This window comes from Homalodisca vitripennis, chromosome 2, assembly GCF_021130785.1.
Source record: "Homalodisca vitripennis isolate AUS2020 chromosome 2, UT_GWSS_2.1, whole genome shotgun sequence".
In the NCBI taxonomy this organism is placed as follows: Eukaryota; Metazoa; Arthropoda; class Insecta; order Hemiptera; family Cicadellidae; genus Homalodisca; species Homalodisca vitripennis.
In genome coordinates this window covers 4,437,236-4,509,324 of record NC_060208.1, presented here as the reverse complement: position 1 = coordinate 4,509,324, position 72,089 = coordinate 4,437,236, and the positions used below count along the sequence as shown (strand labels likewise).

The 72,089-nt window shown below is 37.3% G+C and overlaps 7 protein-coding genes and 2 long non-coding RNA genes across 11 annotated transcripts in view; all 9 read right to left on the bottom strand.

The window, feature by feature from the left end:
* Positions 1–2,469: 2,469 nt before the first annotated feature.
* Positions 2,470–4,491, bottom strand: LOC124356088 (longitudinals lacking protein, isoforms A/B/D/L-like). Its single transcript, XM_046807254.1, has 2 exons — positions 4,359–4,491; positions 2,470–3,755 (listed from the first exon to the last, which is right to left on the bottom strand). The coding sequence occupies exon 2, from the start codon at positions 3,748–3,750 to the stop codon at positions 3,496–3,498; it is 255 nt and encodes an 84-aa protein (XP_046663210.1). The 5' UTR covers positions 3,751–3,755; positions 4,359–4,491; the 3' UTR covers positions 2,470–3,495.
* Positions 4,492–12,391: 7,900 nt separating this feature from the next.
* On the bottom strand, positions 12,392–14,217 carry LOC124356101. The gene is made up of 2 exons (XR_006921796.1): positions 13,047–14,217; positions 12,392–12,745 (listed from the first exon to the last, which is right to left on the bottom strand). It is a non-coding gene; the product is annotated as an uncharacterized LOC124356101 (long non-coding RNA).
* Positions 14,218–18,512: 4,295 nt separating this feature from the next.
* On the bottom strand, positions 18,513–24,469 carry LOC124356085 (longitudinals lacking protein, isoforms A/B/D/L-like). Of its 2 annotated transcripts, XM_046807249.1 has the most exons (3): positions 23,659–24,469; positions 20,806–21,044; positions 18,513–19,483 (listed from the first exon to the last, which is right to left on the bottom strand). In XM_046807249.1, the coding sequence occupies exons 1-2, from the start codon at positions 23,917–23,919 to the stop codon at positions 21,015–21,017; spliced, it is 291 nt and encodes a 96-aa protein (XP_046663205.1). In that variant the 5' UTR covers positions 23,920–24,469; the 3' UTR covers positions 18,513–19,483; positions 20,806–21,014. The 2 variants fall into 2 exon arrangements, with proteins under 2 accessions (XP_046663205.1, XP_046663206.1); XM_046807250.1 differs by lacking the exons at positions 18,513–19,483; positions 20,806–21,044 and adding an exon at positions 21,891–22,206 and having other exon boundaries at positions 23,659–24,466.
* A 2,913-nt stretch (positions 24,470–27,382) lies between these two features.
* Positions 27,383–34,157, bottom strand: LOC124356093 (longitudinals lacking protein, isoforms A/B/D/L-like). Of its 2 annotated transcripts, none has more exons than XM_046807260.1 (3): positions 34,026–34,157; positions 29,375–29,558; positions 27,383–28,794 (listed from the first exon to the last, which is right to left on the bottom strand). In XM_046807260.1, exons 2-3 carry the CDS (start codon positions 29,391–29,393, stop codon positions 28,598–28,600), a joined length of 216 nt encoding a protein of 71 aa, XP_046663216.1. In that variant the 5' UTR covers positions 29,394–29,558; positions 34,026–34,157; the 3' UTR covers positions 27,383–28,597. The 2 variants fall into 2 exon arrangements, with proteins under 2 accessions (XP_046663216.1, XP_046663215.1); XM_046807259.1 differs by having other exon boundaries at positions 33,971–34,090.
* A 459-nt stretch (positions 34,158–34,616) lies between these two features.
* Positions 34,617–35,412, bottom strand: LOC124356083 (zinc finger protein 613-like). Its single transcript, XM_046807247.1, has one exon. It carries the CDS (start codon positions 35,224–35,226, stop codon positions 34,819–34,821), a length of 408 nt encoding a protein of 135 aa, XP_046663203.1. The 5' UTR covers positions 35,227–35,412; the 3' UTR covers positions 34,617–34,818.
* Positions 35,413–37,784: 2,372 nt separating this feature from the next.
* On the bottom strand, positions 37,785–41,591 carry LOC124356102. Its single transcript, XR_006921798.1, has 2 exons — positions 40,659–41,591; positions 37,785–38,043 (listed from the first exon to the last, which is right to left on the bottom strand). It is a non-coding gene; the product is annotated as an uncharacterized LOC124356102 (long non-coding RNA).
* A 5,893-nt stretch (positions 41,592–47,484) lies between these two features.
* LOC124356091 (longitudinals lacking protein, isoforms A/B/D/L-like) lies at positions 47,485–48,684 on the bottom strand. The gene is made up of 2 exons (XM_046807257.1): positions 48,466–48,684; positions 47,485–48,042 (listed from the first exon to the last, which is right to left on the bottom strand). Exons 1-2 carry the CDS (start codon positions 48,470–48,472, stop codon positions 47,810–47,812), a joined length of 240 nt encoding a protein of 79 aa, XP_046663213.1. The 5' UTR covers positions 48,473–48,684; the 3' UTR covers positions 47,485–47,809.
* A 15,162-nt stretch (positions 48,685–63,846) lies between these two features.
* On the bottom strand, positions 63,847–66,531 carry LOC124356087 (longitudinals lacking protein, isoforms A/B/D/L-like). The gene is made up of 2 exons (XM_046807253.1): positions 65,542–66,531; positions 63,847–64,158 (listed from the first exon to the last, which is right to left on the bottom strand). Exons 1-2 carry the CDS (start codon positions 65,809–65,811, stop codon positions 64,156–64,158), a joined length of 273 nt encoding a protein of 90 aa, XP_046663209.1. The 5' UTR covers positions 65,812–66,531; the 3' UTR covers positions 63,847–64,155.
* A 4,381-nt stretch (positions 66,532–70,912) lies between these two features.
* The window catches only part of LOC124356089 (longitudinals lacking protein, isoforms A/B/D/L-like), a 1,308-nt gene continuing 131 nt past the window's right edge, over positions 70,913–72,089 (bottom strand). Inside the window, exon 2 of the mRNA XM_046807255.1 lies at positions 70,913–71,201. Within this exon, the coding sequence (XP_046663211.1) occupies positions 70,978–71,201 (224 nt within the window). The 3' untranslated portion in view covers positions 70,913–70,977. The remainder of the gene's footprint in view (positions 71,202–72,089) is intronic.

Below are 72,089 nucleotides of genomic sequence, written 5' to 3'. Positions count from 1 at the left end.
AATTAGATTAATTAGTAGAACAAATCAAAATCTACTCTTCCAACAAAACGTATTGCAACAGCGGAAGTAAATTGTATAAACTGAAATATGCCTAACCCGTACCTTAGACTTTATTCGTTCTCATCAAATCTAACTTATAACAAATATAAAACTTGCACCTATTTAAAAACATATGTCAGTGTTTAATTGCTCATAAAATTACAGTTAATGTCATGCGATTTCGGGACTAATAAAAACAGATGTCGAATTTTCGACATATTTAGTCTGATTTCACTCAGCCAATCGCAAACTAAAAGACACACGATCAGACTGGCATACTGATCGTAGAGTAACACGTATAACAGCGAAATGTACAGAAAAAATAACCAATTTGCACAGGTAGAAAGTAGCTGTATCGTATTAGGATAATACAGGTAGAGGTGAGGGAAGCCCGAACTTACAGAAGGGGATCCTTGTCAATTGTCAATGTTGACTTTGATCATAATTTATTAAATGGTAACATCAAGTAAAGTTAATAATTGACAAATTAAACGTCTTAAACAGCAAATTTACATATTCTATAAAGCCGACATCACAACTTCCTTAGACTTCGATTCGGTGTTTCAGGTGAAGGTGTTCCCTTAGCTTGTACCTTCTCGACACTCTGTAGGAACACAGTTGACACTGAAAACTGTTCTTGAGTTCCCCACACTCGAGATGTTGATGTCGACTCAAGCTCTTCTTGTTCTTGTAACTTCGTCCACAGTCGTTGCAAACATAATTGTCTGTAAAATCCAACCAATCTCTCGTCAACGTACTGTAAGTTTGTATCTTATTTGATACTACTTTATACAATTGAAACCGAAATGTGGATTGTAGAGTACAAAATTGCCATAAATGCGAATTATGTGTAACAACATTTCCCAAAACATCTTCTTTAAATCTGCGTTTAATTCCTTTAGGAATTTTCAAACAACACTATTTATTCTGTGACTATACAATGAAGTATTTCTGTATTGTAAGATAGCTGGGGAAGAAGATAAAATCCTTATTATCTTCACGTATAAAAATTAGTTTGCTTATAATATGTCCACTGGCTAAATAACTATAACATTGTCTGTGAAATCTTCTAAAATTATTAAGCCACTATATAAGTTAATGCAATTTATTAGCAAAATGATTTACATAATAAATAATAACGACCCGATTAATTAATGTAATCAAAATACTATTTTAAGGCATACTGTATATGCACTTTCCAAATTTCAACTGTATGTTGGAGCAAACAAGTTAATGGTTTTGTTAGGGACAAGAGTTGACTAATTACTGACAATAAACAAATAGGCTAAGCTATTAAACTAGGTTCTTAGATACGTGTGCTATGCTTGTCATATAGTTTTTTTTGTTCGTACTACCAAATTGGGTTAATGTATTTCATTTTAAAAACTACCTGATAATATTAGCTATTTACAGTTTCAAAATACTCAGACCATCAGTCATTCGATTCGATGACAGTTCAGTCTCAAATTACACTTTTCGCACAAAATAAAACAAATTGCCATCCAGGCTCAAACCCTCGTAATGTCAAGCATTATCCTACATAAGTATAAGAAGCTAAAACACCTGTACCCACCTCAGTGTGACACGGCGGCCACATCGCCGTTGTGCATGACGGCCACATGAGCACGCAGTGTGTCGGTACGACGGGCCCTGTACTCACACGACGAGTGTGGACACTCAAATCTCACTTCTCTCTCACATTCGTACATCATGTGACGTATGAGCCCACGTTTGTATTTATACGCTCGTCCACACCGTCCACAGTTGTGGGCTGGAAAACACTGAACACTTTAGCGACAAGAGAGCGCACAAGATACAACCATTAACCGAGGTAGCTAGTTCTATAAACAAGCAGTCCGCATGCCCTGTGGCAGTGGTCGGAAGTCACTATTAAACCGTTAGTCCCCAATTTGTGTTAGAGAGGGCTTCTTAGCCCTAACTTCGCTTGGAAAAATAATACATTGATTTACTTTTATGATATTTAAAGGCCTCACAAAATAAAAAGTGTTCAGCATCGGTTCTTCTGATTTTCAAAGTGATTAAAAACACACAGTCTTTAATTGTTTACATATTTAAGCTGTTTGAACAAACTTTCTGTACATTTGAAATGACTCAAACAAAATTACCTTACAGTAAACATTCAGTGCGCCATCACTATACAATTTGTCGCTTTGCTAAGGCTAAACGATTATACGGCCTACACTAAATGCGGTTAGGCTGACAAGTCGCAATCACCTTTAAAAGTCTATTGCGTCGTGTTTTAGACCGCAGAGCAATAATACTACTCGAAACTATCCTTTTGACAAGTAAGGACCGAAAATATTCCTTAAATCATTCACACGAAAGTCGAATGTTGCAGTACACACTCTAATAACAATGAATACATTACTGAAACTAAGGTTTGGTAAAGATACATAATTATGAATACATATATACTTGAAGCAATTTTATTCTGCACAACAGCAGTTGAACACCTTTTTACAAATAATACTGTCAAGAAATTAACTACTGTTTTACACATACATATTAACAATTCATACCAATTTACATAGGAACAGATTTTAGCGATACTATAACTTTCCGAATATGTGTATAATGTACAACTAAAATTTACCACCTGTATCAAACAGACTGACAATATACATCGAAGTCGGGTTAAAAGTAGGTACGACCCTTTTTTAGTACTTGATGATAAAACATAAGCTTCTTGACGAAATATGTTTTTCATTAACTACAACACGTCAGAAAACAAGGTGGCAAAAAAATAACTATTTACAGCTAGTGCTTAAAAAATTATAAAAACTAATAATTGCTCTGATTACTAATTCAAAATATAAAAATTAAAATATACGTACATATTATAAAGACTAGAATGTTACGCTGGTAGCAGGTACAGGTTCGCCATATTTCTAAATTACCATTAGTGTGAGTAGCCAAATGTTGATACAAACAAAATAATGTTCCAATTTAAATAAAATAAAATATATCTTATTAAAAACTGTTTTAAGTAGTCCAAAAAGAGTTTGCTCCCTTACTACCACTTAAAATGAAGTATTGTGTTATGTTCCAGATATTTTTAAATATTAACAGCACTTTAATAACACACTTTTTTTAATAAACCCTTAAATAGAGATAGAACGTCAGAAAAGACGAATTTTGAAAATGTAATGAATATTTATAAAATTGCACACTTTATGAACAACAATGGCTAATGTCAAACAACATAACGTTTCCAGCAAATAAATCATTGTACTGTAAAATCAATTTACAATACTAATCTAATATCACAAAAATCAACTGATTTAATTTTTATAAAAATATGTTTTCCAATTTATTGTTTATTTATTTCATTTAAGAATACGGTACTTGTTCTATGTAAAGAGATCAAACTAAATAAAATTTGTAATTCCGATAGAATTGAACAGTATAAACGGAGTTGACAACAACACTGCCTGATTATGGCAGTGTCAGGTTGATGAGTTGCTGAGGATTGAGCAACTGTGTCAACTCGTCCCCTGTCCCTAGTCCATGCTTGGTCACCACGTGACTGCGCAAGTTCTCCCGCCGTTTCGCCTTGTGTGGACAGAAGGAACACTGGAACATCGCCTCCTTGCCGCATTCATACTTCTGGTGCTGGGCAAGGCCATGCTTGTACTTGTACGAGCGGTTGCAAGTTTCACAAGTATGGCTGCCTGAACCGAAGTTCTTCATTAAGTCTGAAATTACGACAGATTAGGTTACTTTCGTATTCCTTTCTACGAAACAAATATTACATGTTACAACTCTTTTTTTCTTAATAAATTTAACTAATAATACAATTTTAAATTACAAAACTTTACTATTTTAATGATTTTTTACGCATATGTACTTAATTTTTCACGTTTTTTATTCATAACATACTTTTACATAATTATTTACTTATTATTTTGAAAACTTATAAAAATATCAAAAAATTTTATTGCATTATTCCAAAATTCCTAAAATGATACTTTAGGCCAAGGAACATACACAAGATACATACACAACAACACGATAGAGTAAAAAGGTTTTCTAAAGTTAAAATGAATTGTACAATATAACTAGGTTAGTAGCCTATTAACTCTCCAATTAATTGATTAATTGAGTAATCAGATTTTAATTTCTGAATAAGTTTTTAATCCTGTCTCAAAGGAGTGGCACACAAGCACTCAGGCACATTAATGCTAGAAGAACTGTCAGTTCGGCTTTGACACCGTAAATAGTTGGTAGAAAATGACAGGCAAATAATCGGAAAGTTAATAAAAAAGCACAATCGTATATAACCTTTATATCGGACAAACCAAACCACAAGTCCCTTCACAGAGTCCACTGTTTGTGCTGGAGCTCGGCAGTGTGCCTGGTGTACACGTGAGTGCGCAAGTTGCTCTTCTGCTTCGCTCGGTACGCGCAGAACGGACAAGAGAAGGACGGTTCCTTGTTGCACTCGTAGCGCTGGTGGTGAGTCAGAGTCTTGCGGTGCTTATAAACTCTGTTGCAACGCTCACACGCAAAACCTGCCAAATAACACGATGTGAAAATAGGCATTGTATCCAGTTCAATACTAACACAGCGATGGGAGTTACAAAGTAGACATACATTCCTCACCCAACTGCATTTCATAGTAAAATGTAATTTTCAAAATTAGCCATCTTGTCTATGATTCTGTAATGTTCCATCTCTAGCTCTTAACAACTTGCAACATAATACAACAATAACAGAGTACGGGTTTGTAATTACCATTCGTGGTTGTTTATTAACAGAGGGAACGATGTGTCCACATAAATACAAAAAGACATTCAGTGAGTTTAAATACAAAAGTTTGTTGTTTAGTAAAGGATATAACCACCTGACTATTTATAGAAAACATATCAAGGATGTAAAAGGTTAATTCAATTGCGAAATATCAGGTATTAAAAACAAAATATTTGGAAACTTATATTTATTTTTTTGTTTTATGTACAAATATTTAAAAAATCTATAACTAAACTTGATTATTTTGTTTATAACAAAAATTATAAAAAATGAAACGGATTCGTTAACCTTCTAAATTATTTTAATAAACCAATTCCAATTCGATAACAATAATACACTGTCAGTTTTTAAATTAAAAAATGTAACCGACAGGTTTATGACATTAAGATTTCCGTACATGGGTGAAGATAGGCATTTCATTTCGGGTTAACCTGCACCTTCCTCAGTCGCAAAACTGAACTACAGATTACATCTTACAATCAGCTGAAATCCGCTTTTATGTAATTCTACTCAGTCGTTCGACATCCGCGTGGCGCAGCATGACGTGCGTCTTCAGGTTGCTCTTCTGCTTTGCTCGGTGTGGACAGTGAGGGCACTGGAACATGGGCTCCTTGCCGCACTCGAACCGCTGGTGGTGGACGAGGGTCTGCTTGTACTTGTAACTGCGGCCGCACTCCCCACAGCCGAACTTCTGACCACTCCCGTACTGGCCTACAACACAAGGCTCTCGTGTGTGAACAGCCGTACGTTAACAAGTCAGTTCAATTACTGGCAGCAGAAAGACACAAGGATGCAAGAATTCAACAATATCTTGTTCACAGACAGAACAATGCAGGTCACAAAGTGAGACAACCACGTTTATTCAATTAAACCTGGATAATTTGAAAATGTTGAATCAAAATTCTATTTATTAGAAATGTTAACGTGGTTCACTAAACATTTTGAATGATTTACATTCATTTGTGCCTTGAACTTCGAATTAATTAGGTTCCATTGTAATACTAGATGGTAAAATGTATGCTCACTGGCTATACGCTTAGTTATAAAAATGTTAAGGAGTTTGATATAAAAACTCGTAATCTCATTTGGAAATACCTCTAGTTGACAACTAACTTTACCAGGAGAAGAGTTTAACTTGAATTTAAGTTGTTTTTTGTAGATTGAATTGATTAATTGACTATGTCAATTTTCTTTCTGAAGTCTGAAAAACAACATATTAAATTTTTCAATAACTCCAAATTGAGTGTTTAAAGTGAATTCAATTTCACAAGATATCTTCCCAGGTATGAAATGAGACAATATGGAATGGCAAAGATAGAAAACACAACATATACTTTATTGAGATCAAGAATCAGACTAAAAGGTACAATGTTATCACAATATGAAGACTAGTCAAAAGATTGCAAATGCCTGATGAGTACATGAGCCTTGAGGTTATTGCGTTTCTTCGCCTTGTACGGACAGTGAGGGCAGGAGAAGGCAGGCTCCTTGTTACACTCGTACTTGAGGTGTTGGGCGAGGCTGCGCTTGTACTTGTACACTCTGCTGCAGACCGGACACGCGAACACTTCTCCGGCGATACCGAAATCGGCTGGAAAAAAAGTTACCTTTCTTATTGGTTAGAAATTCTCGTGATTTGTATAGAAAGTCGTAGACTGTAGAAACAATAAATATGTTTCATAGAATTTTAAGTCCTTATAATTAAAGCTTTTTGATCAAATTTTGGCTTTAACAATATTGAGGTAGTTGTAAGATGAAAGAAATGTTTAATTAAATAAAAATTAAATATTTGTCTCATAAATTTGTTTGTTTAGTTCGAACTCGTACAATTTACAGTAATGGAAAAACTTAATAAGAACGTCATTTCTTTTGCAGAGATTGAATATGCAAACAGTCACTGGGTTATTAGATCTCTGTCACCAATAGATAAATATTTAGTTGGATAAAAATAACACAAGGCCCAAACTTAAAACAATTTAACAGATTAGGAAAAGCTGAATAAGCATAATTCATTAAAACTCACTGTATTAGTATAATTGATCGAACTTCGAATTAGCTACGAGTTCTAATATACATTTAATCCAAAGTACTTTAAAGTTACTACTCTCACAAAACATCGCAATAAAGCTACTACTGTACCTGGTAAAACAAAACGGTTTAATTTTCATAGTCAATATTACATATTCAATATGTCCTGGTGCTTGAGCAGCATATGGGACTTGAGGTTGTTCTTCTTCTTGGCCCTGTACGTGCAGAACCTGCAACTGAATGACGGCTCCTTGCCGCACTCGTACCGCTGGTGCTGGTGAAGGTTCCGCTTGTACTTGTACACCCTCCTGCAGGTCTCGCAGGGGAACAGTCCCTCGCCCACTCTGTAACCTACACAACCATGCGTCACCTTGTAGTTTGTACATAAAATATACAAGGTTTAGTCAGACATATACAAAAATTGAAATATATATTGTAGAGTAACTCGAGTCCTGATCATGAATTACTATCAAAATGTTGCATTAACTGTATTCAATCTTTCATATTGAATCATCAAAGCTGACGTGGAGTTCTTTGTAATCATAAAGCGACAACGAATCATGACACTCACTATGATGTAGTCAACATGGGCTACACTTGATGTTTGTAAATCTTAAAACACTGCAAGTTCTACAACATTCTCTTACAACGGCGACAATAGAAGACAAGACGAAAAGTTAAAGTTTCCAATGTAAATTAATTAATGGTTGTATAAACGCAAAAGAACTAGCAAAATAATTTGAACAGGAGTAAGTTAATTGTTGACGTTAATTACCGGAGTCTGAGAGGATAAATTAACACCTATTACCAGTTAGACATAGGGAGTTCTAAATTTGTATTTCACAGTTATACCATCTCCCACTTTACGAGAACGTTAATTGCCGGAGTCCGGGAGGATAAATGAACACCTATTACCACTTAGATATAGAGAGTTCTAAATTTGTATTTCACAGTTATACCATCTCCCACTTTACGAGAACGTTAATTACTGGAGTCTGGGAGGATAAATTAACACCTATTACCAGTTAGACATGGGGAGTTCTAAATTTTTATTTCACAGTTATACCATCTCCCACTTTACGAGAACGTTAATTACTGGAGTCTGGGAGGATAAATTAACACCTATTACCAGTTAGACATGGGGAGTTCTAAATTTGTATTTCACAGTTATACCATCTCCCACTTTACGAGAACGTTAATTACTGGAGTCTGGGAGGATAAATTAACACCTATTACCAGTTAGACATGGGGAGTTCTAAATTTTTTATTTCACAGTTATACCATCTCCCACTTTACGAGAACGTTAATTACTGGAGTCTGGGAGGATAAATTAACACCTATTACCAGTTAGACATAGGGAGTTCTAAATTTGTATTTCACAGTTATACCATCTCCCACTTTACGAGAACGTTAATTACTGGAGTCTGGGAGGATAAATTAACACCTATTACCAGTTAGACATGGGGAGTTCTAAATTTTTATTTCACAGTTATACCATCTCCCACTTTACGAGAACGTTAATTACTGGAGTCTGGGAGGATAAATTAACACCTATTACCAGTTAGACATGGGGAGTTCTAAATTTTTATTTCACAGTTATACCATCTCCCACTTTACGAGAACGTTAATTACTGGAGTCTGGGAGGATAAATTAACACCTATTACCAGTTAGACATAGGGAGTTCTAAATTTGTATTTCACAGTTATACCATCTCCCACTTTACGAGAACGTTAATTACTGGAGTCTGGGAGGATAAATTAACACCTATTACCAGTTAGACATAGGGAGTTCTAAATTTGTATTTCACAGTTATACCATCTCCCACTTTACGAGAACGTTAATTACTGGAGTCTGGGAGGATAAATTAACACCTATTACCAGTTAGACATAGGGAGTTCTAAATTTGTATTTCACAGTTATACCATCTCCCACTTTACGAGAACGTTAATTAAAGGTGCATTGTCTCAGTAGCCCCTTTGTACACGCCCTATGCCAAGATTACTGGTGTACATAAATAACTCTCTACTAAACATATAATCTAATACCTGTATCTAAATGGATGTTAAATATATTCGACGTGATAAAACCACTATCGTTTAATAAAATAAAAATATACACAATTCATTTATTACTAATTATTGGATATTATTATATTACAGTATGAAATAATACTGTTGAGTTCATTATTTAATTTTCATACAAAATGAAGCGTGTTGTATGTGTGAGGTATTACTATGTGAACTAGTTTGTCAAGTAAATAACTATGTGGCACATCCCACACCTTGAATGTATAAAACAAAGGGCCATTTTAAGTTACTTATACACACGTACAATTATACAGTACTTTTATTTAAGTAAAGTTTTAAAACAAGTACACCGATCGCTCAGAAAGTCCTTCGTCGCTGTTGAAACTGCTCTGGATGTTGTTGGTGCTGCACTTCACAAGAGTGTCGGAGGACACAAGGAGTGCTTGAAAGCCATGTGAGACTTGAGGGTGTTCCTCTTCTTGGCCTTGTAGGGGCAGAGGTTACAGCCGAAGGCCGGCTCCTTCTGACACTCGTACTTGAACTGCTCTGGATGTTGTTGGTGCTGCACTTCACAAGAGTGTCGGAGGACACAAGGAGTGCTTGAAAGCCATGTGAGACTTGAGGGTGTTCCTCTTCTTGGCCTTGTAGGGGCAGAGGTTACAGCCGAAGGCCGGCTCCTTCTGACACTCGTACTTGAACTGCTCTGGATGTTGTTGGTGCTGCACTTCACAAGAGTGTCGGAGGACACAAGGAGTGCTTGAAAGCCATGTGAGACTTGAGGGTGTTCCTCTTCTTGGCCTTGTAGGGGCAGAGGTTACAGCCGAAGGCCGGCTCCTTCTGACACTCGTACTTGAACTGCTCTGGATGTTGTCGTTGCTTGAAAGCCATGTGAGACTGCACAGAGGTTACACACAGTACTTGAACTGCTCTGGACTGCACTTCACAAGAGTGTCGGAGGACACAAGGAGTGCTTGAAAGCCATGTGAGACTTGAGGGTGTTCCTCTTCTTGGCCTTGTAGGGGCAGAGGTTACAGCCGAAGGCCGGCTCCTTCTGACACTCGTACTTGAACTGCTCTGGATGTTGTTGGTGCTGCACTTCACAAGAGTGTCGGAGGACACAAGGAGTGCTTGAAAGCCATGTGAGACTTGAGGGTGTTCCTCTTCTTGGCCTTGTAGGGGCAGAGGTTACAGCCGAAGGCCGGCTCCTTCTGACACTCGTACTTGAACTGCTCTGGATGTTGTTGGTGCTGCACTTCACAAGAGTGTCGGAGGACACAAGGAGTGCTTGAAAGCCATGTGAGACTTGAGGGTGTTCCTCTTCTTGGCCTTGTAGGGGCAGAGGTTACAGCCGAAGGCCGGCTCCTTCTGACACTCGTACTTGAACTGCTCTGGATGTTGTTGGTGCTGCACTTCACAAGAGTGTCGGAGGACACAAGGAGTGCTTGAAAGCCATGTGAGACTTGAGGGTGTTCCTCTTCTTGGCCTTGTAGGGGCAGAGGTTACAGCCGAAGGCCGGCTCCTTCTGACACTCGTACTTGAACTGCTCTGGATGTTGTTGGTGCTGCACTTCACAAGAGTGTCGGAGGACACAAGGAGTGCTTGAAAGCCATGTGAGACTTGAGGGTGTTCCTCTTCTTGGCCTTGTAGGGGCAGAGGTTACAGCCGAAGGCCGGCTCCTTCTGACACTCGTACTTGAACTGCTCTGGATGTTGTTGGTGCTGCACTTCACAAGAGTGTCGGAGGACACAAGGAGTGCTTGAAAGCCATGTGAGACTTGAGGGTGTTCCTCTTCTTGGCCTTGTAGGGGCAGAGGTTACAGCCGAAGGCCGGCTCCTTCTGACACTCGTACTTGAACTGCTCTGGATGTTGTTGGTGCTGCACTTCACAAGAGTGTCGGAGGACACAAGGAGTGCTTGAAAGCCATGTGAGACTTGAGGGTGTTCCTCTTCTTGGCCTTGTAGGGGCAGAGGTTACAGCCGAAGGCCGGCTCCTTCTGACACTCGTACTTGAACTGCTCTGGATGTTGTTGGTGCTGCACTTCACAAGAGTGTCGGAGGACACAAGGAGTGCTTGAAAGCCATGTGAGACTTGAGGGTGTTCCTCTTCTTGGCCTTGTAGGGGCAGAGGTTACAGCCGAAGGCCGGCTCCTTCTGACACTCGTACTTGGAGTGCTGCAGAAGACTGCGGTGATACTTGTACACGCGACCGCACAGCTCACAGTTGAACTGACCCGGGCCTCTCTTGTCCGCTATACATAATACACACCACCTTTAGATGTTAAAACGTTCTAAAGATTGTTAAATTTTGTATTTAATAAGAACTTAATACCTAGTGAAGTCTCTGATACACTCGGCATGACATAGTTTATTATATCAGGAATTTTACAAATATCGTAAACATCTGAAGCAATGTTTTTAAAACCATTGCTTGCATAAAGAATGCAGAAGCAGTTGAAAATGTTGACCATAATGTGAATAAATATGACACTAACATTATGATTTGAAAGTAAGTTTCGTTACGCAATAAATAAGGAAGCAAAAAAGTAAATATGGGTCGGTTTGTGAAGGGGTAGTCCTGGGGGGAGCAGTCTTGCACAAAAGCGATCCTTACTTTGGATTTGCCATATTGCACGAATTGGACTTTTGTCGTTGTACTGAAACAATCCTTAATACCAACAGAGGATTCTAGTCTTATAGAAGACTTTACCACGAAGTGCGCTGATACATCTGGAAACTGACATTTTGAACTTTCCAACCGAAACCAAATAAAGAAACTTTTCTGCTGGAAGTATATCTTTCAATGCTACTCCTTTCGGAAGTTCATCCCATTTCGATAGCTTATTGCGGAGGGGTATGTCTTCAATCCACGTATGTCTTCAGTATTTCTCCTCAGTTGGGGAGTTTCACGAAGACATCGGTTTTTAGCTGTAGTTCAAAGCCGTATAACAGAGTGTGGACTGGTAAATGGGATTACTTGAGTACAACAAGGGAAAGCCCCCTCAACAACACGGTATACGGTATAACTAAACAGCAAGAAATCAGCGCCTCTTCTGACTCTTACGATTACTACTACTCATATACGACTTATACGACTCTACTCACTGATGTACAGGTTCAGAAAAGTTACACAATTAAACTACTTTATACACTACGTAAAGTGGATTGAAAACACTATATACAATGCTTGTACAACGTTTCTGACTCTTACGATTCACCCACTGATGTACAGGTTCAGAAAAGTTACACAATTAAACTGCTTTATACACTACGTAAAGTGGATTGAAAACACTATATACAATGCTTGTACAACGTTTCTGACTCTTACGATTCACCCACTGATGTACAGGTTCAGAAAAATTACACAATTAAACTGCTTTATACACTACGTAAAGTGGATTGAAAACACTATATACAATGCTTGTACAACGTTTCTGACTCTTACGATTCACCCACTGATGTACAGGTTCAGAAAAATTACACAATTAAACTGCTTTATACACTACGTAAAGTGGATTGAAAACACTATATACAATGCTTGTACAACGTTTAATTCTGAAGGTAATAAATTCAGAGTAAATTTATTCTATACATTCTGAAAAGAACAAACTCAAATTTTCAATGATCTGAAAACTTATTTCATCACAATGTCCACACTGATTTGTCTCAGCCGAATGATCCAGTCAGCTGTTCCGCATGTCTCATCACTACATGAGCTTTAAAGTTGTTTCTCTTCTTGGCCCGGTACGGACAGAAGGAACACTGGAACATCGGTTCCTTCCCGCACTCGTATCTCTGGTGTTCGGCCAGTCCTTGTTTGTACTTGTAGCTTCTGCCGCAGGTACAGAGGAACTTGTTACCGGCGGTCGTCGCTGGTGAGGGACCTGCAGACACAACAGTTAGATTAGACCCACCAAACCTACCTCCGGCTAGGTCCAGGAAACCTCTTCAGTAGAGCAATCTGCTGCAGTATTAGCTACTTGTAAACGGTGTATTGGAAGTACAATTTATTTCATCGTCTAATCGCCTGCACGACACTAACATATTATGTTTACGAGTTATTGTAGGTTATTTTATACCTTTCATAAACTTTGAGCTACGACATTATATTGTTGGACTGAACACAAAGCCACGATAAGTTTCTAAAAATATATTTGCTACGCACACACAAACAAATGACATAACTGTTACCGAGATCCCTCAGCCCTCACTGGAACGTTTACAGTGGCGCAAGACCACGTGTGAGTTGAGAGCTCCTGGCCGCTTCGCCCTGTAAGGACACATGGTACAAGAATATCTCGGTTCCTTGTTGCACTCGAGTCGCTGGTGTTGCCGAAGGTGTCGCTTATTCTTGTACCTTCGTCCGCAGGCACAAGCGAACGGTCTCTCCCAGCCTGTAACAGTGAAACGGTTTGAATAAATCCTCGAGAGATGATTCACTTACCTGAGCCCCTCTCGAATACAATAACAATAACATTAAAGGCCTGGTGTAAATTATTCTTCAAAATTACCAGCGAATGATTCACTGGCCAATATTCCAAGAACGACCATAAAAATTGTGCAAATTAAAATAATACCACGAGGCTGTATGCCCTTGATCTTTGTAAAAACGATCGATATTGTGTAACATGACTTATTAATAGAAAAGAATAATTTTCAATGTAATAAAACCTGTATAAGAAAATGATTAATTTCAAAGCATTAAATATATTTATCTGCAAAGCAAAAACATATATTTATCTCTTTAATTGTTGCAAAGCAAAAGCTATTTATCTTTTAGTAGACAAATTGATGATATTCAATGTAGGTAAGGTGTCACATAAAACAAAATATAACTGGTACTTCGATTACAAAATGAAGACTATTCGTATTGGATAAAATAACTGTTCATCAAGTAGTAATTGGCAAACTGTGGCTTGAATAATAATTATTTATGACAATCCATTGAATTGATTTGATTTCACAATCATAGTTACCAACATCAACACTTTTTAGATACCAAACGCGTAGAAATAACCTATATTAACATATTTATTCAATGATTAATTTATAATAATCAAAACTCTAGTTAGAAACGTTACTAAGTCTTTTCCAAACAGTAAATAGTAATTGAAAAGAAACAACTCAATAGTAAATAACAGATTGATAGAAATGTAAACCGATTATACAAAAATGGCTAAGTACCAAAATTATGATCCTTCTATCTACTTTGTTAACTAGTAACAGGTCCAAAATACTGATACTAAATGTTCTATAATGGCTCATGCATAATTAATATAAACATTATTCCAGTATATATTTTAATGTAATTTTATACACCTTAACATTCTGGTTAGTCAGAGTATTGTTTAATTCACAACTCAAGTGATTTTCGCAAGGTGTCTAAGAGCTACGTGAGCTCCTAGGTTCTCCTTCCTCTTGGCCATAAAGGGGCAGAAGCAGCACAGGAACCTAGGCTCTTTGTCACACTCTAATCGTTGATGTTGTCGCAAATGTCTCTTGTTTTTGTAATTCCGACCACACTTGCAGCTGTACGGCCTCAGGACACCTGTCAACAACAAACTATGCTTCATGTCGTCAAGTCAGCACACCATATCCTTCATAGGCACTTTACATATAATTTAATTGCTAAGGGGTTTTGAACTTTAAGTAAACTTCTGAAAAAACAATCTTAATTTTGTCTTAATTTTTTAAGATAACGCGGGCGATGTCATTACTATCATTATCATTAAAGTTTTCGTTTCACACAATGTAAAATCATTGGTAGCACAATGACTGTGGACTTTTAGTCACTATACGATATGTTAAAACGAAACTGCCAACGTTATACAGGTGAGTTTAAGGGAGCGAAGCTTGTTAACACTATGGAGCCATATTGTTCAAGTATTGGTCAAGTTTCAGCCAATCACGGTGTTCTCATCACCTCACCTTTATAAGCATATGCATATCATTGGCTGTTTCCTTTTAACAAATGTTTACTAGAGATGAATCTTCTTATGGAGGCCTGAATATTTCAAAATTTTAATTTTTTTAATATCGATTAAATCCTGTGTGACAGAATAAACTTAGATACTGCCATGTCTTGAAATAAATATTTTAAAGTCGTCTAAACCTACTGAATTGAACTTGGAGTTCCCCAAGGCACAATACTAAGTCAAATTCATTTCCTTATATATCAATGAGATTAACCTATCCAGGTTTTTTAATCACGTTCCCTATACAATATAAATTGCTGTTTTAAAATAAAGTATTTGATTACAAGCATAATTCTAACCCATTTAATGCTCCACAGCTGACACTGAAGCATGGCCGCATGGGTAAGAGCTAAGACGGTTATTCCATCTTGAATGGCTGAGCATTAACGAAATCTGTCGAATCTGTGTACTACTTATCTGAATCTGTGATGGATTCCGATAAAATACTTTTGAACTGGGTAAGGTTAAAGTTATATAAGTTTTGACTTTTCTATAAGAAATGGCATACATTTTGAGTGTTCTAAGACCGAAGAGATAATTACAAGAATAATAAATGAGTATAATGAAATTTGGACGTGTTTGACAAGAAATGGAGCTTTACCGTGTTAGACCTTGTTACCATCTTAGGTGGCCTTCACCACTCATTACGAGCTCAGCTTTTAAATAACTATCCATATCCAAACACTTAAAATGATTATAAAAAAGTATGTCAATAAATAAAATTTTACTAAAACACATGTATACTCGACGACCAAAGTGTATAATAAGCGCGTGTTGGGGCCCACCAATCATCGGCTCTTATGTTTCAACTGCACAGGATACAGGCGAAAAGGGTTCCACGCGACACTCGACATCGTGAGATGAAATTTATTAATAAGGTATTTACAGTTACAGTAAGAAACTCTTTTTATTCCAAATATATGTACATACAACTAACATCTTGTGTTTTTATCTAAACTAATATGAACAACATTAACAGACAAGAGCCATGGAGATATAACAAACAATATATTAAAAATACGCTCTCGTTTAATTTTAATCTGAATTATATTTTTAGGCCGAACGAACTCTATTTCACAAGCGTTATTAATCAGATAGAAATTGTCAATAATTTAAATAGAATCAAATACAGGAAACCTTAATATATTCGTATAAATGAAACAACATTGAAATAACAATAAAATATTAAACGAAAACTCAGAAATATATTTCACAACGATTTATTGAATATTTACTGACTTATAGCCAGAGTCTATCAAATACCACAAATAATACTACTTTGGTTAAATTTAAAAAAACTAGGTCAATAAATAAAAACTATGAATAACTATCTTAAGTTTTTTGTCATAAGAAATCTGTATGTTTAAGAGCAACGTGAGTTTGCAGAGTTCCTTTGCGGTGCGCCTTATACGGGCAAAACTGGCAGAGAAAGGCAGGCTCCTTGCCGCACTCGTAGTTCATGTGAAACCGCAGGTGGCCCTTGTGCTTGTAGCGGCGACCGCAGTTGCAGACAAACGGCTTACCCGGGTCACCCTCCGACCTTTCTGCAACAACATTATATATTACAAAAATTAACAGAGAAAGGCAGGCTCCTTGCCGCACTCGTAGTTCATGTGAAACCGCAGGTGGCCCTTGTGCTTGTAGCGGCGACCGCAGTTGCAGACAAACGGCTTACCCGGGTCACCCTCCGACCTTTCTGCAACAACATTATATATTACAAAAATTAACAGAGAAAGGCAGGCTCCTTGCCGCACTCGTAGTTCATGTGAAACCGCAGGTGGCCCTTGTGCTTGTAGCGGCGACCGCAGTTGCAGACAAACGGCTTACCCGGGTCACCCTCCGACCTTTCTGCAACAACATTATATATTACAAAAATTAACAGAGAAAGGCAGGCTCCTTGCCGCACTCGTAGTTCATGTGAAACCGCAGGTGGCCCTTGTGCTTGTAGCGGCTACCGCAGTTGCAGACGAACGGCTTGGCCGGGTTGCCATCCGACCTTTCTGTAACAACATTATACACCACAAAGGCTGACAGAGAAAGGCAGGCACCTTGCCGCACTCGTAGTTCATGTGAAACCGCAGGTGGCTCTTGTGCTTATAGCGGCGACCACAGTTGCAGACAAACTGCTTGGCCGGGTCGTCACCAGATCTTTCTGTAACAACATTATACATCACAAATACTGACAGAGAAAGGCAGGCACCTTGCCGCACTCGAAGTTCGTGAAACCGCAGGCGGCTCTTGTGCTTATAGCGGCGACCGCAGTTGCAGACAAACGGCTTGGCCGGGTCGTCACCAGATCTCTCTGTAACAACATTATACATTACAAATACTGACAGAGAAAGGCAGGCTCCTTGCCGCACCAAGGGTTTCACTTACCCACGATATGTTTTCGTATAATCAATTAATAAATTTACAACCTGAAAATTCTTCATAATTTATTATTACTGAGTCACTTCAACCAATTTTAGTTCGACTGTCAGTACCGGAATGAAAGAAATTACTTTTGCACAATAGTTCACAATATTCCAACGACCCACAAATTTACAGGTAAATGTTAATAAATTAACAAAGTTAATAGAGCAACATAAATTTTATTGCACACAAAAACCACAAAACTTTTCAACAAATCAATAAATAACCACACTTATTACACCTTCTGTAATCAACATTAACGCACTTTCAAGCGTGTACAAAGTTATATATAACAATAAAAAGCGTAGACGGCAAGTGTGTTCAAAACTAAAGCTTTTCCCTTAGCCAGTTAAAAGTGGACACACCCTGAAGTGTAACAACAGTAAGGCACACACTGTGAGGCTGTGGACACCACACTCTACTATAAGTAGCTCTCAGGACGAGTTCTCAGTTCGACAAGGTTTATTCTATGTTTGGACTTGACGTGAGACCTGAGGTGTAACAACAGTAAGGCACACACTGTGAGGCTGTGGACACCACACTCTACTATAAGTAGCTCTCAGGACGAGTTCTCAGTTCGACAAGGTTTATTCTATGTTTGGACTTGACGTGAGACCTGAGGTGTAACAACAGTAAGGCACATACTGTGAGGCTGTGGACACCACACTCTACTATAAGTACTCTCAGGACGAGTTCTCAGTTCGACAAGGTTTATTCTCTTGACGTGATGTGAGGCTGTGGACACCACACTCTACTATAAGAGCTCTCAGGACGAGTTCTCAGTTCGACAAGGTTTATTCTATGTTTGGACTTGACGTGAGACCTGAAGTGTAACAACAGTAAGGCACATACTGTGAGGCTGTGGACACCACACTCTACTATAAGTATCTCTCAGGACGATTTCTCAGTTCGACAAGGTTTATTCTGTGTTTGGACTTGACGTGAGACCTGAAGTGTAACAACAGTAAGGCACACACTGTGAGGCTGTGGACACCACACTCTACTATAAGTAGCTCTCTGGGCGAGTTTCTCAGTTCGATAAGGTTTATTCTATGTCTACTATAAGTAGCTCTCTGGGCGAGTTCTCAGTTCGACAAGGTTACTATAAGTAGCTCTCAGGACGAGTTCTCAGTTCGACAAGGTTTATTCTGTGTTTGGACTTGACGTGAGACCTGAGGTGTAACAACAGTAAGGCACACACTGTGAGGCTGTGGACACCACACTCTACTATAAGTAGCTCTCAGGACGAGTTTCTCAGTTCGACAAGGTTTATTCTATGTTTGGACTTGACGTGAGACCTGAGGTGTAACAACAGTAAGGCACATACTGTGAGGCTGTGGACACCACACTCTACTATAAGTAGCTCTCTGGGCGAGTTCTCAGTTCGACCAGGTTTATTCTGTGTTTAGACTTGACGTGAGACCTGAGGTGTAACAACAGTAAGGCACACACTGTGAGGCTGTGGACACCACACTCTACTATAAGTAGCTCTCAGGACGATTTCTCAGTTCGACAAGGTTTATTCTGTGTTTGGACTTGACGTGAGACCTGAAGTGTAACAACAGTAAGGCACACACTGTGAGGCTGTGGACACCACACTCTACTATAAGTAGCTCTCAGGACGATTTCTCAGTTCGATAAGGTTTATTCTGTGTTTGGACTTGACGTGAGACCTGAGGTGTAACAACAGTAAGGCACACACTGTGAGGCTGTGGACACCACACTCTACTATAAGTATCTCTCAGGACGATTTCTCAGTTCGACAAGGTTTATTCTGTGTTTGGACTTGACGTGAGACCTGAAGTGTAACAACAGTAAGGCACATACTGTGAGGCTGTGGACACCACACTCTACTATAAGTAGCTCTCTGGGCGAGTTCTCAGTTCGACAAGGTTTATTCTGTGTTTAGACTTGACGTGAGACCTGAGGTGTAACAACAGTAAGGCACACACTGTGAGGCTGTGGACACCACACTCTACTATAAGTAGCTCTCAGGACGATTTCTCAGTTCGATAAGGTTTATTCTGTGTTTGGACTTTACGTGAGACCTGAGGTGCGCTTTCCTCTTCGCCTTGTACGGGCAGAAGTTACAGAAGAAGCCCGGAGCTTTCCCGCACTCCCACTTGAGGTGGTTGGCGAGCGTCGACTGGTGCTTGTACGTCCTCGCGCAGCCCCTGCACTTGAACACGGGAGTTCCGTCAGAGTTCAGAGCCACCGTCCAGGGACATCGCTGCTCTGCAAAATCGAGAGCATTAAATTTACAATCCCTGTCACTGCAACAATGTGTGTTACAGCAAACGTACGAATACATCCAAGAGGTGGGGAACCTCGGATAACAAGAGGTGGGGAACCTCGGATAACAAGAGGTGGGGAACCTTGGATAATAAGAGGAATGGATGATGCCGATAAACCGAGCTTTATTTACACTTCTCACACAAAACTTAGATAAGCCAAAGATACCGAGAAAAGACATAACGTGTGTTATCGATAAAACGAAATCGTATAATCCGAATTCTAATGAGTTTATCTCCCGCATAACTCTTGGTAAGATGGCGGTTCTTTTAACAATTTGTTACCACACATTTGATTGGTTTTAAAATCGTTTTACCATTTATTTTAAAGCATAAATAAAAATGTATTGTTTCATATTGCACCCAATGTTAATTCGATTATTTCCCGTTATTTGCACAACATTCTTTAAAATAACAACCAGTACAGTAATTATACGTATCATGATACAACGGGTTGTCACAAGAGATGCGCACCCCAGAGAGTCCTTACTGTTGGTACTCTCCGTCGTTGATTCAGGGTGTCCGTTTTATCTCGGGTTATTTGTGATCATGGCAGAACATTTTTATAAATTAAAAGAAATTGCATAATGGTTAAACTTTGGAACTGTGCTCTAAATGTTTTTTGAGTTTCATTCCAATAACAAGTTGCCATTAGACAAAATATCTAATACAAAAATGTCAAATGGCAATCAGAGGGCAACACTGCCTGCGCAGGAGAGACACAACGTGTTCTGGCTGTACGATCCTCCACCTGTCCAGGCCAATACAACTACACACAAATTCGTCTGCGTCAAACCGTCCGAGAAGAATCAAGCGGAACCAACGTGAGACTGGATTGTGTTAATTTTGAATAGCTAAGAAGCTACTATCACTGATTCAACATTATGTTATATATCACTCACGTGGATAGGTAAATACGAGATTCGTTAGACATTCAATGTATTTCCAATTTTATAATTTAATGTTTATCTTGAATAACTTCATTGTTGTGGTTTTATCATGAGACTTAGCTTTACAATTGGCACCACAACAATTATTTTCACGGTGTCTTCTTCATCCGACCATCATATAAAACATCCATTTCATATAAATAACGTTCTGTATATATTGAGAAAACAAATAAGTTTTCGTGTACATATAACGAAACACTAAACTAATCTGTTGTAAAAATATTAATAACTACCTCATAAACTATAAGCCATATTGCAAAATACCTAACGAAAGGAAATTGTAGAAAGGTGTCACTATTAAAACAATATACTTTACTTTATTTGTTCAGAGTTGCAAAGCTTCTTTGTGTTTCAATAAAACATGAGTTTTCAAGTGAGTTCTTCTTTTCGCCTTGTACGGACAGAAATCGCAGAAGAACGACGGCAACTTGCCGCACTCGTAGCGGAGATGGTTGTAGAGCGTGGACTGGTGGCGGTATCTCCGCTCGCAGCCGTCACACCGGAACGTCTCGCTGCCGTCCTCGCTTAGAACCGCCTCGAACCTCCTCCTCCTGTCTGAAACACAATGTAACCACATGCAATCAAACTTGATTGTGTCTAATAGATAATCAACATAAACATTGGCGAGTGACGAATTTAATTGATTCCAATGCACAACTTTGATTTATAAGCTCGCATATAGATTCTCGACGGAACGTCACGGCCAGTTGATGGATTCAACGTCAGCATTGGGTACAGCGGTAGACGGGTGCTACTGGCGGAACTTATGGTGCGCGATACGCTTAGTAGGGTGAGTCTTTGGGAACTAAGAGTCCTTCATACCCCTCTTGTAATCTAATCGGTATATATCTGTATAAATCCCCTTTAGGTGCTATATTTACAGGGCGACACGTCATCCTCAACACAGACCCGGGGCCGACAAGACAAGGTTACGAAGCAATGATTTATTGATTTTACAAAACTCAGATTGGTTGGTTTTGCTAAGGTTGGTGGTGTTTAGAATGCTTCTATAAAACTGGTGAGTTAGAATTGGTCGGCGCTGTTATAATTTATACCGGCAATATTTTGGTGAATTTCCAAATAATCGCTTACAGCACCAAGACAGAGGGGAAGAAGAGACAAGGCTAAAGAGAAGATAAGGACCTACTGGAAATAATACCTTTACTAGACTGTATTAGAAATTACTGTTACTACTCCTATACATTAAGAAACGAATATAGTTTAACCATTTATTATATATTACATAGCTGAGCAAACATCTACCCGTATTAAACACAACGAGGATGTATGCCACCACTCAATATTGACCTATCCATGAATATAGTTTACTGGAAGGATCCTAAAGTGACTACGGTGTTACCACACATACATTTAACAAGCGGGAACTGAATACGCCCACGGTAACGTCAAATAAACATTTATTTTCCCAAAAAACAAAATAATATAATGAACTATTCTGCTGTTCACAGATCTACAGACATGGAAGATATGGTGACGACGGTCTCCTTGTGTTTGAAGAGGATGTGCGACTTGAGATCGCCCTTCCTGTGAGCCTTGTACGTGCAGAACGAGCAGGAGAACGCAGGCTCCTTGCCGCACCTGAACTTGATGTGCGACCGTAAAGCTTTCTTCGACCTGTACGCCCTCGTACAGTCCGGACAAGTGAACAGCAAGTTCCCGTGCGAGTCCATCGTGATCTGAGTGACGGGGAAGTCCTCTGAAAAGTTAACCACACCGGCCACAGTTAGAGTAACAAAGTGTTTACAAATATGAAACCTCTGACATAACGACGCAGCTACGTGTTACTTACCTTAAACACAGACTTGTGTAGACCATGACAGCTTTGACCCGCTACGCAAAGTGATGTATCTAACTCAGTTACACGACAGTCATCACCGTTGTAACAGAAGTAAGAAATATTGGAACAAGGAGGTTCCCAGTATTTATAGCTTAACCTAATTAGTTACATTCAGATACGGGCAGAGAGATTCCAAGTGGTCTCCTAAAGACGCGAGAGGGGAACCGCAGCTGGCATGGAGAGGGGCGGAGGGGAGCCGTCTCACAGACTGAGCTCGCGACTTCCCCCTCCACTCCACATGAGCAGTAGGCTACTGCGCATCGTCGGGCCGAGGACCACGTCGTATCTCTCGGCCTGTACTCAATAACACTATGCAGACTAATCTTATTAATAACTGTGTTAATGTAATCTGTATTTCTAGCATTGTAAAGACTGGACATTTTTAAGAAATTGGACTAATTGTATATTTATTAAAATTAGGTTGTTCTACTTAAATGAGTTTAATGTTGTACCCCATACAATCTAGGAGAAGCCTTGTTAAATTGAGAATTAATAATCATCGTATATCCATTCAGAATAAGATATGTTAAAAAAACGTACAACGGATAAGGTAATCTATTTTACACTAGGCTAAGATGATAGTGGTGTATGTTTTCCGTTTTGTTATTTTTGTTTAACCTTTTAGTCACAACCCGTCAAGGTACATTCCTGAAGATAGAAAGGACTTTTTATAGTTCTACTAGGAAGTGTTGACATTTAGTCATAAATAATTTAGGCCATATTGAAACCAAGCTCGTAGAAAATGGCTGAAGGCAAGGATATGCATTTTGTACAGTAGAGTAAACACCAAATCAAATAAACATATTGTGATCCTCTATGTCTTATCCAGACCAATGTCCCAATCCTACACCATTCAGTTAGCAGCCATGTAATTAATAACTTGCAATATGGAACTCTCATACTCGCTCCTCCAAGGTTCAAGTAATTAAATGTTATATCATTCATTATATTCTTTCGGGTATCAGAAACAATGATAATACAAAACACAAGATTCAACTTATATTCTGTAAAAATAGTTTTAAATGTACTTTTACATAAATTAAATATGCAGTTATGACAATCCAAATTCAAAATGCTTGCACATTTTAAGTCGAGTGTTGTTTACGAAATAAAATTAGAAAGGAAGTTGTTTGACGTAAATACACTATCACAGAAAACGTAAAGTTAATGTTGGTGTTTTATGTGACTCTATAGTTACTCAAACTGAGAACAAGGTGGGGTTGCTGGAGAAGATTTGGTGGAAAAGCACAAAATATAAACAGAAAATGAGTATTTAAAAGTGCTATTTTATGAAATGCTTCAGCTGTTGACCTGCTTGTGCTTGAATAACAAGTGGCTCTTCAGGTTGCCCTTGCGGCGGGTTCGGAAACTGCAGTACGGACAAGGGAAGGCCGGCTCGGTGCCGCACTCGTAGCGCAGGTGCTGCACGAGATGGTGCTTGTGCTTGTAACTCCTGCCGCAGCCGCACAGGAACTGCTTCACTGCTCTTCCTGCAAATATGACAACACAGCTAAAACCATGAAACGACAAACCCGATGGACTAACAGTAACAAATTTCATCTTGTGTAACATATTAACATCGACTGCATTTTATTACATAGATTTTAAATATCAAATATTAAAACTTATAGTGTCATATTTTTAAGTGTATATAATAATTAGGAATTGTGGCATTTAAATTTGCAGATGATAAGGATATGAATCTTTCGCAATAAACATACGACTGTAGGTAATAACATGTTTCTTTTTATACACAAGTTTAGTTTCCTAACTTTAAGAATTATATTATATTTCATAAAATGTATTTTCCATAATTCAGAAAAGTCACCATGATTGCCATGAATTAAACACTTCTTATCCAGAAGTCATACTTTATAATTATACATACTGAAAAAATGCACATCCTTCAAAATGTAGACGTATTTCTTTAATCCGAGAATCCAAAATTCTCATATTAAATGCATGTAACTCATTATGGTCCAACCAATAACTTATTATACGTATTTTTCCTTCTTCACTAAAGAACTTTTCTTAAAAAATTAAATTACATTGATCACCTTAATCTGTTGGGAATTGAAAAGCAGTAATCATATAAAAATAAAACACATTTAATGACATCATAAAATATCGGACACGTAAAGTCCGATTGCCGGAGTCAGACATGTCACAACTTGCCGAGTTCTTTGTGCCTGAGGTACACGTGAGAGTTGAGGTTCCCTTTGCGTTTGGCCTTGTACGGGCAATGAGGGCACGGGAAACTCGGTTCCTTCCCGCACTCGAACCGTTGGTGAGTCTGCAGTGTCGAGAGATACTTGTACTTCCTGCCACAGGCTGAGCAGTGGTACAGTGTGCTTCTGTCCCCGTCCTGTGTCGTCGTGAAGTTGGCAGCAGTGCCTAGAACCCAACACACGATAAGAATGCAATAGATATGAATTGTTCCTTATTGTTACCTTATGCTTCTGCCCTCGTATAGACATTGAGGGCGGGGAAACGCGTAATTAAGCTTCCCCTATCGCTGCGGACTGAGGAGAAGTGTTGTACGTACAGGCAGAAGAATGTTTCTGTCACGTTGTACATAGAGTATAATGATGTTTGTTGTTACCTTATGCTTCTGGCCTCGTATAGACATTGAGGGCGGGGAAAACGCATAATTAAGTTTCCCCTATAGCTGCGGACTGAGGAGAAGTGTTGTACGTACAGGCAGAAGAATGTTTCTGTCACGTCGTACATAGAGTATAATGATGTTTGTTGTTACCTTATGCTTCTGGCCTCGTATAGACATTGAGGGCGGGGAAAACGCGTAATTAAGCTTCCCCTATAGCTGCGGACTGAGGAGAAGTGTTGTACGTACAGGCAGAAGAATGTTTCTGTCACGTCGTACATAGAGTATAATGATGTTTGTTGTTACCTTATGCTTCTGGCCTCGTATAGACATTGAGGGCGGGGAAAACGCGTAATTAAGCTTCCCCTATAGCTGCGGACTGAGGAGAAGTGTTGTACGTACAGGCAGAAGAATGTTTCTGTCACGTCGTACATAGAGTATAATGATGTTTGTTGTTACCTTATGCTTCTGGCCTCGTACAGACATTGAGGGCGGGGAAAACGCGTAATTAAGCTTCCCCTATCGCTGCGGACTGAGGAGAAGTGTTGTACGTACAGGCAGAAGAATGTTTTCTGTCACGTCGTACATAGAGTATAATGATGTTTGTTGTTACCTTATGCTTCTGGCCTCGTACAGACATTGAGGGCGGGGAAAACGCGTAATTAAGCTTCCCCTATAGCTGCGGACTGAGGAGAAGTGTTGTACGTACAGGCAGAAGAATGTTTCTGTCACGTCGTACATAGAGTATAATGATGTTTGTTGTTACCTTATGCTTCTGGCCTCGTATAGACATTGAGGGCGGGGGAAAACGCATAATTAAGCTTCCCTATCGCTGCGGACTGAGGAGAAGTGTTTGTACGTACAGGCAGAAGAATGTTTCTGTCACGTCGTACATAGAGTATAATGATGTTTGTTGTTACCTTATGCTTCTTCTGGCCTCGTACAGACATTGAGGGCGGGGAAAACGCGTAATTAAGCTTCCCCTATAGCTGCGGACTGAGGAGAAGTGTTGTACGTACAGGCAGAAGAATGTTTCTGTCACGTCGTACATAGAGTATAATGATGTTTGTTGTTACCTTATGCTTCTGGCCTCGTACAGACATTGAGGGCGGGGAAAACGCGTAATTAAGCTTCCCCTATAGCTGCGGACTGAGGAGAAGTGTTGTACGTACAGGCAGAAGAATGTTTTCTGTCACGTCGTACATAGAGTATAATGATGTTTGTTGTTACCTTATGCTTCTGGCCTCGTATAGACATTAAGTGTTGTACGTACAGGCAGAAGAATGTTTCTGTCACGTCGTACATAGAGTATATGATGTTTGTTGTTACCTTATGCTTCTGGCCTCGTATAGACATTAAGTGTTGTACGTACAGGCAGAAGAATGTTTCTGTCACGTCGTACATAGAGTATAATGATGTTTGTTGTTACCTTATGCTTCTGGCCTCGTATAGACATTGAGGGCGGGGAAAACGCATAATTAAGCTTCCCCTATCGCTGCGGACTGAGGAGAAGTGTTGTACGTACAGGCAGAAGAATGTTTCTGTCACGTCGTACATAGAGTATAATGATGTTTGTTGTTACCTTATGCTTCTGGCCTCGTACAGACATTGAGGGCGGGGGAAAACGCGTAATTAAGCTTCCCCTATAGCTGCGGACTGAGGAGAAGTGTTGTACGTACAGGCAGAAGAATGTTTCTGTCACGTCGTACATAGAGTATAATGATGTTTGTTGTTACCTTATGCTTCTGGCCTCGTACAGACATTGAGGGCGGGGAAAACGCGTAATTAAGCTTCCCCTATAGCTGCGGACTGAGGAGAAGTGTTGTACGTACAGGCAGAAGAATGTTTCTGTCACGTCGTACATAGAGTATAATGATGTTTGTTGTTACCTTATGCTTCTGGCCTCGTACAGACATTGAGGGCGGGGAAAACGCGTAATTAAGCTTCCCCTATAGCTGCGGACTGAGGAGAAGTGTTGTACGTACAGGCAGAAGAATGTTTCTGTCACGTCGTACATAGAGTATAATGATGTTTGTTGTTACCTTATGCTTCATGGCCTCGTATAGACATTAAGTGTTGTACGTAACAGGCAGAAGAATGTTTCTGTCACGTCGTACATAGAGTATAATGATGTTTGTTGTTACCTTATGCTTCTGGCCTCGTATAGACATTAAGTGTTGTACGTACAGGCAGAAGAATGTTTCTGTCACGTTGTACATAGAGTATAATGATGTTTGTTGTTACCTTATGCTTCTGGCCTCGTATAGACATTAAGTGTTGTACGTACAGGCAGAAGAATGTTTCTGTCACGTTGTACATAGAGTATAATGATGTTTGTTGTTACCTTATGCTTCTGGCCTCGTATAGACATTAAGTGTTGTTACGTACAGGCAGAAGAATGTTTCTGTCACGTTGTACATAGAGTTATAATGATGTTTGTTGTTACCTTATGCTTCTGGCCTCGTATAGACATTAAGTGTTGTACGTACAGGCAGAAGAATGTTTCTGTCACGTTGTACATAGAGTATAATGATGTTTGTTCTAAATAACTGTGTTGTGCTTACGAGGAACAACAATGTGCCATACCCTGTACATTCATACATAATAAGTATCGTTAGTTCTCCCCTTCATTCCTAGTGTTATCAAAATGTTATCAAAAACAAGAATTGGCGCCATTCAAACAAGTATGAATCTATCTAGTTAATACTACTTCTGGATCATACATTTCTAAAGAGCAAGTTTTTTTGTGTTTAGCTTGAATATTAAAATATATTAGTACACGGCGTTTACTTATATCAAGATTGTTCTATAGCAAATAAATGAGAACCAAACAATAAATTAATAAGGGCAGGAATTATTACACTTTAATTCATTAGTATAGTCTTTAATCGCATTTTCAAATAATGATCAATATAATTGTAAAATAAAACAATTCTTTATATAAAATTGAACTTATCCATAAAGATTTGAAAATATATAGCAACATTAAAAAGTAACAATTCAAAAATTATATACATACACATCGTAAAAGCATCCATGAATTTGACAATGTAATTGGGATTTTTCTACAATGAATTTAATATATAAAACTTAACAATATTTTACAATTACACGATAATCCTAGTTCAAGTTAAGGCACATATGAATATGTCACGGGAGAGTCATCAGTGTGCATTTATTAGGAACACTCTTTAAGAAAACAATTAAGTGTTTCGTTATCAAACACTTTGTTTGTCAAAATCTCTTCATTTTTCTTCCTTGATGCTGTATAATTATACACCGAGCAGCAATCCACACATTCGCGCCAACATCTGTGGCCGTATACTGTACTCCATAATATGCATTGCTGACATATTAACCCTTCATTGTTGTTTACTTTTAATGTGGGGTCTCAACTAAAACTTACATACGAGTGTATCGTGATGAACAATACGATACAAGGTTTACTGTAAAGAATTCTTTTGGTCTTAAATGCATAATTTTTTGTTGCCTGTCCTTAATGAACATTTCCTGAAACTTTGACTTATATCTTAATGTTTTTAAACAAAAGATATGTGTTAAATAAATAAATTTTAGGGTTAGTGTCAGGAGAGCAAACTACAGATTTCGACAAACTCCCTTAAGGATTCAAAGCCAGAATTGAAACAGTTATTGGAAGCTATAAAGGTCGTCTCTGTGGAAGCGGTCCATGTGTTTCTTGAGGTGGTCCTTCCTGCACGCCACGTAAGGGCAGCGGTCACAGCTGAACTGACGGACTATCCCACACTCGTAGGTGCGGTGTCGAGTCAGGTGCGACTTGTTCTTGTATCCCCTGCCACAGGCGCACACGAACCTGTGGGCCAAATCTGCAACGATAACAATCATGTACAAACACTGACTGATCGTCTTTAGTCTGCCAATCAAACGTATCAATCTAAGTCAGGATCAAAATAGACTTAAACCAATTTCTATTTTTAATTTTGTAATACTCGTATTACCAACTGACAACTCTCGGAAAAGGAGTCTGTACAGAGTAATATGATGTGACTAATACTTGTAATGTTCACTTTGTAAGCCAAGTACTATCGTAAATAAATAAAAACCAAACGTGCTACTATGCAGTATTATATAAACTTCATATAACGCGCAGCAGGGCCTCATTTATATAGTAAGACATATCCGTATACCTACTGAATAAAAATTAAGGTTAAGGTTGGTTGGGTACATTTCAGATGCAAATTATGGCCTACAATTAAAATAAAAATTATTGAGAACTTGCTCTCAATGGCTTACTACTAACGAACGGTATTAACATGTAATTGGAGTCCACAAGAGGAAGATTCAAAACTCATAAAATTAGTTTGCTTTACAATTAAATAGCTAATATTTTTAATTAGTTAAACGTGGTATTACATGTATATCAAAATAAACAATGCCAGACGTAACCTCCGTTATAAACTTCCATGCTTCATGATGATGTGAGTCCTCAGGTTGTCTTTCCTCTTGGCCTTGTAGGAACACAGAGGACAGCCGAACGTAGGTTCTTTGTTACACTCGTACTTCTGGTGTCTTATGAGGGCCTTGTGTCGCTTATACCCTCGGCCGCAGTGGCACCAGAAACCCTTCACCTCTGCAAACAACAGTTCATATTTACACACAACTACGTACAACAACCGTCACATTGAATACTCATTCCATAACATCAACCCTTACAGTTTTCCATTTCCTGCGAATCAACCTTCAATAAATTATAACCATCCCCTTACCCCTTTCATAAGTCTCAGCATTGCTTTACATTACTACATAAAACTATTTGGAATTAAAGCTTCCGAAAATGTTACTTTGAGCATAATGTAAAATACAGGGGACACAATTTCTAACCATTTGTTTCTTCCCTATAATTTTCTTTGTGTCCTGTTGAAATGGATTATTTGTAAGCGGTTTACTTTATTTTAACTAGAATGTACAATATTATCTCAATTTCTTGATTTCATATAAAACCATACCTTAAAATACCCTCAATTTAGTTTAAAAATTTGCGATTGTAATGCGAAAATAATTGGATTAATTGAGAAAGGTATAAATTATTATTTAGAGATGTTTAGAAATATAAAGTAACAGTAGTATAATTGTACTCTCTGGCACGGTTATATCATACCAATTATAGCCTGACAAGAGGTGGCGTTGAGCTAAATGGCAATGCTTGAAATGGGAGTAGAAATTGGACACTGGTACAGATAGCGTCAACTAAGAAGAAATCTCAACCGTTACAATTTTCCTTTACCGTTTATAAAGAACGCTGATATTGTCTTCACTGAATCAGTAATTTGTGTTACCTTCTAGCGAGCTCAAAAGAGAGATAGATTTGGGAGCATGCTTTACTTCCTCTCATCACTCAACCTCATAGGTCACCCTAATTGGAGCAATTTGTATTTGAAGTACACAATTTGAGATGATCGCTCTGATTGGCTCCACATGTCTTAAATTTGCAGTTTGAAATTTTCGTCCTCAAATAAGATCAAACTTTATTTTGGAAGATCGCCCCAAGTACAACCAATGCTATTTGAATTGCACAATTTGAACCATTCACCCTAATTGGATCATCCTCTAATTGATAATACACGGTCAATACAAAACCAGATTTATGATTACAATTTACATTAAACTACCGTCATTGTATAAGTCCGTACATAAGTTTACGGTAGTGAATAATAAATTATTGGCAGAAAGACAAGACAATTGAAAGAATGAACACTTAAAATACTTTATTCAAATTTGTAACACTTAGTAATGTACAGAACAAAGCTTGTAATGAATCCAACGCGAAGTTGTAGACGCACTTTTAAAATACATTGCCGTGTTTTACATTGATGTGGATCGTGAGATTATCTTTCCTTTTGGCTTTATGAGGACATAACGGACAGCTGAAGGTGGGTTCCTTGTTACACTCATACTTCTGGTGTCTGATGAGGGCGTTCTGGCGTTTATAACGACGCCCACACTCGCATTGAAATCCCTTCACGTCTGTAAACATCAGTTACGTAAACACCACTTGTTAGTTACGTAAACTATTGATCCCTCCTAGTTTAGTAAATTTATTTGAGAGTGGACATCAGGCCGGGTACATACCGAAAGCAACCGGTGATAGCAACGCAATGTCAAACGCAACTCAGTCAACTGGAGTTTCTTCCAGGTTTACACCACGTGTACATAAACAAGAAACCCAAGTTGACAAGTTTTCCAGTCACTTGTTCCGATGTCTTCGTCCGAGGAGGAGGCAGTACTTCTCTCTATGTGCTTTAAAAAACAGAAAAAAAAGTTGCATAGACGTTTTAGTGTTCATCCATACAATTCTAGCAATTTACACAGCAGTCAGTGGCATTCCTTGCAAAAATTGGGAAAATATCCCGAAAAGTTTTTCAACTACTACAGGATGAGCAAGGCTAGCTTTGATTTTTGCTGGATTTAGTTACCCCTCTACTGTTGAAACAAGATACTAACTACAGAACCGCAATTGGTGTGGGGCGAAGATTAACAATCACATTAAGGTAAGTTTGATTAAATGAATTTATTTATTGTTATTTGAAAGTTATAAAATATTTCACTAAAAAGACTATGATGTCACTTAATGTATGCCGAATGCATTGGTCAAGGTGTTGAAAACGTACTCTTCGTTCTCCTGGCCAGGATTTCCCGGAGAAATGATATTAGTCAGCACACTGGGTGATCGTGAGGACTGTAGTGATGAGCTTGAATACATATCGTGCGTTTGCTTACCAGGACTATCATCTAGAACTTCATCGATCAAACTAAAAATTCTTCTTTTAAAAGTTCGCTTCTGCCGTGAATTCATTTCCTTCATATCTTTTTTAAGACTCAACAGAAAAAGTTCGTCTGACTTATCTTCATTGTCAGCAACTGGAACCAATTTATCTTCAGCAGGCTTCATTGATTTTGCTTTTAAAATAATTGGTCATAGCTTCATCCAACGGTGATGTAGTCGGCTTCCTTTTGCCCAACTGTTTTCTTCCGGAACTGTGATATGCTGTTATTAGCGGTTCAGGTACGTTTCGGCGCACTGCTTCTTGGGGTAATTCAGTCGCGTCATCATCCACATCATCAGCAATTTCGTTAATGCTATAATCAGCTGGTTCTTCTTCTTGAAGAGTTTGTTGTTGATGGTCATCAGTTTCAGGAGGTGGTGGTAGGTTGCTTCCAATGTTTTTAGGGTTACCTTTTTAAAATAGGCACAAGATATTGCAGCACATCAGCCAAGTAGTATTCCTTTTTTGAAGAACCTCCGGCTCCCGACACTGGTTTTTTGTGAAAATATGTCTTCTAAATACAGTCCTTATATTTTTTTCCCATTTTTCCTTGCATTGCTTCACTGAAAAAAGAAAAACAGCCTGTAACTTTATGCAATGTAAACGAAAAAAAATTTTTGGTAATTGTAACGGCCCTGCAAATGTTTGTAAATGTTTCAGGTTTTTGGGTGAGGGATGCAGCTGACCATCAACTAGCTTAACGACTTCTTTAGAGGTGTATCTACAATAGCAGCTATCGTTCCTGAAACATGTGAAGCTATCTGGTCTGTATTACAACCTCTTTTCATGCCAGTACCCGACAGAAATCAATGGGAAACTATAGCTGAAAGATATGAAGAATTATGGAACCTGCCTAACTGCCTAGGGTCAATAGACGGCAAGCACATTCGTATTAGATCCTTTGATCATTCTGGTTCAAATTACTACAATTATAAGCATTTTTTTTTCAACTGTGTTGATGGCTTGCGCAGACGCTGATGGGACATTTATAAGTATTGATGTAAGATACCCCGGAAGAAATAATGATGCAGGAGTTTTCCACTCGTCGACATTGGGTAAATGGGTAAAACAAAATAGCCTAGACTTCCCTCTTCCAAGAGCACTTCCAAATAATGTCAGTAATGAACCTGTACCATTCTTTTTCTGTGGTGATGAAGCATTTTCCACTTCTCGAAAATCTCATGCGACCTTACCCGCGACGTGTTTTAAACGATACAAAAAGAGTGTTCAATTACAGACTCTCACGAGGACGTAAAAGTGTAGAGTGTGCGTTTGGTATGATGAGCATGAAGTTTAGAGTGTTGGAAAAACCAATACAGTGCAAAAACCTGGTAACTTAAAAAAAATTGTTCAAGCTGTATGTGTGCTGCACAACTTTATCAAAGCAAGAGACGGAACAGCAAGCTTTCCTGAACAATTTGAGTACACTAGGCCACGCCTCACATGTATCGATGACTTCCGCCGCTCAAGAAAGCGGAACTACTTAATAAGGGACAAAATCGCACGTTATTTTCGTTGAATGTAACCCAATACCGTCCCAGTGGGACTAAGCCATCAAAGCTCCAGTGAACATGTAAATAACAGTTTTAGGCAAAATAATGTATTTTATATGCTTATCAAGAATTACAAAAACTGTATTAAAATATTCATAGAAATTAACAAATTGCTTACATTTTTTTTCTTACCTGTGAGTTTAAACTCATCTGCCACAGCTTGCCAAGCTTTGTCTGTCACCACTCTGTTACTGTATGATTTGTTGTTATGGTCATACAAACAAACAAACTGTTCAATAAACTGTGCAAATTTAATATTTTCTTGTTGTTCAGCAGCCATAGTTAAGTACGGTCTGCACTCCACAAGAGCAACTGCGCAACTGGCGACTCGAGTTTACAGCATGTCGTGACTTGAGTTGCCTGCGTTGCTCAGTCAGGTGACCGTTGAATCACCGTCACGTCACAGTCACTTTGGTATACACAGACCCATTAAACTGCGTGTGTCATTCATTGGGAACTCAAGTTGCCGTTGCGTTGACATTGCGTTGCTATCACCGGTTGCTTTCGGTATGTACCCGGCCTTAATGTCCATAACTGTTATCTTGTCAAAGCTGTGTGCAAATGCTTCACACAAAAAAACTATATCCTTAAATATTCAGGCATGTGTAACATATAGACAGGAAATCGACAAGATATAAAGAATGACATACATCTAGGAACATTACATTTATTACATATCAGGCTACTCGTCCAGTAAAGTTGTCAATGTCAAATCCAAACCAAAATCATTGTGTGAAAGAAGCACTCCTGAAGGCGCTGTGTCTCAGAAGGACGTGTGCATTCAGACTGTCTCTTCTCTTAGCCTTGTAAGGGCAGAAGTCACAACTGAACGCCGGCGACTTCCCGCACTCGAACTTCTTGTGACGTCCCAAGAGCCACTGGTGCTTGTAGCCTCGCCCGCAGGAGCACCAGAACTGCTTGGCGGAGGGACCGTGTCTCGAGGCTACAACAATCACGTGTCATATACTCAACCGATACGTACATCAGGCACTCCATTATATTACTCTTAAGTTCCATAAAAATAATCTTGGTACAGATGGTTTATTAAAGAACATTGATACATTTGGGAGAAACATTTGAATGTTTCTCGATATTCACTTCTTTGTGATACAATGTTTTCAAATGCCACTTAAACCTCTAACAAACTCGCCGTACAATGCAGCAGCACTTAAGAGGTAACGTGTTTTAATTTATACAGAACACATCATTCTTTATCCAAGAAAAATGTTGAAATGAACCTACTTGTAAGCCAGTGTTGATAAATATTTTTTTGAATGCCTTTCAATCATAGGAAAATAAAAAAACGTGCAATATTTGCAAACAGTTATAAAGTCTTTTATTACTTTTAATAATTTTCGTTTATTAAAGTCTAAACACTTTCATTAGAGTTTTAGAACAAATTACCGACTTCTTGGTGTATCTGGCGGGGTACAGCGCTTTACATCTGTTTATTCCCCACTGTCTGTAGATGACCTCAGTTAACCGAGAAGTTCGGATAATCGAGGACGAAGTGCTAATTGAACTGTTTCGAGGACGCGTTGCCGTGTTTGACGGCGAAGTGAGACGTGAGGTTGCCCTTCCGCTTGGTGCGGAAAGGACACTCCGTGCAGAGGAAGGACGCAGTCTTGCCGCACTCGAACCTCTGGTGGTTGTACAAGGAGCCGTAGTGCCTGTACACGCGTCCACAGCCCTCGCACTTGTGCTCTTCTCCCTCACCTCTCCTCGAGAAGTCCGCGGCAAACACGGCGAACTCACCTGTAAATATCAGGGCATTCGATTTGGTAAGACAAAATAGCTCAACTTCTGCTGGAATTACTTTATGTGTAATTATTAAATGTGTTTGCCTATGTGTACTATGTGTATCTTGTGTTAAAGGACTTTTCCAATGTAACAATTTGAGATAGCAAGTTAGACAACCCATGTATTTAAGTTCTTCTAACGTTAAAGAACGCTGAACTTCATATATTATCAATAATGACGTTAAGACAAAGATCTGAATGTCATGTGTTTGATGACAGTGTCAATAGTTCCTCGTGGATTAGCTGTTTGTTTCGAGTAGACTACAGGCTTCATCATTGACTAACTGGTGCATTATTAGTAAATTACAACACTGTTTTGCAGTTGTCAATAGTTTCCTCGTGGATTAGCTGTTTGTTTCGAGTACACTACAGGCTTCATCATTGACTAACTGGTGCATTATTATAAATTACAACACTGTTCAGTGTCAAATAGTTCCTCGTGGATTAGCTGTTTGTTTCGAGTAGACTACAGGCTTCATCATTGACTAACTGGTGCATTATTAGTAAATTACAACACTGTTCTGCAGTGTCAATAGTTCCTCGTGGATTAGCTGTTTGTTTCGAGTAGACTACAGGCTTCATCATTGACTAACTGGTGCATTATTAGTAAATTACAACACTGTTCTGCAGTGTCAATAGTTCCTCGTGGATTAGCTGTTTGTTACGAGTACACTACAGGCTTCATCATTGACTAACTGGTGCATTATTAGTAAATTACAACACTGTTCTGCAGTGTCAATAGTTCCTCGTGGATTAGCTGTTTGTTACGAGTACACTACAGGCTTCATCATTGACTAACTGGTGCATTATTAGTAAATTACAACACTGTTCTGCAGTGTCAATAGTTCCTCGTGGATTAGCTGTTTGTTACGAGTACACTACAGGCTTCATCATTGACTAACTGGTGCATTATTAGTAAATTACAACACTGTTCTGCAGTGTCAATAGTTCCTCGTGGATTAGCTGTTTGTTACGAGTACACTACAGGCTTCATCATTGACTAACTGGTGCATTATTAGTAAATTACAACACTGTTCTGCAGTGTCAATAGTTCCTCGTGGATTAGCTGTTTGTTACGAGTACACTACAGGCTTCATCATTGACTAACTGGTGCATTATTAGTAAATTACAACACTGTTCTGCAGTGTCAATAGTTCCTCGTGGATTAGCTGTTTGTTACGAGTACACTACAGGCTTCATCATTGACTAACTGGTGCATTATTAGTAAATTACAACACTGTTCTGCAGTGTCAATAGTTCCTCGTGGATTAGCTGTTTGTTACGAGTACACTACAGGCTTCATCATTGACTAACTGGTGCATTATTAGTAAATTACAACACTGTTCTGCAGTGTCAATAGTTCCTCGTGGATTAGCTGTTTGTTACGAGTACACTACAGGCTTCATCATTGACTAACTGGTGCATTATTAGTAAATTACAACACTGTTCTGCAGTGTCAATAGTTCCTCGTGGATTAGCTGTTTGTTACGAGTACACTACAGGCTTCATCATTGACTAACTGGTGCATTATTAGTAAATTACAACACTGTTCTGCAGTGTCAATAGTTCCTCGTGGATTAGCTGTTTGTTACGAGTACACTACAGGCTTCATCATTGACTAACTGGTGCATTATTAGTAAATTACAACACTGTTCTGCAGTGTCAAAAGTAAATATATCAAGGTGACAAATGATTTCGCAGACATATAAATTAATAGCATAAAATAATGGTATTTTACGGACATTCATAAATGGTGTTTTACTATGACATTTATTCACTACATCGCCAAACATGGTACAATTCGTAAGTACGTCATCTGCAATTCTTTATAACCATTATAAATATGTGAATTTGTTATTTTTTTCTTATATTTTCTTACAATTTCCAAACTGATTAACCGTTAGTAAATAGTCTAAAGAGTCCTTCATTTGTAATAAGAAATTATAATCTACTTTTTAACGAATACCATATATTTTAGACGTTTTAATCCTCAATGTTCCCTTATCTACATAAATTAATAGAAGTATAAATCAAACCATAATAAGAAATTTTCGGAAGAGACATACAGTCGGCATAAATCGTCAGGAATACCGCTGTGATATCACTGTTACCCTTTCCTTTTACTTGCCAAAATAAAATTGTATCAATTTCACTTGTCGCCTTACCATCCTCTTTAAAATCTCAGGTAACTACTAGGCTTTGAATCGACGTATCTCTGTTGTTCAGCATAGCTAGGTTTACATAGTTTAGTATGTATCTCAAAAATGATTTAATTCTACAGTAAACGAGGAAACTTTAATGAATGAATAAAATGAACGGGCGACCGAGTCGTTATTATTTGTTGATAACACTTTGCGTCTAACATAAAACACCTCAACAGCCCAGACCGTTTAGTAATAGAGTAGGCCTAATAGAAGAGCAGTAACACGGTAGCGTATATACGTGTAATTGAAATCCGGCCCGGAAAGAAGGGATTCGTAGAGTTACTCTCTCTTACGCTGCTTGTTGGGTTCCTTGCTCGGACCAGTCTGAACCACAGGGACAAGGCTAACGACAATGAGAACGGCATACGATTAACTCCATCGGTTTGCTTCCAATTTTGAAACCAAAATCAATCCTCTTTAAAATAAAATTATTGCTTACGTTTAATACAGAGTAGGGTCTAATAAATATGGGGCACTAAAATGAAAAAAGATGTTTATTCACACTCAACAATTGAAACAACATAAATCAGACACATCAAGCATTGGTATTGTGCTTAAAAATCATGTGGTACTTGAGTGAGTCCTTCCTTCTGGTCTTGAAGGAGCATAAAGTGCACTGGAATTTCGGCTCTGCGTCATTACATTCGTGCCTGCAATGGCGCGACAAGCTTGTTCTGTTCTTGTAGGACTTCCCGCACACCTTGCAGGTGAACTGTGCCATCATGTCAGGGTATCCTGTCAACAACGAAACAATCAATGACAAGGCAAGCGTGTTCTGTTCTTGTAGGACTTCCCGCACACCTTGCAGGTGAACTGTGCCATCATGTCAGGGTATCCTGTCAACAACGAAACAATCAATGACAAGGCAAGCTTGTTCCGTTTTTGTAGGACTTCCCGCAAACCTTGCAGGTGAACTGTGCCATCATGTCAGGGTATCCTGTCAACAACGAAACAATCAATGACAAGGCAAGCTTGTTCCGTTCTTGTAGGACTTCCCGCACACCTTGCAGGTGAACTGTGCCATCATGTCAGGGTATCCTGTCAACAACGAAACAATCAATGACAAGGCAAGCTTGTTCCGTTCTTGTAGGACTTCCCGCACACCTTGCAGGTGAACTGTGCCATCATGTCAGGGTATCCTGTCAACAACGAGACAATCAATGACAAGGCAAGCTTGTTCTGTTCTTGTAGGACTTCCCGCACACCTTGCAGGTGAACTGTGCCATCATGTCAGGGTATCCTGTCAACAACGAGACAATCAATGACAAGGCAAGCTTGTTCTGTTCTTGTAGGACTTCCCGCACACCTTGCAGGTGAACTGTGCCATCATGTCAGGGTATCCTGTCAACAACGAGACAATCAATGACAAGGCAAGCTTGTTCCGTTCTTGTAGGACTTCCCGCACACCTTGCAGGTGAACTGTGCCATCATGTCAGGGTATCCTGTCAACAACGAGACAATCAATGACAAGGCAAGCTTGTTCTGTTCTTGTAGGACTTCCCGCACACCTTGCAGGTGAACTGTGCCATCATGTCAGGGTATCCTGTCAACAACGAGACAATCAATGACAAGGCAAGCTTGTTCTGTTCTTGTAGGACTTCCCGCACACCTTGCAGGTGAACTGTGCCATCATGTCAGGGTATCCTGTCAACAACGAGACAATCAATGACAAGGCAAGCTTGTTCTGTTCTTGTAGGACTTCCCGCACACCTTGCAGGTGAACTGTGCCATCATGTCAGGGTATCCTGTCAACAACGAGACAATCAATGACAAGACAAGCTTGTTCTGTTCTTGTAGGACTTCCCGCACACCTTGCAGGTGAAATGTGCCATCGTATTTTTATGGTAGAAAATTTGAATTTATGTAATGAATAAAAGGTTGAATTAAGTTTGTTATTTAGAATATGTTTAAAGTAAAGTAACTACCTAGGTTGTGAAATCAAAGCAGGGGGGATATCTGTACCGTTAATTAGTTCATTAGATTTTATATAATGTAAATTTCACAACCTAGTCAGCCAGTATAATTTAATTTTTTTTATCCAATGTTCCGGAACTAAATTATCGGCGGAGTAACTACCTAATTGGCACGCGTATGAATATTTTATTCTAACCCTTTGTAGCAGCCCAACTACGTGACCGATTAGACGTCGCGCGCCTTGTCCGTAAGTAAAATTTATCTTTTCCTATTGTTAAATTAGCCCTTTGATGCCAAACATATAAAAGTGAATGTAACGTAAAGTAAAGTTGTACATAGTAAAGTAACTTACCCTTGAAGATCTTATATTTGCTTGATTGAAATCGATACAAGTTGTGGCGTCGTTCTTCTGACGAGCACGTTGTTGTAATAAGTTTTTTTGTATCATTAAATGGCTAATACCGTCGCGAATTTAATTTAAACGAGCTCACGGATCTCAAGTGTCTCACGTGTATCACGTATCTCACGTATTGTTTGAGTATATGGCTACCAGTTTCATAACTTCTACTCCTCTTCTAGTAATCACCGACTAGAAATAACCGTTCTTAGACTACAGCTTCAATGTCTCGTGCCAAGACGCCGACACCCGGGTTGTGAGTGTACACATTGCGAAGGGAAGTGCAATCTTAATGTTTTATAAAGTAAAACATCGTAGGCATAATTCCATAGAACATTGGATATTTTAGGCCCACCTATCAGATATACATTTTTAGTTCTTGTACTCTAATTTGCAGCAACGTGGCAAGGCATACATTTAATTTAACAACTAAAAGTGGTGCTTGTAAGTTTCACAGATTGAAATGAACTTATAAGTAAACTTTGCAATTCGAGTATTTATTACTACGACCTCAGAAGTCACCACCCCCATGTGTTATCGTCATTCGGTACACATGTCAGGGTATCCTGTCAACAAAGAGACAATCAATAACTAGTAAAGCTTCCCTTATTCGTACAGTACTTCCCGCACACTTTTTGTTTGTGAATATTTGTTTCAAATTTCAAATTAATTATTGACCCTTTATGAACCTTAAGCCACGTATAGGTCTGCACAAATTTGTTATATTTCTTTACGCATGGTATACTTGAAAAAAATAAGTATACTCGTACATTTACAGTTGATTTTCTGTTTCAGCAGCCAAAATAAAAACTATAAATAATCATAAGACCTTAAAGACGGTGATTTACGTATATATTTTACATTTTTAGAATTGCCAAGATAATGTTAAAATAATCCTTTATCGAAACGTTACAGGAATAGTGGGTAAAGACGGTTAATCCTGAGATCTCCCAGTCTACAATTCGTTGGCTGTTAAACATATTAACAACCTTACACGTCTAATACGATAGAAACTAAAATAATTATAAATAATACTTACATTAACTGAATGTCTAATCACTTTTCTAGCCAACAATTTCGGCTCTGAACTGATCAGCGTGTTTCATCACGACATGAGCCTTTAAGTTGTTCTTCTTCTTAGCGCGGTACGGACAGAAGGAACACTGGAAACTGGGCTCTTTCCCACACTCGTACTTTTGATGGGTCCACAGAGTCGAGTTGTGTTTGTAGCTCCGTCCACACTTCATGCACATATAAGGCTTCGATGACTGCAGTGCTGAAAACGTCCACAGACTTGGTAATGTTATTCAACACTGTATAACGATATATACTAATTTGTATACTCACGGCGAACAGTACCTAAATATCTGAACGATATCTGTGCTCATAATCTCATAGGTTCCTGAGATATTTCAGGTTATTGATAGACATCACAAAACATGTATTTCATTCATGAAATATAAATCTTTATCTTGTAGCTGTTGATATATACTGTTCATTATAATGTTTACTATATCTTTGTTATCAGGGGACTGTAATAGAAATAAAATAGATTCTAGGGTATTATAATGAAGTATAACCCTATTCGAATAAAAATCTAAACATACCATTTTTATCCAGAACTAACGTTTACAATAAAATTAAATGAATCTTTTCGGCACCAGCAAACACATAGTCAACCATTTCCCGCTTACCGAGCGATAACTAAGTTATCTTTGCTAACCATCAACATTTCTCGCCATAAACCATGTTAATTAACTTCACCACACGACGTAACTAACATTAAGATTTATATACAATTTACACTTTCCACATTCTGTTTTACATCGCAATACATACTCGTACAACTTTTGTATTTAAAATTGTTGTTAAACAACTTTATTTCTTCTAAGTAAGTGATTTCTAAATTACTCAAAACATTTATACACTAACTAGTATTATAGAAATAAGAATACACTTATTATGATGTCAATTTACCATCTATTATATATATATAGATATAATATATATATATATATATATATATATATATATATATATATATATCTGTGCTATTAATTACTACTTACCAGTTCATTTCGGGGTTTTATCATTGTATTATTTGTACTACACTTTATTGAGTAACAATCACCCATCTGATGATTGTTCTCAAACTATTGCCATAACGAAGTACGCGCGTTTTTGAGAAAAAACATTTTCTTCCAGTATATTTTATTAATTAACGAAGATTATCTGTACATATATCTCTTTTCATAATCTACCTTTGTATTTATATTGCGTCCCTATTTGCTTTATTTCGACAAATTTCACTGCTTCAAAGTCCATTTGACCAGAATTATTTTCGTCATTTTCTATCATATAGTAAAATATCAATGTATCTCATTTCATAAACGTACTAATATATTAAAATTCCGGCTCCAGACGAATTTAACAGTAATTTCATTATATGGTTTACAAAATACAAATTGAAACCAGAAACTACGATATAACTTAATTACAGAGATCCTCTGCATTACTCCAACATCGCAGGATCATCATAAACTGCTTGGAGGACTCATCCCCACACACAAGGAAAGATCAGAGATATGTCTAAAGATAGGGATCTCTGCCACACCTATCCACCACCACCGTGATCTCGTTTCGTTATTAACACTTTTCTTTTGTACAATTAATATTTTATAACTTACATCTGAAACAAACATAAATTTCTCAACTCTGTTTTACCATTTTCATTATTGACCAAATTATTTTGCCCCACAGATCAATTGAAATAGAATATCAACTTTGTAAAATTGTTTGTATTTTGTATTTTAGTTTAAGAATTTTTTACATGATAGGACTACTTCATTGAAATTAAGATCAATAAATACGTTTGCTCAAATAAAATACGGAACTCCTTAACATTATTAATCTTCATTATATATTTTAGTAGTAAATTTCCCATCATGCTAAAATATGTTGGAAATAACTGTTTCTTACACAATCATGTTCTTAACAGATAAATTAGGTAGACATTGGGAGAGAAAATAAGAATAATAAAATACAACTATATTTTGAGAACAGAAAAAATTATTGAGATTGAATTTACTTTAAAAAAAGGTTTTTTACTAAATAACAAAACCTTTTAAGGTTTTCCACTAAATAACAAAACCTTGTAACTTAAACTCTGGCACTTAATTTTTGGAGTAAACCTTGAGAGAACGGCACTTTGCAAGACATTTATTAGCTCTGTAGTACACTTTTGTCCAGCAGATCATTGATGAAATCCCTCGCATGCAGGTGGTGTGCTTGATGCTTCATCTCCATGTGCTTCACCACTGTGAACCTGCGCTTCGCCTTGTAGGGACAGAACTCGCAAGCAAACGCCGGTTCCTTCCCGCACTCGTGGTTCTGGTGGTACTGCAGATGCTGCTTGTACTTGTAACTGCGGCCACAGTCGCACACATACGGTCTCATCTCGTCTGCAACACACGGACCTTAATAACAGTCTGAAATAGTTATAACTAAAGTTAGTACGATATAATTACTGCCCTCTACCTGTAATGTTATAACACAGTTACTAACCAACCTCGCAGTATCTATGTTCAAACAAAGAATACAATGAACCTGATCGAGTCAGTAATGCACGGGCCTTAATAACTGTCTGAAATAGTTATAACTAAAGTTAGTACGATATAATTACTGCCCTCTACCTGTAATGTTATAACACAGTTACTAACCAACCTCGCAGTATCTATGTTCAAACAAAGAATACAATGAACCTGATCGAGTCAGTAATGCACGGGCCTTAATAACTGTCTGAAATAGTTATAACTAAAGTTAGTACGATATAATTACTGCCCTCTACCTGTAATGTTATAACACAGTTACTAACCAACCTCGCAGTATCTATGTTCAAACAAAGAATACAATGAACCTGATCGAGTCAGTAATGCACGGGCCTTAATAACTGTCTGAAATAGTTATAACTAAAGTTAGTACGATATAATTACTGCCCTCTACCTGTAATGTTATAACACAGTTACTAACCAACCTCGCAGTATCTATGTTCAAACAAAGAATACAATGAACCTGATCGAGTCAGTAATGCACGGGCCTTAATAACTGTCTGAAATAGTTATAACTAAAGTTAGTACGATATAATTACTGCCCTCTACCTGTAATGTTATAACACAGTTACTAACCAACCTCGCAGTATCTATGTTCAAACAAAGAATACAATGAACCTGATCGAGTCAGTAATGCACGGGCCTTAATAACTGTCTGAAATAGTTATAACTAAAGTTAGTACGATATAATTACTGCCCTCTACCTGTAATGTTATAACACAGTTACTAACCAACCTCGCAGTATCTATGTTCAAACAAAGAATACAATGAACCTGATCGAGTCAGTAATGCACGGGCCTTAATAACTGTCTGAAATAGTTATAACTAAAGTTAGTACGATATAATTACTGCCCTCTACCTGTAATGTTATAACACAGTTACTAACCAACCTCGCAGTATCTATGTTCAAACAAAGAATACAATGAACCTGATCGAGTCAGTAATGCACGGGCCTTAATAACTGTCTGAAATAGTTATAACTAAAGTTAGTACGATATAATTACTGCCCTCTACCTGTAATGTTATAACACAGTTACTAACCAACCTCGCAGTATCTATGTTCAAACAAAGAATACAATGAACCTGATCGAGTCAGTAACGCACGGGCCTTAATAACTGTCTGAAATAGTTATAACTAAAGTTAGTACGATATAATTACTGCCCTCTACCTGTAATGTTATAACACAGTTACTAACCAACCTCGCAGTATCTATGTTCAAACAAAGAATACAATGAACCTGATCGAGTCAGTAATGCACCATCATTTTATTAATACTCGAGATATTAAGAGAGTCGTGGTATCAATATCACTACTTTTGTACAGGAAAACTGTATGTGATCTAATGATGTATTTATTAATAAAGTTACTTTTTCTTTCTTCTCAAGCACTTACGTTCTGATAGATTCTACCGCATGTTTGGGAGTGTTACCGCCTGGTACTTCAGTAAGATATTACCGAATGGCTATGGCCATATGAGCATGTAACATCATACCACTAATTGTGACTGAGAAATATGTGTTACGATTGGGTAATCTTAACTGAGATGGTATCTATCAATCAGGGAAATTAAAAACGGGTTTTTTCACTTATTTTTAAAGCGGGTAATATTTCCATATTGAAGTTGTGTACCTAATGTTGAAGCGAAATTTTAACCCTTAAAATTTGAAAGTCGTGATGACACCGACGCTTAAGAAAAGAGATCGTTATTATTTGTTTGTTATTGCAAATGCTCTTCAGGAAATAACCGCATGATTATAAATTTGTAAGAACGTGACATCAGTCCAATATTTTGTAGCTGAAAATGTGATCAATCTTAACCGGGGTATCAGGGCAAATAAAAATACTCATATAAAGTAAATATCATCTAATTACCAAAACCACAAGTAAATGTCTAGCCAAACATTAAACTAAAGAAGATTAATTAAAAATTAATACTTCAACTAATTATAAATGTTTAAAGAATCGATGAGATTGTCTCATTCCGATGTTTGAGGACTATGTGAGCGTTGAGATTACATCTTCTGTGGGCCTTGTACGGGCAGAGCTGGCAAAAGAACGACGGCGGTTTACCACATTCATACTTCTGATGCTGTATCAGACTTTGTTTGGCTTTGTATTTTCTCCCGCAGGCGCAGTTAAACTTCTTTCCTAGAAAAGATTTCAAATTGTACATTCACTATCAAAAACTTTAAACTCATATTTGATTAACTCATTGAATGTGTCAGACACACACTACTACTGTCCCAGCTGTCCTACAGTCGGCAGGACATGTGACTCGTGTCGCAGTCAACGTGTTAAAATATATATAATATAAGTGGTATATTTTAGTATAATTTGGCTTGATGATTAAATCAAATAAGCGAATCTAATGTTACTTGTATAGATTTTATGTAGGAGTCATGCCAGTGACAAATCCTCCATAGCAGGATATTTCTAAACCTGTGTCACTTACATCACGTAATATCCTTGTTAAAATTAGCAGTATAAAATATAAAAAAAGAGATGGTTTCATGATAAAAGCAAGCTTAAGATGAGATAGGTAAGGATCTGTTTTGAGAGAACTTTCCTTTCTATTTCGCACGTGTTTAACTTAAAAAACAATTGTTTTGTTCAATGATATTTCGCACGTGTTTAACTTAAAAAACAATTGTTTTGTTCAATGATATTTCGCACGTGTTTAACTTAAAAAACAATTGTTTTGTTCAATAATTCAAATACCATTTCTAAATAAGAAAAGAAAACTACTACTGCTGACATCTCAAATCTCATCACAATGCCCACAGTGTATAACGGTTTTCTATGGAAATAGGACTAAAATTGATCACTCATTCTATTCATATAGTGTTAATCAGTTATTTGCACTTCATTTCACTACAACACAATTCTAAAGAATCTTACACTTCGCTAAATTAAATATGTTTCACTAACCATGGTAAATCCAGCTATCACACTTAATGATACTGATATTACCGACACACAGTGTCAATGGGAAAAATAATAACAATGCAATATCAGTAAAATAACCCGACTCGAGGTCTTAATTTAATTCGTAAACTCTAAATGTATAAGAAATCGTGTTTACGGTACTAAACAATTGTCTGAAGACTTCCCTCGACTACAAGTGCTGTGTGTTTGAGGGAAAGATGAGTCATGAGGTTGCCTTTTCGCTTGGCTCGATAGGGACAGTGGGGACAAGCGAACTGTGGATCCTTGCCGCACTCGTAGCGCTGGTGTTGCAGCACGCTCTTGTAGTTTTTGTAGCGGCGGCCGCAATGGCAACTGTACTTCCGCAACCTTTCGTCTCCTTCTGGCAAACAACAATGATTACTCCCAAAAGGCAGACAACACGTCTTAATCAATAAAGTTTAAGTTAACCGGTTTCGGGTTATCCACCTTGGACTCTGCATGTTTTGAGGAAACGATGTGTTAAACGAAGAATAAGTTCATAATGCCTGTCACTATAGATGCATCCGCCTAAGTATTGATATGGCAGCCTTACTTGATGTCCAGCACGTTAGTTTGAGATTACCGGAAACAGTTGTGCATTTCGAAACAATATCGTAAAGACACTGTTATAAATAAAATAACAACAATGTTGTATAAATATGCACACAGTCCATTCCATGACTAAATGCTTATAAGGCTCTACGTTTTAATTCGATGTAAATAATTATGTTATAATACATAAGTATGTAATTTATATTAGAATTGGGTAATCTCTAACATGTGTGCTATGGAGACTATGCCTCGATTAGTGTCGATAAGTGTCCAAGTAATTTCGGTGAAATCAAGTTTACTCATATGATTAGGCTAGTGTAAATGATATAATTTGTTACAGTACATGAACATACGTGTCTATGACGTTTTCTAGCAGAGATGTTGCTGAAGGAGGTACACCACACGTGGCAAACTATTAAATATTACAAATTTAGAGACAATTTTTGTGTCACAATCGAGCTATCGTTTGCCAAGCTATCGCCAGTTTGCGTAGCTACTCGTATATTGATGAACCTAGCAGAACCTGTAATAATTACTGTTGCTGACATTTTACTCTGTGTCACTTAATAGTTCATCACAATTAAATTTCCGAATTTACAAATTAAATAATAAATTACAAAATTGAGATCTATTCAACAAAGTTTTACTAATTTTCATACATATCTTCATTAATATATTATTATATAAGTATTACACAATCAAAGGATACAATATCAAGTACATTTGTTTTGAGAAACATAAAAAAGTACAAGACCAAATAAAACAACAAAAATAATATTTATTAAATGTGTATCGAACAATTACAATATATGTACTAATGTAAACCTAGTATTGCATAAAGCTTCTGCAGAAAAATAATACACACAAATGTATTCTCATGTAGTCAATTTTAATACAATATTTGTTTTTGGAAATGGCAAAAATAAAATATTATTTAGACTGAAACAGCACATTAGTTATCACTTACAACCTCCCACTGAGATTATCTGCCCGAGGTAACAATTACACAAAACCCCCAACGGGCCAAGTGAATTGCTTAAAACAAAATTAATACTGCAAGATAGAGAGAGACATCAGTCTACTTCACACGTTAGAGCCCTCGCTGAGGCGATCGTTGTGTTTCACCACTACGTGTGACTTGAGGTTAAACTTCTGCTTAGCCCTGAAGGGACAATAGGGACACTGGAACATGGGAGCTTTGCCACACTCGAACTTTCGGTGCTGCACCAGTCCGTGCTTGTACTTATAGGAGCGGCCGCACGTGTCACAGACATGTCCAGGCGTGCCCTTCAGTGCCTCCAGAAACATGCCCACACCTGCAACAACCACTGTCGGCGTTATACAGGAGTCAATACACAAGTACCACTACTACCACGCCACTAGCCTGTAGTACCACTGTGTGCTCGCAGTCTGGACAACTAACGTCACACTGCTCAATCGTATTGATGGCCCAAGAGAAGAAGCATGATGTGATTAAGTTATCTCTATTGATTTCTTGTCAATAAACAAGTAAGACACTCTCATATCTCAATTTTAATGTAAATTTATTTAAAATTAAGCCGTTGAATAAGTTGCTCAACATTGAAATGTTGATGCTTAGTGGAATTATAAGATACAAATACTGAGGAACAAATTCAAAATAATTTAATAGGAAAATTAAACAAAACAATTATTGAAAACTATTCACCAAAAATTAATGATCCGTAAACTGTTACTATTATAATAATCTTTCTACTCACTGTCCATATTCCACTGAAGATTAGATGGTTCCTCATGTGTGTACTGTGTAAACTTATGCTTATTGGATACGCCGCCACTTCTATATCTGTTCTGTTCTTGTTACATCAACAACAGATTTAAATATTATTATGAAACAAACAAAACTTTACGAGTAGGGTTTATTGTACATTGGATTTAAGCAATTAATTTTAACATGAAAACAGACAATAAACATTCTAACATAAGGAACTCTTCTGTTCCAAATGTCTGGTGAACATGTGCCTCTTGACGTGGCCCTTCTGATGAGTCCTGTACTCGCAGAAGGAACACTTGAATGCAGGCTCCTTCCCACATTCGTATCTCCTGTGCTGGACAAGTCCTTGCTTGTACTTGTAGTTGCGACCACAAGCCTCGCAGGTGTGACCAGCGCCTGTCAGAGCTTGCAGAAGCACGCCCACACCTGCAGGATCAAACACGTTAACGAGTCACGGTGAAACTACTGGTGCACGGTGCAGATCTTGTCACGATATTTAAATATAGTTTGTTAATCGTAATCGCAATGGTAACTACTATCAAGAAACATTATTTACAGTTTTAAATCATTGAATATTAAATTATTAACTTGAGCTTCCGGTAACAAAAGGCAACCTAAGCAGAATGCTAATAGATAATTTGAAAGGACACCCATTTCACGAATCTCATTTGCCCATTAAACATGTTAAATGTTAATAAATGATATCATATATAATTTTATGTGCTAAAGAAGTGTAAAATGTTTTCATTCCTTTATAAATTAATTTAACTATGCATCTTTCAAAAATTAACTTATATTTTATTAGAAAATCTTTCTGATTCAAAATCTGTTAATAGACTAAATATTTCGTAAATTACACAAACCTCAACTTAAAGCCTACTTTATGAATGCACATTACGTTGTGAAGGATTTAAATGTACCACAAAAATAAAGTGTTCTTGTCGTTTATTGTGATTGTATACAATACAACAAGTTTCTGTGTAGGCACTCTGGGTAGTGTTTTCCTAATATTTACATATATACATGAATATACCTATTTTGAACGACAACTAAGAGCTAGACACACAGATCATTACAATTCCAAACATAAAAATGTATTGAAGTCTTAAAGGTTATAAATTATGATATCCAGTAACGATAAAATACATGTATTTTTTATAAATCAATAAACAACCAAGTAATATTTGGCACATATTAACATATCAAACAAACATATAAAAAGTACGTGATGTACACCGTTACCGCACAGTTTTGTAACGTTAAGGTTACTCTCGAGTCTCGGCCACATGCTTGCAGAACATGTGCCGCTTGACGTGGCCCTTTTGGTGAGCACGGTAGTCGCAGTAGGGACACTTGAATGCCGGCAGTTTGCCGCACTCGTAGGCTCGGTGGTTCCACAGCGAGGATCGTCGTCCGTAACGTCGTCCACATTCACAGCTCCACATCTTCCGCGTACCTGCATCCATTTGTATTCGGTAATGTTAGAATGGTAACGCCATTTACAATAACCTGGCTTTGTCGTACACAATCAAAGCTACTTAAGTACTAACAAAACAAAAAAACAATTCATTAACAAAACCTATCTCAGAAAAGTTCTAAAACAACAAAACCAGAAAAATATGAAGAAATAAAACAGACCAACATGTATGTTTGTGTAAAAACTTGCAGCAAAGGTATATTTCCGAAAATGAATTTTAAGTTGTAATAACAATGTTTATATAAATAATATAAATCTTCAAATAAGTACATTTACGTCCAATGAGAGTTAAGACATGAGCAAAAATATCTACACTTTTTTCAAAATCTTCATTTTATTGAACAATATTGCAATTAAGGTTCAGTGATTTGTTGATGCATTGAAAGCATTGACAAAATTATAAGGAGTTATCAGTATTATTAATATAAGTGTAACGGCGAAGAAGATTCCATTCCATAACAATATCATCCCAAACTACAATGAAACCCTCAGTTTAGAATGGCCAATAACGAGGTATCAGGTCCATATGCCACAGAAAGTAAACCAAAATTTAAATAACTTGTCCCTACATATTGCCCTAATAATGATTCCCAATTTATCACAACGGTAGGCTCTGATTATCTGGATTGCCTGGATCGGTTGGTCCAAGCAGCGAGTTTGGTAGGGTGTCTGGTAGCTACGTGAAGCTTGAGATTTCCCTTCCTGTGGGTTCTGTGGTGACAGAAGGAGCACTGGAAGGACGGTTCCTTGCCACAATGGTAGGCCTTGTGGTTCCAAAGAGAGCCTCGCCGCTTGAACCTACTGCCACACTCGCAAATCCAGTTCCTCTCCAATCCTGTCAACAGACGTCATCAAACAGGACATTAATATCAGCCTCCACTTTAACGTAGAGGTGTAACTAACTGTCCCCAGCCGTGTACTGTTTCTTAACACTAAACAAAATAATTTATACTATTTTAATCCATTATACACTTGTAATGAGTTAAATACAATTGTGTTGATTTTAGAGAAGGAAGAACCCTATAAATGAGTTGTTTGAAACTGGATAGTTTTACTACATTTACGGTGTGCAACTCTACCTAACAACAGAGAATATTTCCGCTCTATGTTTCTTTATCGCTATAAAATTACAAGTACTGTGTTTTACAAACATAAACCATTGTTAACAACACTGATCTCCACAAGTTATAACAACGATTGATAACTACAGTTTACTTTATACAAATCCCACATTGAATAAATTAATTAAGACAACACATTAAATTTTATCTTTAATACAGTCATGTCCAAAAATGAACTCAAATTATCAAGGAATGTTTCAGAACCACGTGGGTTTTCAGGTTGAACTTCTGCTTGGACCTGTACGGACAATGCGGACATTGGAACTGCGGGAGCTTGCCACATTCGAATCTTTGATGTTGAGTCAAACCTCTACGATACGAGTACGAGCGACCGCATTCGTCACAAGAGAACTGGAGTTTGGTCTTGGTCGTTCCCAACAGCATGTCTTCCACTTCTGAAAACACACCTGATAAGTTAGACAACACTTGAAACATCTCATCTTCATCCACATCAACATTAACAGTACAGTAGACCTCAGGGATTACCAAGAACTTTACGCCACTGTCACAACCAATTTTATCTTTTAGATCTGGCAAGAGGAGGTTGATACAGAACAACAGTTTATTATTAATGCCTGCGGAATAACTAACAGTCATTCTCAACAGCAAACTGCAGCTTATAAAGAGTACGCTTAAGAGGTTCAACTCTCGATATCTGGTAGATCTGGGAAATTGTTAAATAAGAGTTATAGGTTCGGAGAATTACATTTGTACAACAGAAACTACATTCACGCAAAATAACTAGACTCCAAAGGCGCGGTGTAGCGGGTACGGGGTTATCGCGAGAAAACCGAATCTAGCGACAGCACGGTTCAGAAGTCACCTTTAAGCCGTCGGTCCCTAGGTTAAGTGTTAGAGAAGGCTTCTTAGCCCTAACATCGCGTGGTAAAATAAGACATTATTCGCTTCTTCATTTTCATTCTAGTTAGTTGCTGCTAAGAGTTAAAACTTTCCAGACGTCCAAAAGGTTCCAACCCCCTCTTAATATCTGACAAGAAATACAGTATATCAAGTCATATCCGTGGGGGGGATTGGTATAAGATTAAATTTTTTAGATAAATGATAAATTCAACACGCAAGCCCAAATGTGAGGATTGGGAGTAGATTAACGTCTTTAAACTAAACACCCACCGAGGGAAGAATCTCACCCAAGAACAACACTGTAAATCAACGGTTTCTATTTCAATCCAGTAAAAATGACGGCATAGCATAGTTTCATTTAAAACAATGTAAAAAATAAAATTACAAACTATCCGTGTTAATAATGAACATAACACAATAAATAACCAAGCCGACTTTCTGCAGTAATACAGTTGTCATGACATATTCCACATTCTGCTCTGGACTTGTAGTTTTAAGGGTCTTGAGAGATTCTTGAAGTGTATCGTGTACTTAATAGTTCTTAATAAACCGTCAGTACGATACAATTTTCACAGCCTGTCCCAAATGTGCACAGCAACCAGTAGGTACTGATTGACCTTCTTGGTCTTTCCTGGGGATTACGAGTATGCATCGGTTTATTTATAGACGAGTCAACAACAAATTTAAATATCACTTTCAAACATTGGCTCTTCCTGGATTAACAAACAAGAAAAACAGTGTGTAGATACAGTATTTCTGTTCCAAATCTAACTCAGATTGGCTCTACGTTTAATAAGTTGATTAGTTCTTTGTTTAAAGTTTTGTCATTGACGATGGAATATTTTAAAGGATAACAGGATTTCGGACATTTGCCGTCGAAATATATTTTACAAAAGGTATAACACAACGTTCCGAGGATTCGGGGTGAGGGGGATATTAACACATACAAAGAGGGAGTCCAGTCCAGGCGTTGTCACTGCACAGGATGCAAGTCACGAGTGAGAGAAGTGAAGAGCACAATCACACGTTACACCAGCACAGGCGGAAGTGGGATACTAACAATAAAAACCCCCATTTCTTTCCCTTTTTCTTCTTTCTGTTCTTTATTTTTTAATGTAATAATATTCTCCCTCCACCTGACGAAGATGAGAGACTCCTGTTGTAAAATATAACGAAGGCAAATGGCCAAAATCCTGTTATCCTTTCAAGTTGAGTAGTGCTTGTCGCAAGGTAACAGTCCGTAAGTTATGCCTTGCCGTGAGTTAAGTAACGGTTGCAAACCTCCGTATGACTAATAATATAATCAACACTGATATGAGTGTTTATCTGACGTAATATGGAACTTGCAAACTTCATTTCTAACCCAGTTTCCTTCGTTGTAAATGTAATTATAAAAAATACACAACGCTAAGTAGTAAGAAACACTTTTAATAAAGATCCAAAAACAAAACAAATAACAACTTTGGTGTCAATTTACAATTAAGCCGATAACTACAATAAAACATGAAATATAAAATGAAATCTCTTAATATGCACCTTTAGATTTGAATTGTATACTCAGTATTACATTTTAACAATTGCCTTTAATAATAGTAGGAACTAATTGGTAACAGGCATCGTCTAGGCATGCACTATATCACATCCAAAGCACAGATTGTTTCTTGTACATGTTCACACGTATAAAATATAAACGACGATTGGCAGTTTGTATATTAAATGCAGCAGTTCAACTGTTTTACCGGTACGAGATACAACTTACAATGGTGGTGAGTTTTAACATCTAGACGACTATTCATCCATGGCAGTAAAGAGTAAAGCAGCTTACAAAACTGTATCCATAAAAACATTACATTACAATCTGCATCATAACATCGCTACTTGGTAATTAGTTTACTAAACGAGTCGCTAACATCTAGACGACTATTCATCCATGGCAGTAAAGAGTAAAGCAGCTTACAAAACTGTATCCATAAAAACATTACATTACAATCTGCATCATAACATCGCTACTTGGTAATTAGTTTACTAAACGAGTCGCTAACAATGACGAGTATTACTATCTAAAACGACAAGATATAGATAAATATTGAGAGAATATTTGACACTCCTATACATTTCTCATTATGTAAAAGACTTTATATTCACAGGATGGTAACAGAAGGTAACCATCGCATCACATCGGGGTTCGCTTCTAAAACAAACTGAACACAACTAAATGCCGTGTGTTAGTTAACATTCAATTCTCGTATCAAACATTGCAAAATGTAGTAGACACGAGCATCAAGGGGAAGTTTTATGTTGGAATAGACTGATAGATATTTCTATCGGTTGACGTGTATGACGAGATGCTTTTAAAATTCTATTCACAAAGACTGGAATACTGTGGAAAACTCATCAAATAACTGTTACTGCAAATAACTGTTACTGCAAATAACTGTTATTTGCAGTAAACGAATTTACCTATTGTCTTCCTCTCTACTGGAGCGATGGACGAAAATATTACTTTGGATGTTTTTGTTGCAACTTATATATTGTAAAGTTAAAAATAATTTTCAATTCAGTTTTGCTATTACCACTCAACGCAATTTTTATTGTGCTTGTTTTGAGTCCTACACGTTGAAGATCAAAAAACATAATTTAAGTTTTGTTTTTGATTTACAACTTTTTAAAGATAAATAAATTTCAATGAAAATAGACTTAAATGCACATCCGGAAGGAAGCCTTGTTGGCGTTGATGTCGCTGGTGAAGACTCCATGCTTGCAGCGCAGGTGGGCCGTAAGGTTACTCTTCTGTTTGCTGCGGAAACTGCAGTGAGGACAAGGAAAAGCTGCGGACTTTCCACACTCCCACTTGAGGTGAGAATTTAGTGTGTGCTTGTACGAGTACAGCCGCCCACACCGGACACACTTGAACTGTTTCTTCGCCCCAGAGGCGGTCTCAGTGTCTGCAACCAAGTACCACGTTATTAGTGCGGACTGTACACACTAAATATTACAACAGAGCTGCAGAGCAACGCGGTAAACTGTACTGATGATGCTCCTCTGACCGGTAAATACGAGTGTAGACCAACTTTTGTGCAGGTATAGAAAATATGTATTCAATTCTAGAAGAGTAAAACGTGCTATCACTTGCTTTGTGAAACAGATTACCATGTAACAATTCAGACATTTTCTTAATTATGATTCTCTCTTCTCTTCCAGTAAGTATCTCCGCAGTTTTCTGTGTCTTATATTTAAAAAAACAAAATCAAACGTTTCTCCTCTAAAATGTTTATATTATTTATGTGCTGTTCTTTTCTCTTATCTGATCTTCTACTAATTAACATCAAACGCTTTGTATCTAATTTGCCTACATTTAAACAACTGTTGTCAATCCTAGTGTACAGCGCACGTGAGAGGGTACAATAACTGTACTCATACACAATACAAGCTCACTAAGGTCAATTTCCACACAAGAATAGACAAAAATGACCTCATTTCAAGTGACCTAGATGAATAATGTACAGGATGTTTATAAACAAATATCGGTGTCAAAATACATACAACTTACAATTATAATTCATACATGATATCACAGAGCAACTCAGTTTTTTTCATCTATGTGCGTGTGGACGCAATGTTTCCTCCGCCATCTAGAAAGCGCTAGTAGCAAAATTGTTGTCCAGTAAACACGAGGCTTTTTGTGTTCTACAGTTTACAAAGACCTAATCTGTGTTAACTCTGCAACGTGCGTTCCGTATAAAGTTCGGTTGTGAGCTTCCAAGGTAGGCCTACTATACCCGGGGGCCTAATGACAAGAGCCTCCACGTCCACCCGACCTGGCGCCATATCATTTCTATCTTTGGGAGTTCATAAAGGATCGTGTGTAAGTGTCCACTCCAGACACATTGATCAAAGTTTGGGCGGAAGAACTGGGCTATCGACCTGATCTGTGCCGAGTGACGAATGGAGCTCACGTTGAACACTTGTAAGCTTGTACGTATAAATAACTGTTTCAGTTTGGGCGGAAGAACTGTGTGCTTGCGGAATGGGCTATCGACCTGATGTGTCTGAGTGACGAATGGAGCTCACGGTGAACACTTGTAACACTTGTACGAATACGTAACCACATGTATTCTGTTTCAGTTTGGGCGGAAGAACTGGGCTATCGACCTGATCTGTGCGAGTGACGAATGAGCTCACGTTGAACACTTGAAGCTTGTAACGTAACTGTAAATTTCGTTTTGGGCGAAGTTTGGGCGGAAGAAACTGGGCTATCAACCTGATCTGTGCCCAGTGACGAATGGAGCTCACGTTGAAACACTTGTAAGCTTGTACGTATAAATAACTGTTTCAGTTTGGCGGAAGAACTGGGCTATCGACCTGATCTGTGCCCAGTGACGAATGGAGCTCACGTTTGAACACTTGTAAGCTTGTACGTAATAAATAACTGTTTCAGTTTGGTGGCGGAAGAACTGCTATCGACCTGATCTGTGCCGAGTGACGAATGGAGCTCACGTTGAACACTTGTAAGCTTGTACGTATAAATAACTGTTTCAGTTTGGGCGGAAGAACTGGGCTAATCGACCTGATCTGTGCCGAGTGACGAATGGAGCTCACGTTGAACACTTGTAAGCTTGTACGTATAAATAACTGTTTCAGTTTGGGCGGAAGAACTGGGCTATCGACCTGATCTGTGCCCAGTGACGAATGGAAGCTCACGTTGAACACTTGTAAGCTTGTACGTATAAATAACTGTTTCAAGTTTGGGCGGAAGAACTGGGCTATCGACCTGATCTGTGCCCAGTGACGAATGGAGCTCACGTTGAACACTTGTAAGCTTGTACGTATAAATAACTGTTTCAGTTTGGGCGGAAGAACTGGGCTATCGACCTGATCTGTGCCGAGTGACGAATGGAGCTCACGTTGAACACTTGTAAGCTTGTACGTATAAATAACTGTTTCAGTTTGGGCGGAAGAACTGGGCTATCGACCTGATCTGTGCCCAGTGACGAATGGAGCTCACTTGAACACTTGTAAGCTTGTACGTATAAATAACTGTTTCAGTTTGGGGCGGAAGAACTGGGCTATCGACCTGATCTGTGCCCAGTGACGAATGGAGCTCACGTTGAACACTTGTAAGCTTGTACGTATAAAATAACTGTGTTCAGTTTTGGGCGGAAGAACTGGCTATCGACCTGATCTGTGCCCGGTCAGTGACGAATGGAGCTCACGTTGAACACACTTGTAAGCTTGTACGTATAAATAACTGTTTCAGTTGCTCTTTAATTTCATGTATTAATTATAATTTTAACATTTATATAATAAAAACTACAACTCGTTAGGACTCCTATATTCATTTATAAACAGCCTGTATTTACTTATCCTTGATATTTACTCACGCCTGATTGCCATTGTCTGTACTCAAATCAGACATTGAAAACTGAGCAAGGTGCCCTCTAGTCGAACGTATTCTAAAAGAGACGGTTATTGGATCTCATTACTAAAAATATCAGAATTAATTATGATATAATCATTCTAATTACACCATCAACTAGCAACGAATCTAAGTACAATCCTTGCACTGTGAACTGGGCTCTTGCCAGTTACACTTTTTACCGTCTCACACTCACAGGGTTCCGCAAGTTACTCGTGTAATTTACAATGAATTAGTAACTTTCGAGAGACCCGGGTGAACTGGGCTCTTGCCAGTTACACTTTTTACCGTCTCACACTCACAGGGTTCCGCAAGTTACTCGTGTAATTTACAATGAATTAGTAACTTTCGAGAGACCCGGGTGAACTGGGCTCTTACCAGTTACACTTTTTACCGTCTTACACTCACAGGGTTCCGCAAGTTACTCGTGTAATTTACAATGAATTAGTAACTTTCGACAGACCCGGGTGAACTGGGCTCTTGCCAGTTACACTTTTTACCGTCTTACACTCACAGGGTTCCGCAAGTTACTCGTGTAATTTACAATGAATTAGTAACTTTCGAGAGATCCGGGTGAACTGGGCTCTTGCCAGTTACACTTTTTACCGTCTTACACTCACAGGGTTCCGCAAGTTACTCGTGTAATTTACAATGAATTAGTAACTTTCGAGAGACCCGGGTGAACTGGGCTCTTGCCAGTTACACTTTTTACCGTCTTACACTCACAGGGTTCCGCAAGTTACTCGTGTAATTTACAATGAATTAGTAACTTTCGAGAGACCCGGGTGAACTGGGCTCTTGCCAGTTACACTTTTTACCGTCTTACACTCACAGGGTTCCGCAAGTTACTCGTGTAATTTACAATGAATTAGTAACTTTTGAGAGACCCGGGTGAACTGGGCTCTTGCCAGTTACACTTTTTACCGTCTTACACTCACAGGGTTCCGCAAGTTACTCGTGTAATTTACAATGAATTAGTAACTTTCGAGAGACCCGGGTGAACTGGGCTCTTGCCAGTTACACTTTTTACCGTCTCACACTCACAGGGTTCCGCAAGTTACTCGTGTAATTTACAATGAATTAGTAACTTTCGAGAGACCCGGTTATAGTAATAACTAATATAACTAATATTTCAATAATTCAAACTGCTGAATTGATTGTTCATTTAAACGTATGTATCTACAAAAGTGTGTATCTCGCAAGTAAAAAAGGATTATCAAGAAGATAAATGAAATATATTTATACATGTTGTCTTTAAAGAGTTTATTACAATAAGTATGTATTCTACAAAAATTACAACCTACATTAAATATACCCTTTCCATTTCAATAAAAAGTATTTAACAAAGCAACTCCAAAAATAAATCTCAAAAGTTTATCTCCATTTTTGTCCCACGTATGTCTTTAAACAATATACTACAGTTCTCTGGTATATTATACATTTAAGAGATATGGGAGCTTCTACACAAGTCATCGGTCTGACAGCGGCCTGTTGTGAAGCAGCAACACGTGGCGTGTGAGATTCCCCTTCTGTTTAGCTCTGTAAGGACAGTGAGGGCAGGCGAACCTGGGCTCCTGGTTACACTCGAAGCGCTGGTGGGTGCCTAGGGTCGACAGATACTTGTAGGTTCTGTGACACCTTGAACACCTGAACTGTTCCGTACCGTCGGACCCTCTCTCTGTAGTAAACTTTCCCGGCAACTTGGAATCTGTAACGTAACACGCTTGCCACTGTCTTATACAACATGCGCACAACACTTCTGATTACCTTAGACACCTACTAGCCAGTTATATTGAATTGCAAGAAGATATGCCTTTTCTATCTCACTTTGCCATAAATACCCAATTTAATTATGTTATAATCTTATACATTTTACAGAGTTTACTTATGATAAGTAAATTCCAGACTACAGAAGAAAAAACATATGTCGATTTCCGACTGTATCGTCTTTTTGAACCATCTTTATTGTACTATTATTACGAAAACATGAAACCCTCAGTCCAGTTCATTAGAGCTTTGGACTAACAATACAGATTTAGAAATTAGTCCAGTCCAAAACAGGTATAAAAGTCGGAGAGTAACGAAAGTACAAAATATACTATGAACGATATCGTAAGGAAGCCAACACATATTTTAAAACATCATAATGACTTACGGGGAGTGAATAAATTTGTTTTACTATCTAATGAACCATAATTATATTTTACGACAAAGATAATTACATCCCAATATTTATATAAGATCATCGCTACAATTGAAGAGAGCAGAATGTTGCCTCAAGAGATGCCTTTTGAAGTTGCTTCTTATTTTTGTCTTGTACGCGCAGTGCTGGCACTTGAGGTGGGCTTCTTTGCCGCACTCAAAGCGCTGATGAGAGCGCAGCGTGTGCCGGTGTTTGTACGTGCGTGCGCATCTGACACACTGAAACATGCTGGTACCATCGGGCTGCAGACACTTCGTATACTCAACATCTGCAAGCATCGAAAGTGCCATACTGTCAATGTTTTACAACTTATTACAAACTCAGTGATACATACAAGTACGCATTACTGGTGTGTATATGCTTTCATTTCTGGAAATGTTTTGGAAAAAGACATTTTGGCTCACCGACCACATGATTTATTAAGATTTACGTTACAAATCATAAAAACTGTCACATTGAAACTTACGTCACTGAACCGCCCGGATTCGTTAAAGCTACTACAATGTACTATGAAGTAGGTCTGAAACATTCTTTAGTTCCGACGTCTCAGACTCCGGGATCTCATCTATAGAAGCTCCTAAGCCCCCAGCGATCAAATATAGGAGTAATCACACTTAATTTACACTTAATTCCTCACCTGAGTTTAAACAACATTTTCCGAACTAGAATATGATATGGTAAACCTCTCAAGTCTAGGCAGGTTCTTATGTACAAGAAGAATCATTAACTGGGGTTCAGTGGGTTAAACCAAATAAAACTCAATGTAAAGAATAAGTTTCAATTCAATTGCATAGCATTACAAATATCTAACATCTAATCAATAATAATCGGAATTCACATAATTATCAGTTTCTAGTGTATTGTTAGACCAATAAAAGAAAGAATTCGTCCATCCAGAGTTGAAGATCCTTTTGTCAGTACCAATAAATCCATTAGAAAGGTCAACGTGGCGCAATTGGTGTTCAATTGAGTTATTGTTAATTTTTAAATGTTTTTAGTCATATCCGTTTGAAATTACTATCAAAAAGACAAGAAAAATATAAAACTGTTTAATCATTACACGAGGTATTCTGGAAATTTCAAGAAGTATTTAGGTACATCTATCATGAGATAGGCAGAATATACGGCTAGGTACGTTTACATTGAAACATATTGACATATCTTTGTTTATATTATTAACAACATGACATTATCTTAAAATGTATCACAATTATAAATCTTTGAATCCCTAAGTAATCAATTATTATAACACTAATTTCATGGCGTTACACTTTTATGATAGAAAATTAACATTTTTATCTTCAACCATTTTTATTTGGGCCTGGTTACAAATATCCTACTTAAGTGCATACAATTCCTCCGTTACTTACAAGATTATATGTTCTGTCTTTGAGACGATTGTCCCACCTTAAGCGATGGTGTGACAACAATAACACTACAAGTAGCAAATGTCACAATAACGTCTGATGCTGATACAAGACGTGTCTCCGCAAGTTCGTCCTCTGTTTCGCCTTGTACGGGCAGTGGGGACAAGCGAACTGCGGCTCTTTGCCGCACTCGTAGCGAAGATGCCTGCAAATCGCCGGCGCTTGCTTGTACTGTCGGCCACAAGCTCGGCAGCGGTAGCAGGTTTGGCCGTCCTCACGGCAGACTTTGGAGTACCGCAGTTGGCCTGCAAGCAGGTAGTCTTTATATCACAATAATCTGACAAAAGAAATACAAATCTTGAAAAAATTACTAGCGTTTATTTTTAAATAAATAAATAAGTATTTTCATAAAACTTAGGTTGCAAAACTACGACTCGTAAATATAAATTGTTAATACTTGAAGGTATAGATCTGATGTTATTACAACAAAACTCCCAAATAGTGACAGCAGTTTGTAATGGATCAATCCGAGTAGTATTAATAATGTAATCTACAAAACTACGACTCGTAAATATAAATTGTTAATACTTGAAGGTATAGATCTGATGTTATTACAATAAAACTCCCAAATAGTGACAGCAGTTTGTAATGGATCAATCCTAGTAGTATTAATAATGTAATCTACAAAACTACGACTCGTAAATATAAATTGTTAATACTTGAAGGTATAGATCTGATGTTATTACAATAAAACTCCCAAATAGTGACAGCAGTTTGTAATGGATCAACCCTAGTAGTAATCTACAAAACGCTACATAACATTTTATGTACCGTATATAATGAATATTTTTGTTTCAGATCATTTCTCGTTTATTTTTACTCAATTAATATTAGCGTTATAATCCTAGAGATATAAATTATTTTTTTGTTTGGATCAAAACTCCCTTTAACGGATATATAGAATATATTTGAATAACATTTTACCTACAACTAAAAACTTACGAAAATAAATTCAACCTCAACAATTTGTTAATATCTTCCCTTCATTAATCCCTTCTTTAAGTAAAACACATTTAGTCAAATATAAAAACTTAAAATGTATTAAATATAAATCACGTATAAAGTTTATTGAATTCAAGGTAGATATTTTATTATAAGGCATTGCTATGATATCAGACTATTTCAATTATTTTGTATAGTCATGATAGTCTTTTGTGTAACAAACATATCTTACACAAATCACCAATCATGCAATAAATGTGACGATCATTTACAGATAGACCACAACTCTCGAAACGTTCAAGAGTGCGAGTTACCTCATACAATTCCTATTCAATTTTTCACTGACCACATAACAACTTTATTTCATTTCACATTATCATAGGAAGCTATTCTAGGACGTATAATCCCTATTCAATTTTTCACTGACCACATTAACACCTATATTTCATTTCACATTATCATTGGAAGCTATTGTAGGACGTAAAATTCCTATTCAATTTTTCACTGACCACATAACAACTTTATTTCATTTCACATTATCATAGGAAGCTATTCCAGGACGTATAATTCCTATTCAATTTTTCACTGACCACATTAACACCTATATTTCATTTCATATTTTCATTGGAAGCTTTTCTAAGAATTGATATTTTAATGTTTATTAAATTTAATACGTTCGTATTGACAGATTTTACCATAGTGTATGCAAATGTATTTACACATGGATGAAAAAAATTATTTCTATTGAACTGTAATGTATTATAATAAACAATAAATTTAGTCCATGTATCACAGAGCAACGAGTTACAATTAAGAACTGTTCAATATTTTAACAAAATATTACAACAGGAAACAACATATATTTACTAGGAATGAAATTAGTTATTCCTTCACAAAATATATAAACTTTCATATTTTTTTATTAAAATGTAAAAACAAAATCAGCTTGAATAATTAAACACATAAAAACATAAAATAATTATAAAACAATTACATTCAAAACGAAACATTATAATGTCTCATTTTTGACACATAAAAACACACAATAAGTAAATTTTGGTCTATGGCAGAACTTTGAAATGCTTGAGCAAAGCATGCTTGCGCAAGTTTCCCTTCTGCTTTGCACGGTAAGGACAATGGGGACAAGAGAACTGTGGATCTTTGCCGCACTCAAATCGGAGATGTGTGTAGATCGCCGAGTAATGCTTGTAGCTCCTCCCACAAGTGTTGCAACTATAGTTCTTGCCACCATCCGACTGAGGTACCACAGTGTACTTATCTGCACTTGTGGCGTCTGAAATATCAATTGTTCGTTAATAGCCACACACACTACACTTACTGAAACATAAGCTTTGTAGTTAAATGTGAACCTGCAAGCGAGATTACAGAATATGACTCTTAACCCCCCCCCCCGTCTCATTTTTGACAAATAATTAAGGTGATACAAAATTAATATATTGTGCCTAATAAAGTAAAGCATAATGCAGGAAATCTACTAAATTATTTCCAAAACGTATCGGAGGTAGTTTAGCAATATTGTGACAGTAATGAAGGTGGGTTCAAAGTCAAGGTCATGTTATTGTAATCATTATCTCATATTAAATTAAGGACCGAAAGGAAATTTTCAACCGTGTGACACTGGTATTATTGTTTCTTTTTAAAAAATTGCACAAACTAGGAACGAGGGACGAGTTTATGAATAAAAAAATATAAATTGATGTTCCCTAATATACTAAAGCATATTAATTTGCTTTAAAACTTAATATTATATATACACATTGTTTAAAGTCACTTAATGAGTTAAATCGATGTATATCTCAAAGGTAAGGTCCAAAGTCCTTTGGAACGTATTTTGAAACTGACATATATGTCAAGTATAATTATTATATAAAATACGTAAGGCAATGAATAAAAAGCTAATTAAATAACATGATTGTTTTAATTGAACAATTGTCAGTAGAAGGAAGTTATCCAGGAGTCACGATCGGGTTGTGTTTAAACCCCGCTCCAGAGTGTCAGCGAAATGCTGGCCATAGATGTGCTTGCTTAGGTTCCCCTTGAGTTTCGCCTTGTAGGGACAGTGGGGACAAGCGAACTGCGGCTCCTTGCCGCACTCGTAGCGCTGGTGCCTCCATAGCGTGTGCTTGTGCTTGTAGCTTCGTTGACAATACAGGCACTTGTAGAGGAGACTGCCGTCGGTATCGTGAATCAACAGGAAATTGGGTTTTTCTACTGTAGAACCAAGCTGATATTAGGTATTACTTTCAACATATAAAACAATCTTATGTCAATACTTTGGCTTTTGAGCGGCAAAGTGAGTAGTACTGGGATATGTAGTATAGTCTGATCCTGATAATACTAATTTTATACTTACAATGTATGTTTTGAACACATAAAGCACAATGCAAAACAACTACCTTTTGAAGTCAATTACAAATTATTTCCTAAATGTTTGACTTCCATTCCAGTAATTTGTGTTACTACGAATGATATTTTTTAATTTTGTATACTGTCATCATAATTATGTTTTGTTTTTTTTTTTTCAATTAAAAATTCATTCTTTTTTGGGTTCTTAGCGGATTTACGGTGTTAAGTCTGTGCCTAACTCTAGCTAGCACAAATACAGTTTCAATCGTGTAAGTGAAATCTTACTTATATAAACCGCACCAAGGCCTGAAAATGTATCAAATGTCACAGCTCACAATTTATAGTGCATCAACGTTTGCTGTGTTTTAAATAAACTTATCCACTATGCGTACTTTACAGAATATTTACTGGGAATGTCACTTAAAACATTGAAAGCGACTTTACCTAAAGTAGCATGTAAGGCAACTACCTAGTTACCTTAATTGTGCAGAAAGCAGACATTTGTGGTACACATATAGGTCATACGATATTTCTATGGTATTGTTAAAGTCTACTTCCAATATCAGGAAGGCAAAGCAAAAAGATATTTAGATAGGGATTCAAATGCTACTTCGTAGCCAAACACTAATAAATGTACAGAAACGTTACGGAAATTACATATTGGACAAAATAACACTTAAGAACTATAGTAAATAAGTAACATTGTTGTCAGCGGTTGTTTTTAGGGATTGCACCATTATTCATTTGCTTATTTCATAACCAAATCATTTCCCTCAATGCATATCATTGCGGTCGTTAAAATTTGAGATCCTGACAAATACTGTTTTATCATCCATTTAATTAATTAAGTATATTACAAACACATTTTACGGTTACATTTTTCAGACTGCCTAACCTTAGAATATTTTGGTTTAGTAAGACTGTATGTTATTTCCATTATAATTGTATGTTTTCTACCAGCTTTAATGCGTATAAAAGTTTAATGCCGAGTATCAGGGGGGGGGCTGGCGGACCGGAGTTAACCCGTGTAGAGAACATAGTACAGTATATGAGTTCTTGTTATTGTTTAAACTGTTCAAAACGTACTTACAGAAAGGTAACGAAAAACCAGTACTGCATTACGATATTTTTATTTCAACTGTTTTGTAGTGTCCAATGGATAAATACAGATAAAGCGTACTTCTACAATAACGTCATCTACTAGTTCAATAGATTCATATTTTCGTGGGGTTTAAAATGACGTCGCACCATATGTTTCTTGAGGTTACTCTTCAGCTTGGTCTTATAGGGACAATGAGGACATCCGAACTGGGGGTCTTGACCGCAAATGAAACGCTGGTGTTCGGCGAGACTGCCTTTCTTCCTGAAGACATGGTGGCACACGTTACACTGGTACTGGGAGGAGCCGTCTGGCTGCAGAATGGTCGCGAACTCCATACCTACTGACAAACGAGATGTTGAGAAATCAGTGGCACCAGCATGCCAGGAATGCAAAAACATTTTAACGGTTAGAAACATCTCAAGAAGCGCTCTTAGTTTTATTTCTTAGTTACGCAACAACGCAAAACGTTTAAATGAGATTCGACTATTCAAAACATTCGTGGTATTTAAATGGTTTACGCAATATAATCTGTGTCAATGCAGATATAACTTTAATTTATATTTAGAAAGAGCTTCTCAGTATCTGTTAGGATTGATTTATTGAACCGATAGCCCTCAACAATCACGCCTAACGTGGTCTGAAAGCCAAAGCAGTATTAACAAGAATCGACATAGAACGGACACACTAACTATATACGAGTATTATGTGGAATGTGTAGCTTGTTGATATTTGTTTTATTATTCTTAAAAATTCTCTCTTATACCTGCACTAAATCAATGGCCAAGAAGAACAATGTAATTAACATTCTAAGTTCACAAGCAGTAATCTGACAGTTGACAGTCTGCAGCTTCACTCCAGTGCAGCACAAAGAACAAGACAATGGTCACAATATTCATTACCTTAATGATTGGCTATCAGGGACAACGGTAAAGGGCGCGATAAAAACACCATATTTAGCAATAAATCATTTGTTTAACAACCAACAAGAAGTCATATTTGTCAATTAACACTCTAGCACCAAACGATTGTCGATTTTTCAATAAATTAAATCGTAACCACAACGTTCCAACAAATACTCCTCATAAACATATCACATAAACTTCACAAAACCCAAACAAACCATTTTACAGTCAATAAATGGCCAAAATGTTAGTTCAACTGGGGTCTATCCTGTTTTATCACATGTCGGATGACGACGTGTTTATTGAGATTGCTCTTCAGCTTCGCCTTGTAAGGACAGTGGGGACACGCGAACTGCGGCAACTTGCCGCACTCGTAGCGAAGATGAGTCTGGAGAGTCCGCTCGTGCTTGTAAGTACGGCCACAACAACGGCAGTGGAACATTTCACTGGCCACTAGACCCTCTTGAGAGAGAACACACAGGTCTTCGTAATCTGCAACTAATATCTGGTGTTACTGAAGGCGCAACATTGGAATTTCTCAAACCTCTACCTTATACATCTTGAATATGAAAGGGTTGACACTACGTTTAATTTTGATACATTACATTTTTACAATCATTAAACATATAGCGTAATCCTTATAGTGTTACGTTTACTAAAATAAATTCTATGAATTTTTCAGGGAGTACTATCCACTCGGATATTTAGTTTCAAATGTAAAAATATTAATATCAAGTTCATCACACAACTTACAAAACAAACTAAAACGTTTTACTACACCACATAAATACGGATTATTGTTAGTTCCTGTTAGTTCCAATAATCAACATAGATGTTATATATATTTACTCAATAAATAAGAAACATACAGACTTTGATGAACCAAATATGATAAGAGTCAAATTCTTGTCTATAATAATTTGAATTCTACAATTACACTATTACTATGGCCATGAATAGCTGCAGAGAGGCCCTGTAGGTCCTGTCAAATTTGAATGTGGTATTCAGAGAACTTAAAATACTCATTTTAAATAATATTCCATTAATAGTTTACTATTTCTAAAATGTAACTGAATCATGACCAACATTCTCTGAATGTTTCTGTAAAAGACATAAATTGTGTACTAAACATATTTGGAAATGCAACACAGTGTCTTGTGTTAGCTGCAAAGAATGAAGTACGGTAATCTATATAAAAATTAAAGCGTGCCTAAGCGTGGATAAAAATTACGTTTCTTAGTGAAAATGATGAAAACACTGTTACCTCGATGACACAACACAGATTAGCAGTCTCCTATCCAGATATCACACGGGTAAGTGATGTGTTCTGGCTACGTGACGCCGTAACGAACCTCGTACTTTCGCTTTATAGGGACAATGGGTACAAGCGAACTGCGGGTTCTTGCCACATTCGTAGCGCTTGTGTTGATTGAGAGCTCTCTTGTGGGCATAGGTACGCCTGCAATCTTGACAAGTGTAGGGTCGGTAGGACACTGAGACTTGGCGCTCCTTACTGAGCCATCTCGCACTCACTGGAACAATCACAGCTGTTTCTTACACCGCTCCAAACATGTTACATCTTCAATATTACACGATTTATGGTCATCTACTAGACTTCAGAATCCAATATTTAATTTCTTATTTGGTTCCCTAGGTGCTCAAAATGCAAATAAGGTATTACAACTACTGGTCAGACGCACTATTCTGAGGGATAAGACTGATCAAAAGGTTATTTTCTATTTTTATTCAAGAATGTGTTACAAGGAACCATAATGAGGCATTGCATGTCGAAAGACGATATGGCGTTGAAGGTTTCGCTTGCGCTTCGACTTGGCTGGGCAATATGGGCAGGAAAATTGAGGCTCGACCCCACAATCTTCCTTCAGATGTCCCAATACGGCCTTCCGTGTCTTGTAGTAGTGGTTACAATTCTTGCACCTGTATCTCTTGGTGCCGTCTTCTCCCATCTCTTCACACATCATGTCCATATAGACTGCAACAAGTAACATCTCCATTTGTCAAGGCGAAACAGATAAAAACGTACACATTACAATATGTGGACACCGACACTGTCTTTATAACCGTTCTTTTGTAACGATCTCCTGGCGGCTTTTATTGATCTCGATAAAGAAAACAGCACCGCCCATGAGGTATTAATTTCCTGTAAATACAATAGACAATGGTTGAATTCTAGTAGTATACTCCATACACTGTATGTAATGTGGCTTTTTTAATAAATCCTTAATAAAATTTGAAAATGTTATTGTAACATAACATATGAATAGAAAAAAAATATTTCAAGAAATATTTTTAGAGTAAGTTTAACTTGATTTTCAAGTCATCCAGCTAAATTAAATCTTGAAGATTGATAAAAAATTACGTTACATAAAAGTTACATATTTAGCATCTAAGTATCTTTGTGGTTTATGTATATGAGTATATATGTGTACATGTATATACGTAAAGCATGTACTTTAATGTAATATTTGTTTATTTTGGTTATGTAATGTATTATTTGTATCATTGTGAAAAGCAATTTAATTATGTGTGCTTTTTATGTATATATAAAGTATTTAAGATTTATTGTTGTTCTTATGTACATTTTCTCTTTAAAAGGAGTTGCCAGGCTCATCTGCTTTTTATGAATTAGTGATGGAAATCTCAACTCAGTTATTAGCTCAGAGTTGCATACCCATTATAAATTTGTTTACTCTTGTAATATATTTTTTTACCAAATGACAGTAAACTTATTTACTTTGGAAATAAAGATTATTGATTCTTGATTTTGGAGTAACTTTCAGTGTGATACTTTTTTCAACAGAGTACATTGTTAGTCTAAATTAAGAATACCCAAAAAGAGGAACGAATGAGTAATGGTCACGAAAGTAACAATTATTATTTATTAACAAGCTCCAGTCAAACCGTGGACTCGGCAAGGGAGAGATGACGTATGGTGATGTGCCGACGCAAGTTACCCTTAACCTTAGTCTTATAGGGACAATAGGGACAGGCGAACTGCGGGTCCTTGCCGCACTCGAACTTCTGGTGAGTGCCGAGCGTGTTCCTGTGTTTGTAGAGTCGTCCGCAGCTGCCGCACCTGAACATCCTGGAGCCATCCGGCTGGACAGTCAACTGGAACTGCGGTTCTGGAACCAACCACATGTTCAATCATGGCAGTTTTAGCTTTAATTGTTCTCGTCGCTGTTCAATAATCTGAAAATATTCAATAAATAATGAGATAATGATTTATTTTCGATAAATATTTACTATTTAATCATAAATTACTCATTTGAAAATACTAAACCATCTTTAACCAGTTGCGATGGTTTAGCAATACATAAAAAACATAACTTAGAGTCTACCTTTACAAAATAAATAGTGCGACGAGCTCGTGCAACATCTTAACCAACACAGTATGTACACTACCTAGATCAATAAAACAACATACAAAAAACAATAGTCAGAACATAATTAGACAAAAGCAAAGCTTCACTTCTAATAAAAAAATATGTGACATCATAAAGTAACATAACAAAATGTCGTAGCTAAGATATAATCAAATTGAAATTAACAAAGTTCCACAAAAGAAAATACTAATAACAATAATGATTGAACTGTAATATTGTACTAAGTATCTGTAAAAGAAACAAAAATAACAAAAATAGCATAATCTTGTTCGATAAGAATTCACATTGTTACCTTCAGCAAAATATACCAAATCAGACTATCTCAGAATATGTATCAGTATTGACGTGTCCTCAATATATATATATATATATATATATATATATATATATATATATATATATTATTATTTTAAAACTCAATATCAAAACGATTTTTCAAGTTTGCTTAATGTTTTTGCCTTTTGAAAATGACATACACTACTATTAATACAGTAGTCCATTCATGGTAAACAACTATGTCCTCTACTACTCTATAATAAGCTGTTATAATTTCTTAAAACCCAAATGGTATCAAAATTCTGTTGAAAGAACAAGATAATTACTTCTATTATAAAATCTTTAGGCTAAGTAACAGCGATTTAATATTCAGTTATTGTTTTCTCAATGGTTATCATTGTTTTGTTGACTTTATTACATTACTAACTTCTTTCAGAAAGTTTTATCAGAATACGTAATTTCATTAAATTATACTTAGTTAAAAATGTTATTTTCTTAATGCATTAATCGCTAATAGCATGTCACTCCCTGAAACTGTAACTCATGTAAATGTTATAAGAATTCACATTGTTACCTTCAGCGTATATTAACGTGGTTACAGAATTACCTAAATATTAAATTGTTACTGTGTTCAAGGAAGCTAATTTAACCTTAAAATAAAACAATCGTAACAAAATGTCGATTGTATATACAGTACGTTACCATAATATCTGCCTATTTCGACTATTCCATTTCTTGCCCTTCAAGAAATTGTCTATACTTTTAACTAAACATCATGTGCAATTCATGTATTGACGATAAATATAAAGAGCGTACATACTTAATTTTCCTTGATTTAACTTTGATTGTATTATTTCTAGAAATTGATGGGTCACAATTCCGACAACAATACAAGTGTTATTAAAGGTTATAAAGAAATGAGAGACAGTAAATACAAATGCATTGTAATCAGTTCCATATATTTAAGAAACATCAATGACACATAATTCAGCAGCGATCAACTGGTGACCTGCGAGTGCCGCAGGGACAAGTGTCGGCGAAGGTTGCCTCTCTGTTTGCACCGGTAGGGACAGTGGGGACACTCGAACTGTGGTTCTTTGCCGCACTCGTAGCGCTGGTGACCGGTCAGGTGGTACTTCCGTTTATAGCCACGCCCACAGCTCGAGCAGTAAAACAGCTTGGGTGCGCCTGCCAACTGGGATGACAAACACTCGGAAATCCCTGAAACCAAATGTAATCTTGATGCAACGTCATGTAATGTACGTACATATTAATAAGCTGTCAACAGTCAGTATGCTGGACAAGGATAGACTACTAAAACTATGAAATTAATTTTTTCAAAAACGTTTTGAGCCAAAACTGTTACAAAAAAAATATTTATACTACAGTACTTAATTTAATTGGACGAAAAAATGTAAAATCTAAATCTACTCGTATGTCAATACAGTATATTAATTCTTACAGAAGCTAGTGCAGAAATTATTGCTACCCACCGTATCCATAAACTAATACTTTATAAATTATTGTAAATGTGTATTGAATGTATCAACATCGGTAGGTTTTAGCAAAACATCACGTATTATTTTTAACTAATAGTTGGTAACATATACTAAATTCTACATGTAGAATAACTTCTACTATTAGTAGATTTCTTTTATACTATAGACTAAGTAATAGCATTAAATTTTCATTTTTCGTTCTACTTTGATGCACGAGTGTGTAAGGTAAGTACGGACCTGCCAATCCATAATGTCCACACTATTACTGGAAGCCTGAACCATAAACTATATTAGCTTTTTAACTTTTGGGATCGATTACAATTTTAAATCAAAATATTTTACTGAGTTGTTTACAGACCTTTCGTTTGTATCGTTTTAGATCGTTAAAGATGTTTAAAGGCTATAGAATTTAATGACTACGGAATGTTTTTATGTATAATCTGACACGTTCGATGCACCTGAACAGAATACATAAAACTATAAACAGTACGAGAACTTTATATAATGGCTGGAAATCTGCACATATTTTATAGGAGGCATTCGGAAACAGGAGTCAACAATCACTTCATAACTGAGAAGCTTATGTGTCACTATGTAATGAAAACTTTAC

Coding starts and splice junctions, on each gene's coding strand:
- LOC124356088 (XM_046807254.1), bottom strand. CDS start 3,750: ATGAAGAACTTCGGTTCAGGCAGCCATACTTGTGAAACTTGCAACCGC.
- LOC124356085 (XM_046807249.1), bottom strand. CDS start 23,919: ATGTTACACAAGATGAAATTTGTTACTGTTAGTCCATCGGGTTTGTCG. Junction 21,045..23,658: donor TGTTATTCAAGCACAAGCAG/GTCAACAGCTGA, acceptor ATTGTGTTTCAG/ACAGGAGGAGGAGGTTCGAG.
- LOC124356083 (XM_046807247.1), bottom strand. CDS start 35,226: ATGGGTTGTCTAACTTGCTATCTCAAATTGTTACATTGGAAAAGTCCT.
- LOC124356087 (XM_046807253.1), bottom strand. CDS start 65,811: ATGTTTCTAACCGTTAAAATGTTTTTGCATTCCTGGCATGCTGGTGCC.